Below are 72,089 nucleotides of genomic sequence, written 5' to 3' on the forward strand. Positions count from 1 at the left end.
AAACAACAAAATACCTTATCCCACCAGACTTGAAATCCTAGGCTTAGAAAACTTAGAACTCCATCGCCTTCGACAAGACCTAAATTTAACTCATAGAATCATCTATTGTAATGACCTTCCCATTAAAGACTACTTCAGCTTTAATTGCAATAACACAAGAGCAACCAATAGATTTAAACTTAATGTTAACTGCTTTAATCTAGATTGTAGAAAATATGACTTCTGTAACAGAATCATCAGTGCTTGGAACACTTTACCTGCCTCTGTGGTCTCTTCCCATAATCCCAAAAGCTTTACCCAAAAACTTTCTACTATTGACCTCACCCCATTCCTAAGAGGACCATAAGGGGCGTGCATAAGAGCACAAACGTGCCTACCATTCCTGTCCTATTGTTTTTCTTTCTTCATATATATATATATACACACACACACACACACACACACACATATATATATATACACACACATATATATATATATATACATACATACATACATATATATATATATATATATATATATATATATATATATATATATATATGAAGCATATATATATGCTTATACCTCCTAATATTTCCTCATATATATATATACTATATAATCTTTTTGTGTGATGCTTATATATATTGTTGTGACAAAATAAATAAATAAATATAAGCATGAAATAACCACACAAATTGAATACAATCAAAGGGAACATTAGGAAAAGAACGGTAGGCATGCTGGTGCTCTTATGCATGCCCCTTATAGATCTCTTAGGAATGGGGTGAGGTCAACAGTAGACAGTCTTTGGTTAAAGTTTTGGGGATTTTGGGATGAGACCATGGAGTCAGGTAGTGCATTCCAGGCATTAACAACTCTGTTACTGAAGTCATATTTTCTACAATCAAGATTGGAGCTGTTCACTTTAAGTTTAGATCTATTGTGTGCTCATGTATTGTTGTGGTTGAAGCTGAAGTAGTCTTCGACAGGAAGGACATTGTAGCAGATGATTTTATGAGTTATGCTCAGGTCATGCCGAAGGCGGCATAGTTCTAAATTTTCTAAATCCAGAATTTCAAGTCTGGTGGCATAAGGTATTTTGTTGTGAGCAGAGGAGTGGAGGACTCTTCTTGTAAAGTATTTCTGGACACGCTCAATTGTATTAATGTCCGAAATGAAGTGTGGGTTCCAGACAGGCAAGCTGTAATTGATAATTGGTCTAGCAAATGTTTTGAATGCTCTGGTTAGTAGTGTAATCTTTCCAGAGAAGAAGCTACGCAAGATTAGGTTTACAACCCTTAATGCCTTTTTGCCGATGTAGTTGCAGTGGGCTTTGGCACTTAGATCATTTGATATGACAACTCCAACGTTTGACAGAGTGAGGGTCATTTGATATGACAACTCCAACGTTTGACAGAGTGAGGGTCATCTACAAGGTCATGTCCATCAAGCTTGTATTTAGTGTTCTGAGTCTTTTTTCCAATGTGTAAGACAGAGAATTTGTTGGTTGAGATTTGGAGTTGCCAAATATGACACAACAGTGGAGTTGCCAAAGATGACACAACAGTGATTGGTCTCATTCGAGACAATGACGAATCCGCATATAGACGAGAGGTCGAACGACTAGCCTTGTGGTGCAACCAAAACAATCTGGAACTGAACACACTCAAAACCGTAGAAATGGTGGTAGACTTTAGGAGAAACCCTTCCATACTTCACCTCTCACAATACTAGACAACACAGTATCAACAGTAGAAACCTTCAAATTTCTAGGTTCTATCATATCGCAAGATCTAAAGTGGACAGCTAACATCAAAAACATCATTAAAAAAGGACAGCAAAGAATGTTCTTTCTGCGCCAACTCAGTAAGTTCAAACTGCCCAAGGAGCTGCTGATTCAGTTCTACAGAGGAATTATTGAGTCTGTCATTTGCACCTCTATAACTTCTGGTTCGGTTCTGCAACTCAACAAGAAAAACACAGACTTCAGAGGATAATTAGAACTGCAGAAAAAATAATTGCTACCAACCTGCCTTCCATTGAGGACCTGTATACTGCACGAATCAAGAAGAGGGCCATGAAAATATTTGCAGACCCCTCGCATCCTGGACATAAACTGTTTCAACTACTACCCTCAAAACGACGCTATAGAGCACTGCACACCAGAACAACTAGACACAAGAACAGTTTTTTCCCGAAGGCCATCACTCTGCTAAACAAAGAATTCCCTCAACACTGTCAAACTATTTACTGAATCTGCACTACTATTAATCTTCTCATAGTTCCCATCACCAATCTCTTTCCATTTATGACTGTATGACTATAACTTGTTGCTGGCAATCCTTATGATTTATATTGATATATTGACCATCAATTGTGTTGTAAATGTTGTACCTTGATGAACGTATCTTTTCTTTTATGTACACTGAGAGCATATGCATCAAGACAAATTCCTTGTGTGTCCAATCACATTTGGCCAATAAAAATTCTATTCTATTCTATTCTATATTTGACCATTTCGACACAAAGGGTAGCGCATTGTTGGTAGTGTTAAATAGTTAGACATCATCGGCGAAGAGAACACAATTACTTATAATATGGTAACAGAGGTTGTTAATGTAAGCTGCTCAGAAAAATAAAGGGAACACAAAAATAAGACATCCTAGATCTGAATGAATGAAATATTCTTATTAAATACTTTGTTCATTACATAGTTGAATGTGCTGACAACACAATCACACAAAAACTATCAATGGAAATCAAATTGAGCAACCCATGGATTTGGAGTTACACTCAAAATTAAAGTGGAAAACAACACTATAGGCTGATCCAACATTGATGCAATGTCCTTAAAACAAGTCAAAATGAGGCTCAGTAGTGCGTGTGGCCTCCACGTGCCTGTATGACTTCCCTACAATGCCTGGGCATGCTCCTGATGAGGTGGCGGATGGTCTCCTGAGGGATCTCCTCCCATACCTGGACTAAAGCATCCCCCAACTCCTGGACAGTCTGTGGTGCAACGTGGCATTGGTGGATTGGTGCTCAATTGGATTCAAGTCTGGGGAATGGACGGGCCAGTCCATAGCATCAATGCCTTCGTCTTGCAGGAACTGCTGACACATTCCAGCCACATGAGGTCTAGCATTGTCTTGCATTAGGAGGAACCCAGGGCCAACCGCACCAGCATATGGTCTCACAAGGGGTCTGAGGTTCTCATCCTGGTACCTAATGGCAGTCAGACTACCTCTGGCGGGCACATGGAGGGCTATGCAGCCCCCTAAAGAAATGCCACCCCACCCCATTACTGACCCACTGCCAAACCGGTCATGCTGGAGGATGTTGCAGGCAGCAGAACGTTCTCCACAGCATCCCCAGTCCCTGTCATGTCTGTCATATGTGCTCAGTGTGAACCTGCTTTCATCTGTGAAGAGCACAGGGCGCCAGTGGCGAAGTTCCAAATCTTGGTGTTCTCTGGTAAATGCCAAACGTCCTGCACGGTGTTGTGCTGTAAGCACAACCCCCATCTGTGGACATCGAGCCCTCATACTACCCTCATGGAGTCTGTTTTTGACCATTTGAGCAGCCACATGCACATTTGTGGCCCGCTGGAGGTCATTTTGCAGAACTCTGGCAGTGCTCCTCCTTGCACAAAGGCGGAGGTAGAGGTCCTGCTGCTGGGTTGTTGCCCTCCTACGCCCTCCTCCACATCTCCTGATGTACTGGCCTGTCTCCTGGTAGTGCCTCCATGCTCTGGACACTACGCTGACAGACACAGCAAACCTTCTTGCCATAGTTCGCATTGAGGTACCATCACTACCTGAGCCACTTGTGTGGGTTGTAGACTCTGTCTCATGCTACCACTAGTGACAGCACCGCCAGCATTCAAAAGTGACCAAACCATCAGCCAGACAGCATAGGAACTGAGAAGTGGTCTGTGGTCACCACCTGCAGAACCACCCTTTATTGGGGATGTCTTGCTAACTGCCTATGGTTTCCACCAGTTGTCTATTCCATGTGCACAACAGCATGTGGAATTGAATGTCAATCAGTGTTGCTACCTAAGTGGACAGTTTGATTTCACAGAAGTGTGATTGACATGGAGTTACATTGTGTTGTTTAAGTGTTCCCTTTATTTTTTTGTGCAGTGTATAATATGAAGAGTTTTGGACCTAGAACGCTGCCTTGGGGGACACCACTATTAACAGGAGCAGGATTTGATAGGACACTGCCTATTTTGACCACTTGTTGCCTGTTTGACAGGAACGCAGTTATCTAATTATGGAGGGGTCTGGAGATGCCATAGGATTTTAGTTTTAGAAGAAGTTTGTCATGTACCACTGAGTCAAAAGCTTTACAGAAGTCTATGTAAATTGTATCTATTGCTTTGCTCTGATCAAGATTTGTAGTCCATATGTTTTTGCAGTGAAGAAGTTGTAGATTACAGGATAATTTTTTTCTGAAACCAAATTGTTTATTAGAGAGGTTGTTTGTTTCTAGGTGGAGGGTGATGGATTGGTTGATGATTGATTCCATTACTTTGCAGGTGACACAGCATAAAGAAATTGGTCTGTAATTTTCAACTAGGCTGGGGTCTCCTTTTTTGAAGACAGGGATGACCCTGGCTAGTGACCATAGATTGGGAAGATAGACCGTCAGGTCTAATAGAGATGGTTTCAGTCTGCGAAGTGCCTTTTCAACATTATCTTCTGTGAAATCTATTTGTGTTAGGTCACAAATAGGGCCGCGGTGTGGCTCAGGCTGTAAGACAGCCTGTTATTAAACACAGCTGCTTGCAATTACTGCAGGCTCGAGTCCCACCAGGCCCAAGGTTGACTCAGCCTTCCATCCTTTATAAGGTAGGTAAAATGAGGACCCAGATTGTTGGGGGGGCACTAAGTTGACTTTGTATATAAATATACAAATAGGATGAGACTATTGCCTTACACAATGTAAGCCAACCTGAGTCTTCGGAGAAGGGCGGGATATAAATGTAAATAAAAATAAAAATAAATAAATAAATAAAAAATCATTGTAATCATTACTGGTATGACTGGGGAATGTTGGGTAAGAGCCATTACTGTCGAAGAATGTGTTAAAGTGGTTTGCTTTAACTGTTTCATCACTGCATTCTTTACCCTTAGATTCTTTTAGGGGTGGGATGGATCTCGAGTCTTTAAGTTTGTTGTTTACAAAATTATAGAAAGCGCGATTGGATTTTGTGCACAGAAGGTCTTCTTCTTGTTTGATGTGGTAATTGGTGCATTCAATCCTTATTTGGTGGCATATATTTTTGTAGCGGTTTTGTAGCTACATAGTCAGTTTTGTTTTTTCGCTAGAGGGATTTTTTTTTTTTGGATTGGAGCTTTTTTATTGTTATGGGTAATTTGTTTTTCCTGATTTTGGTGGTGATTTGTGGTACGTATAATTTAATGATTCTATTGACTTCAAGTAGGAAAACACTATAGTGGTCTTCAGCAGTGATACAGTTAGAGAATAGAATTTGCCAGTCAAGAGATGAGAGGTCAGTGTCTATAAGATCATAGTTGGCTTTTTTGAAGTTGTAGTTTGGTATACCATTATTATGGAGATTTTTATAAGGGCGTATATTGAGACAGAAGTCTATCATGCTGTGGTCACTGTTGGAAAAGGGTTCTTTTATTTGTAGTCCATAAGTTGAGTTTACATTGTTGCAGAAGATGAGGTCAAGGCAGTTGTTGAGTCTTGTATTGTTAGTTACTAATTGTTCAAGACCTAGATTTTTAACAGCATTGTACAGGGTACTATGGATGAGTTCAGTTGTACATTCGTTTGTTTTCCAATTAATAAGATTAATTAATTAATTAATTAAAAATTAATTAATTGTATTCCAATAAATAACAAAAAATAATTAATAAAGTAATATTTTTTCCCAATTATATTAATGGAGATAAATAAATGACTGTCTGTTATGACTTGGGTTAACATACTTTAACTTGCATGCATTCATAGAAACACCTTGCCTGAAATAAAGGCAAAGAATTATATATTCTGAAGGAATCAAGTTATAAAATCATCATTAAAAAGCAACATTTAGAGTCAATTGGCTATGGAAATTGATTGCCCAGTCTTTAGAACTAATGTATCTGGGCTGAGAAAATTCATATGAAAACCCTGATGGCAACAAAGAAATTCTATGTCAAATTTTGCTCCAGGGTATGGGTAGCAACATTCAGACAGCTACACAGCAAGCCTTATCAATGCTCTACAGGAAGGAGAATTATCTGGATAATCAAAGCAAAAATTGGGTTCTAGGTTCAGAGCTATAGAGCTTTTCTTCTCTAAACTGCAACAACAACAACAAAATTAGAAGAGATTTCTGACCGAATGTTCCCCAGCTGTATTAGACTTCAACTCTTAGAAAGACTTATCCAGTACATTTGGAGAAAACTGGGACTGATGAGCATCCAAATTTTCTGAATGTTAGCCCCTTCATTCAGAGAAATCACTTCCTACACTTGGTAAATTTCAAGGTATCCTAGAACAGTAATTCAGCAATAACTGAGGGATTTATATGGAAGGTATGAGGGTTTTTCACAAAGGCAGTTTAACAATGACATAAATAAACAATATGGCGTAAAGGTGTAAATGAGACATTTGTGTTTGCCTTTGTCATGTTTGCCTTTGTCATGTTTGCAATAGTATCTAGTCTTAGCAGCACAAACCTTTTAGAAACAGGATGGATACAAAGATAGTGAGATCAGTCATTTTTTTTCTTCCACGTTCTTTTTTTAATAATTTTTTTATTTTTTATTTTTTTACAAACATATCATTATGTGAACAGTGTGGTGCCAGAGTGTCTTACATTTTAGTACAAATAAAACAATATTTTTCATATTTAATACATTTGATAATCAAGTTTTAGTAATAGTACACATATTTTGTTGAATTATAATCTTTCATTCTTTGATTATTCGATATTGGTATGTTATACCCATCTAGAAATTCTATATGTCACTCCTTTTACTACAAATAAAATATTTATAATCATATTTGTTGTGTTTAACAAACTTATATAGTTCTAATAATAATATATAGATTTATATTAAATTATAATCTTCAATTGTTTATCCCCTTTCTAATTTTTAGTTACACCACTGTTATGTTTAAAAAATATCCCCTTTCTAATCACATTTTAATACAAATAAAATATTCATATTTCATTTGACAAGTTATATAATTCTAATGATAATACACATTTTTGTTAAATTATAATTTTTCATTATCTTGTTCAATATTTCCATATATTGTTTTTATGTCAAATTCCACTTTATTCCTTTTACTACAAATAGAATGTTAGTAATGTATTTGTTATATTTAACAAACTTACATAGTTCTACTAATAATACACATATTTATGTTAAGTTATAATCTTCGATTGTTTAGTCAGTCAATATTTCAATATATTATTTTTATAACATCACCATATTGTTCAAACATATTCAAAATTATCATCATTAGGATTCTAGGTTCCCTTCTTGTTACTAATTCACTTCATAATATAAAAATATATATTCCATTAATTCCCCTTTCTCTAACTTCCAACCCTCTTTTAACTTATCTCACTATTGTTTTTAAGAAATGTTTCATCTGCTTTAAAGCTTTAATTATTCATTTCTTAGCTTGTCTCCTATATTCCTCTCTTGGATTTTTATCTCTATATGCTTCCACTTCTTGGCCAATCCTCTTAAACATTTCTCCCCTCTCTACCCCATTCCATTGTCTAATTTTCAAGTTGTCTACTCTTATCCCTATCTCTCTCCCAAAAAAGGTCTTCCTGCAGTTCCAGTTCTTTTTAAACTTCCCTTAAAATATACTCCCCTTATTTTATTTCATCAATCATTATTATTTTTATTTTTATCTCCTTCTTGTCATTACTTTTTATTTGTTGTTTTCTCTGTTCTATTTTTCCAGCTGCTCTTTCAGTTAACTCCTCCTCTTCTTGGGCATCCTGAGTTCTCCTTGTCCTTTGTGTCATAATTTCCAGCTTTTCATCTATGCTCTGCATTTTATTCATAATCCCCTTGCATCTTCTTGTCAAGGTGTCTTTAATACTCTTAAGTTATCGACATGATTTCTTCCCAAATTCTACTCATTTTTTGTTGTACTTTCATTTCTTTTTGTCCAATAATCCAGAGTTCTTATATTCAACCCTAAAGCCACTTTGCAAAAAATTCAATGTCCAATGTCCAAGAGTCTTTGTACCCCGAAATTAATCAATCTGTTCCTCTAGATAATCCAAAAGTGGAACCTTCACCTCTGCCAGTTTAGTCTTATATTGAAACTTTCAGGGGTCTTTTTAGTAATAAAGTTATTCTTATTCTCACATTTAGCTCTCCAAAAGCCAAGTTTTTCCAGAATATGTTGTACCTTCCTTTGACAGCAGGTGACACTCTTAAATCAGATTTCAATCTTAACCATTCTTATCCAATTTTACTAGAGTACTCCAAAATATAAATGTGATATAGCTTTTTAAGTAAATAACTCCAGCTTTTTAAAATGCCTAGCCCAAGCCAATGTCAGTCCAATTAGAAAATCCAATTTTCTATATTTTAAACAAATTTACTATTTTCTTCCTTTAATTCTTTTCCCTTCTGTTTTAAAATTTTGTTCAAGGTGTTAAGTCGCATCCACTTTATAGATAATTATGAGATTCTTTTTTCCTGAATATTCTTTTGGGGTTACACTTTCAATAAAAAGGATTCTTCTCACCCAGTTCCAAACGTTTTTCACCAAATTCGCTCCAGCACTCTTCTTGGATGTTAAGCTGTCTCAGGCTCTGTGGCAGCCATTTTAGGCTGCTGCTTCTCCTCGCCGTGGCATAGAGGATTTTGGCTCCTTTCGGAGCCCATTAACAGGGAGAAGCCAGCACAGGGACAGAGGGCTCAGTTCCCTTGCGACTGGTATCGCCACGACATCCTTTTCTTCCACATTCTTGTTTTCCTAAGGCTGATGGATAGTGATAACAGAAAAATACAATATATAATATAAATTCTAGCAAGCTTAATCCATAATAGGGTTAAAAGTAAAGAAACTCCTCAATCCCATGTTCCCTCTCCCCAAACCCTTGAAGGCCCTGCCTTCATGCATCATTGATTTGATGACTATAATGCTTGTTTTCATCTGCAAACATTTTATGTGGCCCTAACCACCAAGTGATTATTATGCCTGATGAAATTCAGCTTGCTTTAAAACGAAATGTGAATATTATGATCCAGAAAGGACATTTTTTTACTTCCAGATCCTTTTTCAAATATAATTTGAAAAATCATAGCAATTGGCCATTGTGATTATTTGTAGAACTGTTTTGCTGCTAACCATTCATTATGAACTTGATTTTTTCTTTACCCTGACAACTCAGTACAAGCGGAATGAAGATTACTTCCTCAAAACTATACTGTGCAATAGAAATGTATGTTAAAGCAGTCATATTTTTTCACCATTTTCAGAAATTAATGCTCGTTCTCCATAGTTGACACTGCCCCTAAATATTTACATAAAATGAGGAATTGTTATTTTATAATCTAAAAGGATTACAGATTATATTATTGATAATGGACTGCTAAAATCTGCCTTTTAATTTTGCAAAAGTTGTCTACTACAGTACAATGGCTTTTAATATTATAATCCTTCTCTGGAATCTGAGTTTTTACTATTGCCCTAGGGCGTAAACAAAGTGATTAAGCCTTTAGGATATTTTCATAAGGAATTATTGCTGTACTGGTATTGGCTATTCAGTGTAAGAGTTGGAAAACTTCCATAGGTAAAATTGCAAGCTAAGTTCTGCTTCTTGAAACTATTTATTTTTTCACCACAAAAGAAAACATAGCCATCTCTCCAAGCATGCAGAAAGCTGCCATCTGCATATAGACTCAGAAGGAATGCAAATAAAATGAATGATGACATAGCTCTCATGTTTTTTGAAGCATACATCAATGGAAATTTTGTACATATTAAGAAAAATGTATTCCATGGACATATTTAGTAGTCTTATGAGAAGATAATACATATTCCATGAACTTTTACAAATGACATGATGACATCCAATATAAACTCCTTATGTATTGGAAATCATGATTCACTCCGAACTCAGTTGATTTATGAAATGCCAAAAGTATAAGCCAAATGTTAGCAGCATGGTGCTGAGAGATTAGGCAACATCATTGCCAAAACAAGCCTTCTCCAGCCACATGACCTCCAAGGTGTTTCAGGATTATAGTTTATAGTTGCACTAAATCAAAAAAAAAAAATCACACCTCTTTCTACTTGTTGAGTTGCGTGCATCATTAACTATCATGGAAGTTGCATAGTGCTCCATTTTGGAGAGTCTTTAGCCTAATTTAACTTTGAAAACACAGGAACGTGAAGGAGCAGCTGTATATGAGTCCTTTCACTAACATTTGTGGTTCCCACCCACCTCTTCCATACTTGTGTAAACTGGAGACCATGTTTAAGGCAAACATGGTCTTCAAAAAATATTTTGCAGGTTTTGCTATAAAGCACCCAAATTGCATATTTAAATGCAATAGCTAAATATAATCAATAAACAGATAGATAGGTGGGCAGCAAAAAGTGAAACATCAATTGGCACCTGGATACCATTGGACTCTACTTGAAAATGCATTCATTTGTCTTCCAAAGCTGCTAAACTCAAATAATGCATATGGGAAGCTATCCATAGCTCATGTGATTCAATTGCTTCTTCATATTTAAAGGTGGATCATTCAAATATGTTTAAAATAATATTTCACTTGAAATTACTGTATATTTTCATTGCCAGAATGACCTTATCTCCTATTCCCATAATTACTGTGAGTTGGGTAGCCATATAAATCTAATAAATAAATAACAAACAAACCAACAAACATTTCAAAAATAGGAGATAAGACCCATTATAGTGTTTTGGATGTTCATGAAATTTTCATCTGAAAAATAAAGAATAGCTGCTTAACTAATATCAAGGGTGGTATAGTAAAATATTTTTTAAAACTATCATCACCATCAGCAGCAGTAGCAAAACAATTAAGAAACATTGCTTATCTCTTTATGGTACAACTCTTGACTATATACAGCACAGGATAAATTATGTTGTGATCCTCAGAATACTCTCTTACTAAAAATTAGCAGGGTGGTATCTTGTTATTTTGAACCAGGAAATAATGAAAATTGTATTGAGGAGCTTGAAGCTCATGGTTTAGTAAAATTTTAAAAAATGTTTTAAATTATGAATACTGAACAACTTACCTAATCAGAAGATTGCTGTTCTTTTGGCTCAGTTTTTTTAGATTAGGTAAATTCTCTTGTTATATTTCCTTATCCTGTTATCTTTAAAATAGGTTTGAAGTAGAAATCCCAACATGGCTTCTGACTATGAAAATCTGTCTAAAGAGACTTCAGCCAAGAACACTGACTTTATTGCCAAGGCAATTCTGTCTAAGCTTAGTATGTTTATCTATTATTTTGGGGGCATTGATCTGTTATCTTGCTTTATTTACAACTAGCTGATGATCCGGCGCTGCCCAGATATTTTTTCATCCTAATCCCTCCCGGGCATGTGGGCAGACCCCCCACTTGGGCCCATTCTGGGCCTAGTAGGCCACCCTGCAGCCTCCTGTGAGTCAAAACAGGCTGCGAGAGGGCCACCCTACCCCATTTTTGGCATAGTACACCTCCCTGCAGCCAAAATAGGCCGCAGAGGGGCTTGTACCACACACCCCTGCTCATTCATGGCACAGACCTAAATATCAGCTGGCCAGCGGGAGGCGCGTGCACATGCACGGTGGAGCTGAGCTGGGCTGTGTGTGCCAGGACACATACACACAAACACCCTGAAGGGTGTGTTACCCCTGCAGTATTTTTTCCAGAGAGTAAGTCATCTGTGTACCAAGTTTGTTTGAAATTGCTTGAGGCATTCCAGAGTTCTTCCGGAAAACACACACACACGAGGGGTGTTAGGGGTGTCTTACCCCCACAGTATTTTTTTCCAGGGAATAAGTCATCTGTGTACCAAGTTTGGTTAGAATTGCTCAAGGCATTCCAGAGTTATGCTTGAACAAACATATATACATCCATACATCCTTTTTTATACATATAGATTCTCACGGAAAGGCAGGATAGATGATTAATGCTGACCATTACACCAAATTACTTAAAATCACTTTGTTCACATTAAACTTATTGCAATAGAGCAAAATTGTTTCTTTCTTCTGCACATTTGCAACTTTTGAAGATAAAGTGGTGACCTGAATCTTATACGCTTAGATTTTGCTTAGTCTTATACACTGTACTTTGATCATATGCATTACATACATTATGTATTCTGTAATATATCTTGTGTTGTCTTAGCATTTCTAATCTCAGCTAATAGGGGCTATGCAGTAAAGCATGGTTGAGCAAAGTATGATTAAACCATGGCTTAGCACAATGTGTGATGTCAGTTGCAAAACTTTTTTAGAAGTTTTGCTTCTCCCTATTCATTCATAGCTAAATGAATAAATATGTGCAGAGCAAAACAAACAAAGCAATACATACCATGTTTCCCCAAAAATAAGACCCTGTCTTATATTTTTTTTAACCCTGAAATAAGTGCTTGGCCTTATTGCCATGCGCTCAAAAGACTGATTGGGCTTATTATCAGGGGATGTCTTATTTTGGGGGAAACGGGATAATTATTGAAGGTTCATTTTACTTCATTTCATTTTTTATTTAGTTGGTTATTAATTGGTCACTTACAAAATCGAAGACACAGGGATTCAAAAATTTCTTTCAAGATACTTTATTGTTGAACCAAGATGACATGAAAATCACATGGAATGTAAAGGTATAGAGAGCTTTAGACTTATATTTACTATAGATTTGTAAACTGGCCTATTGCACATATAATTCTTACAAATGCAAGTCCTTGACAGGGTAAACTGCTCTGCTTCTCCTTTGCTTAAGAGTAAGAACTGAAGCAAAGAAAATAATTTAAATTACATTAACTACAGAGAAATAGCATTTTAAGTTTGGTCATTCTAAGCCATTTCTGTAAGGACTGAATGTCCCTGAACTTATATAGTAACAAGTAAGGGCTTCAAGGGCTTTGGACAAAAGAAAATATAGCTGACCTAAGATATAAACAATCATTGAATAGTAAAACTAAGATAGCCACAACTTTATCAAGTGTAGACCAAGGGAGACCATTTAACATTCTTTCATGTTTCAGAACAGATAGAAAATGAATATAGTAGTTTGCAGTATTTGCAAGAATAATTCAAAAATAAAAGACAAGCTGATGGTTGTGACAGTGTTACTGAAGCCCCTATACAACACATCTGTACATGTGTCAACATTCACACATGGAGAAAGCAATGGGGTTTTTATTGTGATGTTGTGATCATCATTATGGTGGTTTTCAACTCATTCTGGAGATGTGGGACTAAGGAGAATAGACTTATGGTTTATCCACAGGAACAGTAACAATAAATTACCAATATTTTGATAGAATCCTTTTTAAAGGTTGCTTTCATCTATACTTCTATGTAGTATAGATGAAAACAAGTTTGTTTTCATCTATACATCTACACCAAGGTTGTCAAACTCCAGCCTGCGGGAGTTTAGTTCTAGCTGGTGGGGCTGCCCTAGAAACAGCAAAGGACCGACCAGCAGTGCCTCTACCAATGAAAAAGGAGCTTGGGAAGACCACGCATGGCCCTCCCAGGCTCAGTTTTTGGCTGCAACGGCCTCCTGTTGTCCTCTTTGTGTGCCCCCCCCCCAGCTTCATTTTCACTGGCAGAAGGTGACAGGAGGCTGTCGTAGCTGAAAATGGAACTTAGGAGCCCATTTTCACTGCCAGAGTGCTCGGGCCACCAAATGCCGACATGAGTGACATAAAGCTGGCCATGCCCACCTGGCCACATCCACCCCAGCTCCCAAGGTCAAACACAACCTTGATTAGCCCTCTATGAAATTGAGTTTGACACCCCTGATGTTTTCATCAAAGGGATGTTTTCATCTATACTTCTAACTAAGTTGGAACAACATCCAATGAGAGAGCGAAGAATTTTAGAAATGAACCACTGGTTTAAAAACTAGTGTTGTCAACAGAACTCCGGCTTCCTAGACCATGTTTGTATTAACTACAAGAAGGGCTACTGGAAAGGGTTGGACTGCACCTCACAAGAACTGAAAAGAATATATTCAGAAAAGGACTGGCTCATCTTATCAAAAGGGCTTTAAACTAAGATTGGGGGAGGGGCAATCTTCATGACCTTTAGAACTTATTTCCAATGATGAAAAAATGGAAATCCCAGTTACAACGTAGGATATAAAAAAACTTACCCAAGACCCATAAAGGACTCAAATGTGTATACACTAATGCTTAAAGTTTAGGAAACAAACAGGGTGAACTTGAAGTATTAATACATGAAGGTAGATTACTAAAACTTGGTGGGAAGAAACTTATGAATGGAATGCACTGATGGAAGAATACAAACTATTCAAAAAAACCAGACCTAACATAAGAGGAGGTAGAGCTGCATTATATATAAAAGATCACTACATCTCTACACAAAACTAAGGATGAAAACCTCCTAAAATCCATATGGGTCAATATAAAAGGAAAAAAATAACATTGCTATAGGTGTTTACTACAGACCCCCCCACCAACCAAGCAGAATAGATGAACTTTTTGCTAACCAATTAACAAATGTATGTAGGAAACATACCAGAGTAGTAATGAGAGACTTTAACTACCCTGATATCAACAGGGAAACAAACTCTGCAGCAAGTGGGAGATCAAACAGATCCCTAACCAACTTAGCTGACAACTTTGTCATCCAAAAGGTAGAGGAGAGAACTAGAAGAAAAGCTATACTAGATCTAATTCTTACTAATAGATAAGAAGTGATAGAGGGAGTTGAAACTGGGTGAAAGTGACCATGTCATATTGGAATTCAATATAATGCAAACACAAGTAATAGAATACAATACAGTCTTATACTTTAAAACAGCTGATTTTAACAAATTCAGAGGGAGACTAAGAAAAAAAATCTGTGGATAAAAATCCTAAAGGGGAAAATAACTCAAGAAGTGTGGGAAACTCTGAAAAATATTATCATAAAATCCCAGTGCAACACAATATCACTAAAAAAGAAAAACAAGAAATCCAAGAAGAAACCAGCATAGTTGCACAAAGACCTCTCTGATAAACTGAAAGACAAAAAGGATAAGTACAAAAAGTGGAAAAAGGGACATATAACTAAGGCAAAATATCAGCAAATAGCCTAAATCTGCAAAGATGAAGTCAGAAAAGCAAAGGCTTAGAAGGAACAAAGGCTTGAACAATGGGCCCTCTCCAACAACATGAAATTTAATGTGGAGAAAAGCAAGGTTTTATACCTAGACAGGAAAAACCAAACCAGAGGCATAACCTGGCTCAAAAACCGTAACTGTGAGAGGGATAGCACTAGCAATAGCACTTAGACTAATATACTACTTCACAGTGCTTTACAGTCCTCTCTAAACAGTTTAGAGAGTTAGCATATTGCTCCCAATAATCTGGGTCCTCATTTTACCAACCTCGGAAGGATGGAAGGCTGAGTCAACCTTGAGCCGGTAAGATCCGAGCTGCCAAACTGCTGGCAGCCAGTGCTCAGGAGAAATAGCCTGCAGTACTGCATTCTAACCATTGTGCCACCAATCCTAGTGGACAATCACTTAAACATGAGCAAGCAGGGTGCAGCAGCAGACAAAAAAGCTAATACAATCCTTGGTTGTATAAACAAAGGCATAGAATCAAAATCATGTGAAGTATTAGTACCACTTTATAAACCCTTAGTAAGACCACACTTCCCAGTTTTGGTCACCGCATTTCAAAAAGATGTTGAGGCTTTGGAAAAAGTGCAAAGAAAGCAACTAAGATGATTAAGAGCCTGAAGACAAAAATATATAAGAACAGATGCAGGAATTGGGTATGGCCAGTCTAGAGAAAAGAAGGACTGGGGGTGACATGATAGCAGTATTCCAGTATTTGAGGGGCATCAATATATTTTCCAAAGCACCAGAAGACAAGACAAGAAACAACGGATGGAAACAAATCAAGGAGAGAAGCAACCTGGAGTTAAGGAGAAACTTCCTAAAAGTAAGGACAATTAACCAGTGGAACAGCTTGCCATCTGAAGTTGTAGGTGCTTCATCATTGGAGATTTTTAAGAAAAGAGTAGACAGCCACGTATCTGAAATTGTATAGTGTCTTCTGTTTGAGCAGGGGGCTGGATTAGAAGATCTTCCAGCTCTATTCTGATTGAGGGTTGCAATTGTCAGCCAGCAGAGAAAGGAAGACCCTCATCTGCAAGTTATACACAAAACCAACAAATTGTAATCAATGCCGCATGTCACTGCAGAACTGTCTACCAATTTGACAGGAACCCAAATGGGACAAACAATGCTATGCAAAATAAGTAACTTGCATATAATTTATTGTTTTTCATATTTCATTTACTAACACAAAGCTATGCTAAAGTATATTTGACTTGTAGACACTTCCAGCTTTCTAATGGAATGGATCATCCTGAAAATTATGACTTATATCAAAACTTCACAAGATGGAAGCTTCATGAATTGTTGCTTTGATACTTGCACATTAAATAATGACTAACAGAATTAGCTTAACTCGTTGGAATTTTTCAACTAAAGCTCTAAACAATCAAATTCAATGTTCTACAGAAGATAAAGTGTAGGTATTCATGCCATTGATGTGAAAGCAACATTTATCTTGGGATCAACAGTTTGTATTATGGCTCTAAATAGGTCATCAAAAATAGTCAAAGTGCAGTGGAACTTATATAAAATATCTAATTGCACAAATCTTTATTTTATAAAACTAATTATATGCATTCTTTTTTGTAGACATTTTCTGCTCAGTCCACACAGCACACATACATAAATTTTAATCCAAACAAATAGGCTGGATATACTTCTACAGTATCATGGCTCTTATCCCTTTAAGACCTGTAAAGACAGACATTCCAATAGTGCACCTCTCTCCTCACCATACAGTAGATGGACGTCTTAAATACTTTTGGACTATGGGTTTCTTAACAAGATTAAAGAGATGTCCTTCTGAAATACAGACCTTCAAGGCTTAATTGGTTTAATAATCATATCTCTGGACAGTATGAGTTCTGTAAAAGTTATCATTTTATCTCTTACTAAATTTACCATACATTCCATTCCTAGATTTTAAAATTCATTACAGAAAAAGAAAACCCTAATCTCTGTCCAGTTTTGAAATTTATCTAAACATTAAACATTATTTGGGAATATTCTGGATTATATAAATTTATTTGCTTCTTTATGTACCCCGTTTCTCAAGGCAATGAACAGAAATTGAATAAATGGCTATTTTGTTCTTCTATAAACACTATAAGACATACTTGAGTAAAAGTCTCATCCCTGATAATACAATCCCACTGATTCTATACAGTGAAACAGCTGGGGCCTAAGCCGATAGGACTTCTACTGTGTAAGCTTTCTTCCACTGAATGAGGAACATCAAACATGTTCCTCCATAAGGCTACCTCCTAATTCGTTTCAGAGGAAATATTAGAAAGAATACAAGGTATACCACCCTACTCTACTACTCCTGTCATATAACGAGCTCCTCCTGAATGTTGTAAGATTAATGCATATTCTTCCCACTGAGAAGAACAAGAAGATAACAGCAATTAATTTCAACCTTCAAGATTTCCATTTTCTTAAAAAATCAGAAGTTTTCCATGACTTTTCTTTCAATATTGGATAAAGCTGTGGCCGGTGATGAGAGGGTTATGACATCAGTGCAGGAGGAACACTTAAGATGATGGCATGAAAGGCATGTCTGAGAATGTGGAGTTTGTGGAAACTGAATCTGATTTTGTTCGGGATGTTTTCAGGATGCTTTCAGCAATTACAGTCTCATTGGGAAATATTCTGATTTTTCCATTTTGACCTGGTTTAGGTTCCTTCACAGGTTCAAGAAACACCACTCTTTTGCCACTGCTAGCCTTCTTCTCATCTAATGGAAGATTGAGGGGTGTGTTGGAGGTTAGTATAGATGCATGAGATGTGCTATTTTGGTTTAATTGCCTTTTCCTTTTCTTTGACTTGCACTTACAAGGACAGGGCGTCAAGTAGAGGTAAAGAAGTACCAAAATAATACTGGCTACACAAGCTGCAAGGGTTGTAAAAGCAGTGTTAAATGTTTCATGTGAGTAAGATTTGTCGACTGTGAAATTGCTGACATTTATTCTTACTTCAATTGTTTCATTCAGTAATCTTTTCTTATTTATTGCAATGCAGGAATAAAGTCCAGTGTCTTCATACTGAGCATCATCTATTTCCAGGCTCCCATTATGAAATACTTTGAACTGTTCAGTTGACTTTCCTGGCTCTAAAACTTGATTATCTGGGCTGATCCAAATAAAACTAGTCCCAGCATCACTGATTTTGGTATCACAGGGTATTATAATTCGCTCACCAATTTGTGCTTCGTGAATAAAACCAAAGGCATGAAAAGAACCATTAATAGCGCTTTCTGAACAATTTAAATAATTGTTCTGCAATAAAGGCAGTTTTTGGGCATCTTTATTGCATGTGTATTCACTCTTGAAGTTTTCCACTGAAGTAAAATGTCGAAGGTACCACAAGTTCAGCATAGAATAAAGTATGCAGTCACAATGAAATGGATTCCCATGAAGATAAATTCCACTTAAGTGTCGGGCTGGTACTAATCTCATGCCATTAACTGGTATTGACTGGATCCGATTATAAGAAAGATCTAAGAATACCAGTTCGGAGAGCTTGTATTTCCCAGTATAGAGTTCAATTGGGAAGCGTGTGAGAGAGTTGTAACTTAAATACAGCTTTTGCAGTGTAGGAATTCCTCCAAAAGCAGCAGAATCAACCTGTGCAATATGATTGTTATAAAGCAACAGAATCTCCAGCATTCTCAGTTCCTGAAATATAGGACTGCCCAATGACTTCAAATTGTTGGATGACAGGTCTAGGTACTTGACGTTTGGAACAACTGAGAAGCTCCCAATAGAAATACTGAAAATGTTGTTATGATTGAGGATGAGGGTGTTCAACTTCTCAAGCAGCATGGGTATCCAGTCTTGATCCAAAATCCCAATTTTGTTGTGACTCATATCCAGTCTTTTTATGTGCTTGAAAAGAGTTGATGGCACCCTTGAGAGGTTTCTGCTGGTGCAGCTCATAATGTCACTGGCACAAATGCAAGTGGTGGGGCACATTAAAGAGGCACTACAACATACACTTACAGTGAAAATTAAGAGGCAACCCAACCTCTTGTAGTTCCCATGAAGAGAGAGAGTAGTGTGCCAAACAGAAAACATGACTGTGTTTTAGCCGTCTTCCAATTTTCCTTGCCACCCTTTAGGCATGTAAGTCACTTTGTACCAATCACTGTAAAGATAGAAAGGGAGAAATATATACTTTTTTTAAAAAAAGGATATTAATATATAAAAGCATTCAACATTTTACCATATTCACCCAAAATGAAGTTTCTCATGGATTTATTTATTTACCGCTTCTTGTTGGGATTAATGGACAGACAACTGAAAAAGAGCCACAGACAAATATTTTTATATATAGTGGTATCTTGGTACTCATCATTAATTGGTTCTGGGAGGTGTGTTCTAGGAGTACTAAAAACAAAGAGTAGCAAACAATTTTTTCCTGTAAGGAATAATGTAGAGACAAGGCAGCTGACACAGACAAGTTCTAGCTTGTATGTTGAGTACCAAACAAACAATGAGTACTGGGAAAAAATTTTTATATCAAAATGCGCTGAGTACTAAATTTGATGAGTTTCAAAGCAATTGAATACCAAGGTACCACTGTTTTATCACTACTGCAAGACTATTATTGTATATGCACAAAAATGAAAAGATTTTGAAATATCTACAATAGAAGAATCGTTGATGAAGATGATAACAAGTAGGGAAGATGACAAAATTAACTTACAGGCTTAGGAAAGATCAACTATTACATTTATTAGTGACTGGAAAACCTTTATGGATTTTTTTCTTGAAAAATAAAAAGAACTTGTGATTGATGGGCTTGTCAATTAGAAAGGATAGCTTATGGAAGATAGAAATTATGATGTATCCTTAGAGAGGGAGGTAAAATATAAATGCATTTATAGCCATAGTCAAAAAGATTGAAAGCTACTTTTTAAAATCTTTTCTTCTGCGTTTTCTTTGTTTCTCTACTTTCACATTCACTATTCTTCTTTATTTTCCCTGTTTCTTTTTTTAATATTTGTACTGCTTTTATCATTAAACTTTTAAAATAACAATTATATTTAAAAAGTTTATTATCACTATTTTTTTTCTTTTATGCCCATCCTTCACTCCCATGGAAAAACAGGCAGAAAATAATTATACAGCTTTTCCTCACTAAGCAAGTCCCTTATCTATCAATATTAAGTTACTAACAATGCTAGAAGTTAGCATTGGACATGCTAATATGAGGAAATATTCCTCATGATGTCAGAAATGGTTGCATTCATATAGAAGGAAAGCATTAATGTGGTGTCTCAAATATGGGTCAACTGGATCAAACGTGTGGACTTGGTGTTCAAAATTCCAATCACAAAAAAGTTGTAGTGCTCGATCCACTAATGCACATCCTGGAAAGGTAAGCAACTCTCACATAAATTGAATTCAAATGTTTCTACTAGTGGTAAAATCCAGTTGCTATGAAAGCAGATTTTATTAATTTGGTAATAAGCAGATCACTTCTGAAAGATATGATTTTATTTTCTCCTACATTTTTTATGTAGTTCAAGTGGAACAGCAAGTCCCAGAATTCCAAGCCAGCAGAGCTCATAGACACTTTTGGAATTATAACTTAAGCTAGCACATTTCAAGGCACAAATTACTATACTTTTTATAATACACTATGTCAATGGTTTCTAATCTTTGATTTAGAAATCACAGATAGTCTACAAAAATTCTATAGGTAGTGTCTGGTGACAGCAAATAAACAAAATTGACACTATTCTTTCATGAAATCTCATACCAGTTTCCTTTTTAAAAAAAATTGGACATTTTAAAAAAAATAAACAAGTACAAAAGAGAACATAAAAAGAATAAATTAATATAATACAGATGAAAAAGTTAGGGAGATAGATAGATAGATAGATAGATAGATAGATAGATAGATAGATAGATAGATAGATAGATAGATATAATATGTATTTCTAATATATTGTAAATTAGTTATAAATAGGTAAATTTTATTTATATATGTATATATGTATGTATGTATGTATGTCGGTCTTTGGTTGTTCGGGTTTTCTCCCGTGTAAAATTGGAAGTGTCTTGGTGACATTTCGATGAAGTCTCATTTGTCATCTTCAGGCTTCAGCTTCATGCTTCTTCATGCTCCCAGAAGCACGAAGCTGAAGCCTGAAGATGACGAATGAGACTTTGTTGAAACGTCGCCAAGACACTTCCAATTTTACGCGGGAGAAAACCCGAATAACCAAAGACCTACATACAAACACCCGCGAAAACCTCAGAAAACAAATATATATATAATTACACACATTCACATACACACACTATCACTCTAAAAGCAGAAGTTACAATTAAATGTGAACTGAAAGTAAATATCAAGAACCGTGTCAATACAATATAAATCTCTGAATGAAATTATATACTAATTTCAATGGATGTAACACTCTATTTTGAGTATCTCTCATAAACTGAAATATAAATTCTATGCATAAGTAAACCCATTTTTAAATTCATCTGTTAAAGCCTAATGTATCAGATTTATTTTTAAAATACAAAGTTAGTTTAGATACTGAACCCTCTGAAGTGGGTCATAATCAGGAAAAACAACAACTGAAGTATACTTCCATTTCTAATTCTTCTGTTGATGGAATCAAACAACCTTTCCAATGAGAAGCAAATAGTATCTTTGCAGTAAAGGGGCGTTGGGACTTACCTGACACGCACCTTCTCGTTGAGTGGAAACAGCAGCCAGGAATGGGTTGTACTCGTCTGTTAAGATTGGAGGACTGAGTCTGACGAAGCTGTTAAGTCCCGCCTCCTGCAACCCGGGAATCCAGCTTTTGGCAAAGACGAAAAATCAGACTCAACGTGTCGGAGAAACATAAGAAACTTTATAAAACACAACAACAACAACAACAATAACAAGACCGAATGAGGGTGGGACTGGCTGCTGTCTCCACTCAACGAGAAGGTGTGTGTCAGGAAAATCCCAACACCCCTTCTCCATACTGGTGGAGATAGCAGCCAGGAATGGGACAAACCAAAGATCAGTGTCCCTAAGAACGGGAGGGACCAGTCTGGTAAGAATTGTCTGTCAGTGTGACCACCTGCTGTAAAACTGTACGACCAAATGCCGCATGAGCCGAGGCAAACTTGTCTATCTTATAGTGTCTAATGAAAGGAGAAGGTGACGTCCAAGTAGCAATTCTGCAAATCTCCAGCCAGGAAGCTTGAGTAGCCCAAGGCGCCGAAGTAGCTGCACTATGAGTGGAATGCGCAGTGAGATGAACAGGTCTTGGCAGAGATCGAAGTTCATAAGCCTTGGCAATGGTATGCTGAATCCATCTGCCAATGGTCGATGAAGTCACCTTGCAACCCAAGGACACTGGAAGGAAGGAAATAAACAAGGACTCCATTCGCCGTAGATCTGCTGTTCTCTTAACATAAATCCGCAGCACCCTTCGAATGTCCAAGGTATGCCATCGTCAAATCTCGAGATGGACGAGGACAAAAGTCAGGAAGAATAATTTCTTGCATGTGATGAAAAACAGAATTGACTTTAGGAAGAAGGATCCAAGCGAAGGACCACTCAATCCGGGTGAAACACACATAGGTCACTGCGAACTGAAAGAGCCATCAATTCCGAAATCCCCCTAGCTGAGGTAATAGCTACTAAAAAAGCCACCTTGCAAGTCAAAAGGCGAAGACTGGTAGTTGTTAAGGGCTCGTAAGGAGCTCCAGTCAGAGAATTTAACACAACAGAAAGGTCCCAGATGGGGTACCTATGCGCTACTGGCGGGCACAAATTAGACGCCTCTTTCAGGAACCTCTGAATGTTAGGGTGCTGAGACAATGAAGACAGTGATACAAGATAAAACTGGAAAGAGCGGCCACCTGCCTACGCAAGGTGTTGGGAGATAGACCTTCGTCCAAACCGTCTTGAAAAAACTCTAAAATGTGGGAGATGGAGACTTGAAGAGGAGAAACTCCCGCCCGCTCACACCAGGAACAAAATTCTTGCCAAGAAGCGGAATAAATGCGCTCCGTGGAAGGCCTTCGTGACACCTGCATGGTCCTGATGATTCTGGCTGATAGATTGTCCCTGCTCAGAGTGTGCCACTCAAGCACCAGGCGGTCAACTGAAGCCACTGGGGATCTGGGTGAAGAAATGCCTCTTGGCTGAGCGACACCCTGAGAGGAGGGACCCTTCAGGGAGGAGCCACTGACAATGACTTGAGGTCTGCAAACCAAAACTTCCAGGGCCAATGAGGTGCGATCAGGATGACTTTTGCTCATTTCTCCAAAATTCGCTGTACCACCTTCGGAATGAAAGGAAGAGGGGGGAATGCATAGAGAAGTCCCCATGGCCACCGTCTACAGAGAGCATCGACCCTTTCTGCGTGAGGATTCGGGAATCTTGAAGAGAAGCGAGGAAGTTGTGTGTTCTGCGAAGTCATGAACATGTCCACCACTGGGGTGCCAAACCAACCTGAGATCTGCTGAAACAGCTCTGGATGTAGACGCCACTCCGCCTAATCGAAAACTTGGCGGCTGAGCCAATCCGCCTGCACATTGGACACCCCGGAAATATGTTCCGCAGTCAAGGAGAGAAGATGCCGCTCTGCCCAGAGGTACAGCTTCTTTGCCTCTGCCATCAGAGACATGGATCTGGTGCCTCCCTGACGACTGATATGAGCCTTGGCGGTAACATTGTCCGTGAGCACCAAGACATGCTTGCCCGCCAGTGCATCCTGAAAGTGACGAAGAGCCAGGAATATCGCTTGCAACTCCAGTCAATCAAATCTCCCGATAACTCCATCTGCCCTGCACTACCAGTGACTAGAAATGCGCTCCCCAGCCAAGGAGACTGACGTCTGTCGTCACCACCATCCGACGAGGTTCATGGAACAAGGAGCTTTTGGAGATTGCCAGGGACTGTCACTAGGAAAGGGATTTGAGACTTCCGGTATGGCTCCGCTTCGTGGAGAGCAGCTATGATTTAGCTGCTAACTCCCTAGTCAGTAGAGCTGTCAGGACATCGTAAATCTGGGTCCGACAGCTTGGAAATCTCTCCTTCGGGCAAAGAAGGAAAGATGAGCATTCAGGTTTGAAGTTGAGACACCCTAATAAGCTTTTAAGGGGAGTTCTCCTTCCATAGCCTGATAAGCTCCTGGCTGGGTGAGGCTTCTGCCTTTATGGCGGACAAACGAAGCGTCCAATTTCCACGGCTGGAGTTGATTTATGATGGACTGTAACGTGGACGGAGCAGAAACTGGAGTTTTAACACTTGTTTGTAAGAAGACTGCAAGCCCCTGAGGATATATTTGCTGCGAAGATAGGAAAGAAGAAAGCAAATGGCGGTTTTGTGGAATGTGTGTATTGAAAACGAAAGTTAAAGCTAACAGCTAGTGTCGAAATAGAAGATATATAGGAATGATTAAATGGAAGAAACGAGAATCTTATGATTTATATTTTTTCTTCTTCTTTGGGATTATAGTGATTTAGAAGAAAAGTTTTTTGAATTTTTCTTTTTGAATTTTTTTTTTTCTTCTTCTTGGTCCATTATCAAGCTGTATATATATATATATATATTTTTTTAAAAAAGGCTTTTAAGCAAATAGTGCCAAAAGTCATTAAAAACTTTGAAATTTCTTCAGCTCAGATTCAAAAATTAAAAGAAGAAATTAAAAAGGAATTAAGAAATTCTTTACAGGAGTTTTTGGAGAGTCATTTTTTAGAAATAGATCAAAAATTTGATGAAATAGAGAAAGAGATGTTGGATTTTAAGGAAGTGGTGGAAGAGCAGAAGAGGGAAATGAAAATGGTAAAGGATGCAATTGCGCAAATATTGAGCTCTTGTATTCAGATGGAGGATGATCTTGCAGAAATTAATAAAGCTAATTTAGAGTTGCAAAGGAAAATAGAAGAAATTCAAAAAAATCAAAACAATTGGAACTTAGGTAATAAGATGGAAGATATACAGGCAAAGGTAGATAGGGCAGATGAAGAAAGAGTAATATTACAATATAGATTAATGGAATATGCTATAAGGGTGAGGGGGTTGAAACAAAATAGGAAGGAAAATTTAAAGGAGATTTTTACGCAAGCCTTTGCTCAGATAAAGGGTGTGGAGCCGGAAGATTTTGAGACTAATATTGAAAGAATTTATCGTGTTAATTCTTGGTGGACAAGACAAAATAGAGTACCGAGGGATGTGGTTATTTATTTTACAACTAAAAAGGTTAGGTATGAAATTTTGCAAGCCTTTTATAAAAATAAATTCCAAATATTGGGACAAGATATAAAAATGATGAAGGAAATTCCTCCTAAAACGTTAAGAAAGAGAAGAGAATTTGCTTTTTTAGTGGATGAATTTAAGAAACATCAGATATATTTTAGACGGGAAGTCCCAATGGGTTTGTCAGTGAATTTTAAAGGCAGAAAGTATTTTCTTAATTCAGTTATGAAAGCGAGACATTTTTATATTAATGTTTTAAAGAGTGGGAATCCTTTGTTGTTAGATGCTAAGTTAATTGGTTTGGAAATGATGGAAAATAGAATGGGAGAGGGGAGGAATGTTTAAGATGTGAATATGATGATTATGGTTAATTTTTGGAATTGATTTGTTTAGGATATAAATTATAGGATTTTTGTTATTTGCTATTCGTATGGTATAAATTTATGGGATGATATTATTCAATTGTGAAGGATGGAAAGTGAAATTTATGAATTTAGATAATGTGGATGTAATGATTTTAACTGCTTACTGTTATATTGTGGATGTAGTTTAAATGATTATTTGTTTTAAATGACGTTTATAGACAGTAAAAGTTACGAAGTTAAGCTGGAAATACTATATTTGAGAGATTTTATTCGAAATGATATTTGATTGATGGAGTAGTATTGGAAGATTGGATATTAAATCTTATGACAATTGAATAAATATATAAGTGATGAAAATTTGAATTTGAGAAACTGGATTGTAAATTAAGAAATGGACTTATGAAATTTGAAGGAATATACAAATGGCTGGGAAAAAAAATTGAACTTTAGAAGATGGACTAATTTTTAAAATGGACTGTAAGAAGAACGGACATTAAATGTTATGGTAATTGAAGAAATATATAAGTGATAAAAAATTGAGTTCGAGAAGATGGACAGTAATTTGAGAAATGGACTTATGAAATTTGAAGGAATATACAAGTGGGAAAAAAATTTGAATTTGAGAAGATGGATTAATTTTAAAAATGGACTGTAAGAAGTAATATGTGAAGTTGGTGTTGCTTCTCTTCTCTTCTTTTTTTTTATTATTCTTTCCTATCTTTTTATTTTTATTGTGAGGGGATCTAAAGTTTTAAATTTTTAAAGGTGGGAGGTTATGTATATTTTGTATACGTTAGTTTGTGATTGTTGGTCATAATACCCGGTATTTGCTCTGGGAAGTCTGGTGGGGGAAGGGGAGGGGAAGGGGGAATGATACATGGATTGATTATTAATGTACAGTAATTTTTGAAGATATGAAATTAAATTTTTTTAAATTGTATTGGGGATGCTCGACTGCCATTTCAGGAAGAAAAGGAGAGGAATAGAAGGAGGGAAGAAAGTAGGTAGGAATGAGTAGAGAAGGAGGAGGGGAATAAGAAGGTTAGATAGGGTGGAAGAAGGGAGGAGTGGAGAAGGAGGAGAGGAAGTAGTAAAGTGAAGGAGATGAGGATGGATGGGAAAGTAGTAGAGGTAGAGAGGGAGGTTGTGAAGAAAGGAAGTGGCAATCGGGCAGGCCTGAATCAGTAATAAATAAAAAATTAATGATTAATGATGGATAATAGTTTGTACATAAATATGATGTTGCAAATTGGAAATAAAAATTATTTATAAAAAAAAAAAAGGAAAGGGATTTGAGAATCTCCTTGGGAACTTGAACCTTGGTAGAAGAGTTGCCTCTGCCCACCTTCTGAAAAGGCAAAAGGAACTATTGGAGGTCTCTAGTATGCAATCTAGTCCAAGGAGTGATGGAAATAGCTGAAATCATCTTGCCCAGATGAGATAATACCAGTAATGGCACTTTACGCTCCCTCTGAATTCTGTGAGACAGAGCCTTAAGGCTGTCCTGCCTCTCCTGAGACAAAAACACTCTACCCTCTACTGAATCAATCACTGCCCCAGATGGAGCAGACGGGTCGAGGGAGTCATATGACTCTTCTCTATATTAATAGAGAAACCATGCACTGTGAGGGCTCGAATGGTGACCTACAGATCTACCATGGCCTGAAAAACAGAAGGAGACAAGATCAATATATCATCTAAATAACAGTGGATCTGGACCAGAATAGTCCTGATATGAGCCGCCAAGGCGGCCAGGACCTTAGTAAAGGTCCTTGGAGCTGATGATAAACCAAAGGGCAACGCCCTATATTGATAATGAATACCCCCATAAAAAAACAAAGGAACTTCGATGGCTTCCGGTGGCTCCACCTCTTCGCTGAGCCCCTAATTAAAGGGGCTCCGCACTGAACATCGTAAAAGCCAGGAAAAGCCGGCTTTAATCTTTTTCCCTGGATGAAAGGGAAAAGATAAGAGCAGCAGGGAAATGTTGGTAGACCTCCCCAGAGGCTTTGTTTTAATTAAGCAGAGCCCCGAAGGGTCGATGGGTCCCATAAATATTCCTGCCATGCTCCGACTTCAGTGTGTGCCTGCAAAAGCAGGAAAAGAAGAAAGTGTCCATCTCTGCTAATTGTCTTATCTTCATGGATTTCTTTAAGCAGACGGAATGAGTGCCAGCGGACAATTATTGGATTGCAAGTATTTTTGATTTCCTGACTTCTACCTTTTAAAAAAGAGAAATTTTTTTTCTTTTGTTTTAATTGACTCTTAAAGATGGCGCCTGAACGGGAGTGAAAGTGACGAATGGAATTTCAAACAGTCTGTGCAACTAAGAAGATAAGAAATGTTATGTGTGGATTTTAATGAAGTGAACTGAGCTCTCCTATACTTAAAGGGGAAAAGAGAAGTTTCTAGACTTATATTTTGTGAATTTTAAAAACTGAAATGGCTACTAAACCACCTAAGACTGGGGGCAGAAGGGGTTCTGAACCAGCTTTAGAAGATCTGATTAAAGAGCAAGGGAAAGTGTCTGAAGAAAGGTTTAAGGAGATTATGGATAATAATGAGAAAATAAGAGAAGAAATAAAGAGAATAATAAAAAATAAGAGAAGATATCTTGATGGCTTTTCAAGGTTTGGCAAAAGACTGGAGGTGGTGGAGGAGGAGGTGCAAGAAATTGTTCAGTCAAATCAACAAATAGAAAATAGAATGGGGAATGCAAATCAAATTGGATAAAAATGAAGATCAAGTGGTGGTGATGCAGTATAGAATGATGGAAGGAGCTCTGAGAATTAGGGGTTTGAATGAGGAGAAAGGGAAGATTTAAAAAATTTATCAGAAGCTCTGGCTGAATTTATTGAACTTGATCCACAAGAGGTTGCTTATCAAATTGACAAAATTTATAGAGTTAATTCTTGGATTGCTAGGCAAAAGAAACTTCCTAGAGACATTGTGGTTTATTTTTGAAAAGATATACCACCCAAGTTAATAGAGGCAGATATTTATGGAAGATATATTGCTATTGAACTTACAATAGAAACAAAAAGGACTCTCTTGCTTGGTATATATGCACCCAATCAGCAACAAGAAAATTTTTACAGAATGTTATATGATAAGTTGATTCTATGGGATTATAAATCGTGCATTATATTGGGAGATTGGAATGGAGTAATAGATACACGAAAGGACAAGAGAATTTCTTCCAAGAAGATACCTGCACATGCAAAGCTGCCTAAATCCTTTTTTGATATGATAGAAGATTTTGAGTTAAGAGATGTATGGAGACTGCGGAATTTGGAGGAAAGAGAGACTATACTTTTTTCTCTGATAGGCATCAATCCTTCTCACGTATTGATTTTATTTTAATTTCTAATGATTTGCTTTTTAGGGTGAAGAAAACTAAGATATTTCCAAGATGTTTGTCTGATCATAGTCCTGTTTGGATGGAATTGCAATATGGAAAAGAGGGTAGAAGAACTTGGAGATTAAATGAAAATTTGTTTAGATATCAGGATAATGTAAATCAATGTAAAAAGCAGATGAAAGAATTTTTTGATTATAATTTGAATAATGAAACATCAATAGAAATGGTTTGGGACTCCAGTAAAGCTTTTATGAGAGGTGTATTAATATATCTTAATAATAGACAGAGAAATAAGCAACAAAGACAGCGTAGGTATCTAGAAGAGGAAATTTATAAGAAACAACAATTATTAATACATAATCCACATGATCAAAAACTTAAAGATGCAATAAAGTTACTACAGAATCAATTTAATATGATAATGGCTGATCAGGTGGCAACAAATATACAATATGCCAAATATAATACTTTTGTAATGCAAATAGACCTGGTAGGTGGTTAGCATACACTTTAAGGAAAAGACAAAACAACGTACTATAGAAAAATAGAATATAAAGGCAGAGAGATATCAACAGGATAAAATTAAAAAAGCTTTTTTAGAATATTATACAAATTTATATCTTAAAGATAATATATTGAATAGGGATATTGATAATTATTTGAAGGAATATAAGGTTAAAAATATAACTTTAGAACAAATGGATGAACTGAATCGGCCTATAACCTCGGAAGAAATTATTTTGGTAATTAAACAATTAAAAAGGGGAAAACTCCTGGTACGGATGGGCTCACAGTTAGTTATTATAGGAATTTACAGGATGAGATGTTAGGTCCACTTAAGAAATTATTTAATCAGATACAGCTAGGAGGGGGAATTCCCCCCTCATGGAGAACCTCTTTTATTTCATTGATACCAAAAGAGGAACAGGATTGTTCTAAACCTGGGAATTATAGGCCAATCTCACTTTTAAATAATGATTATAAGATTTTTGTTAAAATAATAGCTAATAGATTAATGTTGATTCTGCAGCTAAGAATTCATAATGATCAATCTGGATTTATAAAAGGGAGACAGATGAGGAATAATGTTAGGCAGATTGTTAATTTACTGGAGTACTTAGAAAAGAAAATTTTATTCCAGCAGCATTTATTTTCTCGATGCAGAGAAAGCTTTTGATCGATTGCATTGGGATTTTTATTTAAATTAATAGAAAAGATGCAATTTGGAGATGGTTTTTAAGAATAATTAGGGCAATTTATGGAGAGCAAACAGCACAGATTATAATCAATGGTAGCTTAACAGAACCTTTTAAGATTGCGAAGGAACAAGACAGGGATGTCCTTTATCACCATTATTGTTTATTTTAACTCTAGAACCATTATTGGATAAAATACGAGAAGTAAAGGAGATAGAGGAATTAGAGTTAGACAGTATGAATATAAGTTAAGAGCTTTTGCAGATGATTTGGTGATTACTTTAACAAACCCTATAAATTCTAGTAAATCTTTGTTGGAAATAATTGATCAATATGGGAATGTCTCAGGGTTTAAGGTAAATCAGAAAAGACAAAAAGTGATAATAAAAATATGGCCAGACAACAGAAAGAAAAACTAGAGGAAGTAACAGGATTTGAAATTGTAAAGAAGGTTAAGTACTTAGGGTTTATATTACGTCATCAAATGTGAAATTGTATAAGAATAACTATGAGGTTTTATGGCAAAAGTTCAGAAGGAGTTGATTGTTTGGAAAAATTGCAATTATCTTTGCTGGGAGAATTGCTGCTATTAAAATGAATGTTTTACCTAGATTTTTATTCCTCTTTCAGATGATACCAATAATTAAGAAAGATAAGAATCTTGAGGAATGGCAGAAGGGAATTAACAAATTTATATGGGAAGGTAAAAAGCTAGGGTTAAAATGAAAATAATTCAAGATTCTCGGAAAGGGAGGTTTAAAATGCCAATTTTTAATTTATATTATGAAGCACCTGCTCTCTCTGCATTAAGTGGTTGATTTAATTTAACAGACGATAGAATTTTGATGATAGTAGGTTAGGATATGCTATATGCGAGGTATGCATCTTTAATTTATGACAAAAAGTGGATAAGGCCTTTAAAAATCATGTGCTAAGAAATGCCCTTCTGTGTTTGGAAAAATACTCTTATAAACTAAATTATAAGGTTCCTATATGGGTAAGTCCTAGACATACAGTAGAAAATATAAACCTAGAACAGAATCAGGAAATGATTACATATAAAGATGTCTTGTAAACTGAAAGAGGTAATTTGCAGTTAAAATCTCTGCAAGTATAAAGAGAGGAAGGGAAAAATTATACTTGGTTTCAATATGAGCAACTACGTGCTAGATGGAAGGAGATCAGAAAATTGGTATAGAGCAGAACGAGGGAAATTTGGTAAAGCAAATTAGAAATCAGTCTCAGGAGCATATAAAGAGATTGTATAATGTGTTACTTGAAATAGATTCTGAAAGGGACTTGGTAAAGGACTGTATGATAAAGTGGGCACAAAATTTTCAGGAGCCAATATTATTGGAAACGTGGGAAAAATTTGGGTTAGAAATGTTAAATTCACGCAGGCACAGAATCTGAGGAAAAACTTTTATAAAATGTTTTATAGATGGCATCTAGATCCTAAAAAATTATCGTGTATGTATCCAGAAATGCAAGCAAAATGTTGGAGATGTAATTGTGATGACGCTACATATTTTCACATTTGGTGGACTTGTAAGGACATAAAGGCCTTTTGGATAAAAATTTGGTGGATTTTACAAAATGTTTTGAAAAGAAGATAAAGTTCCTGCATAATTTTTCTTGTTGGGAATTATTACGGATTGTACAGTAATTGAGACTAAATTGATTTTAAATCTAATAACTGCAGCAAGATTACTAATAGGACAATATTGGAAGAAAAAAGAAGTACTAACAATAGAAGAATGGATACTGAAAGTTGCCAATTTGGCTGAGATGGCGAAGATATCAGCCTTTTTGAAAGACAATACGCAAGAAAGATACTTAAAGGAATGGAAAAAATGGATTGACTATATTCAACGAGATATCAGACTAAGAGTTATCAGACTGTTTTGAATGATTATGATGTATTATTTTGATTGCTTTTGGGGAAGTTAGGAATTGATGATTGTAGGGTATAATTAAGTTGGGACGAAATTTTTTAGCATATGTTTGTTTTATTTTAACTATACCTTGTGCTCGTTCCGGGAAGTCGGGGAGGGGTTGCGAAGGGAGGGGGAGGAGGGGGGGAAAGGGGGAAAAAAAATTTTGTAAAACTTTTTGAATAAAAAAAAACAAAAAAACAAAGGAACTTCCTGTGGTCGGGGAGAATAGGAATGTGCAGGTAAGCCTCAGTGAGGTCAATAGAAGGGTGACTTCCGAACACCATCCAGAATAGAACGAAGCGAGTGCATCTTGAATTTACAAAACAACAGATATCGGTTCAATCTTTTGAGGTCTAGAATAGGTCTCCACCACCACCCCGATGACTTGGGAACTAGGAATAAGAGGGAGTAAAACCCCTGTCCCACTAGATCTTCCAGCACCTGCTGAATAGCTCTAATTTCCAGGAGGTACCATGAGGTTTCATTTACTCTTGTCTTTAGACATCGGACATCGAATGAAAAAGGTCGGGTGGGGGGGTATTGATGAACTCCAGAGCCAATCCATGTTGAATTGTATTTCTGACCCAAACATCTGAAGTAATGGATTCCCATTGATTGGCAAAAAGGGCCAATCTACCACCAATGGGAGGACCAGCAATGCACTTACTGATGGCATCGGACAGGATGACCCCCTCGAAAGGGCCATTTGGATGAAAAGGATCTACCTCAGGATACCCTATCCTGACTCCCCCTCTGTCTGGGGTTGAAGGATCCCTGAAACCTAGAAGAACCAGCACCCCAATCAGAACCTCAAAAGGAAGAATGACAGGCAATTGGGTTATAACGGACTTCTCCCCTCTGCTGGACGGCAGGCAAAATCTTCCTTTTGTCCTTAGTCTCAACAATAAGAGGAACCAATGCAGCACCAAACAGGGACACCCCCGGAAAGGGTGCAGATGCTTAAACGCCACTTGTGGTGGGCATCCGCCTGCCAATGTCGCAGCCAAAGCAGGCGACGTGCTGTTATGGCAGATGCCATAGACCTGGAAGCAAAACACATAGAATGTAAGGTGGCATCCGCCAAACATTGGATCGCTGCAATGATCTTGTTCAGGTCCTGATGGATTCTGGTATCCTTCGCAGGAAGCTTCTCTTGAAGCTGCTGAAGCCACAGGATAGTCGCCCTATTGAAAAAGGCTGATGATGCTGAGCGCGCAGCCCAAGCCGAACCCTGATGTGCTTGCTGTAGAGACTGTTCTGCTTGCCTATCCTCTGGGCGCAGACCTTCTTCTGGCTGACCGGGAATCAAAGAGGAGGATAACAAGGCGGAAATAGGTGCATCCACGGTTGGAACCTGCAGAATAGAAGATAATTCGGCACCAACATTAAAGAAACATTTATCTGCTGAAGAAGGCAGAGTAGATGAACCAGGAGAAGTCCACTGACACTTGACCACATCCACAAAAAGTCTGGGTGTCGGAACCGTCTCCAATATCTTGTCTGGTTCAGAAAAAAGGGGGTCCGAAGAACCCTTGGCAGATGAAACAGCAGTCTGAGCGGCTGGAAGTCTCAGTTGAGCTACGTTAGTGGCCTTGAAGAGTAAGAACTTAAATAGATTAGGAGGAAAAAGTCTTCTAACGGTCAGTTGTTCAGGAAACAAGCCTTCATCCTCTGACAGATCAGGATCTCCATGCTCCACTTCTTCCAGAAGAGAAGGATGACTGACTACTGAATGAGATGGTGAAACAGCATCCACTGTGATCGAGACTCTTCAACCTCAGGATCTTCTACAATAACTGAGGCAGCAGAGCGAATGGAAGGAGTCTGGCCCGAGAAATGAAAACCAACCAGCAAGGTCTGCTGAATGGTCCGAGCTATAATAGCTTGAATATTTGTTGGCAGGATCGACTGTTGATCTGTGCCTAGACTAGCTCCAGGGGTATCAATGGGGGGCACAGGTTGAGGGTCAACGGCCAAAACCTCTGCAGAAAACTCATTCACGTCCTGAACAACTGGCACGGGAACTCCTTCCCACAAGGCATAGTGGAAATAGCCATGGGAGAACCCTGCAGTGAAACTTGGCCAGATAACTCGGCCACAGTATGTTCCTGAGAAGGGGTCCCTGCATGGGTAATGGGAACCGGGTTGACCATAGTAGAAACCGGCAATGCAGGCATAGTTGCTGCAAATCTTCTTTAGAGCTTGGTCTTGCCGCTGTTCATCCCTAAGGGATGCTTTTGAAGGCGGCTTAGGCTGGAGGCAAAAGAGACTTTGGAATCATGATAGGACGAATGACCTCCTGGTGGAAGATGTCTTAGAGGGACCGCTACTTAAAGGACTGGGTTCCTCTCGTGGTGGAGAGTCAGATTTGTTGGTCTTTTTAGACTTAGCCAGGGCTTTTGGCATGATTATTAATATTCAAATGGAGAGGTAACAAACCTCTGGCAATCAAGGAATCCGGACTGCCTGAAAGGACAGATAAGGGACCCAATTCAGTTAACATAAGAAAATATGGCTGAATGTAAACAAGCTGCACCCCCAAAATGGCGCCCACCAGCTGTAAGATGGGAAACACCTTGCTTCCAATCAATCGCTCTCAGTAGCAAGAGATCGGGCTAAAAGCGAGCATGCTTCATTGAGAAATTATTGCTATGCCCTGTAACAAGCACCAGCCTTTTCACACACCCCAAAACGCCGCTCCAGAAGCAATAAACAGCCAAAGCTGAAATCCGCTTGCAGAGATCCCAAAGGAGTCCCAAAATGGCAGCCGCCACGTGTAAGCCAATGGGGGCGGGGGGAGTTCTGAAAAATCTCCTGCAGCCGTTTTAGGTAATTCCATGCAATAAGCTCTAGTCGGCTGTTTACAAAAGTTAAGAGATCGCTAAAGGGAGACAGAGGGCTGAGGCATAAGGCAGGTTGCCTAAATGGGAGCAAAAGGCTCCACCGTGATCGTAAATAAATCGGGCGGCTAGATCTAAGAAAAAAAATTGCCGCCCAGCAAGCCCTCAGCAAACGATAACACATTGCCCGAAATGGATCTGGGAGTGTGAAAACTCCACTCTCCAACTCTCCGCTGCCTTCGGGGGTGCTGAAAACCCCACTAAAAGGATCCCAGAATGCCTGCAATTCAACAAGATTGAAGCAGAAAATTATATTCATTTTGCAGACAGCAGAGAGAACCCCAGTCCCAGCCAAAGCCTAAGCTCCAAGCAGGGGACAGGGCTCCTAGTGCCAATAATAATAAAATATTTTTTTAACTCACAACCAGGATTCAAGATTAAACTCCCTGTAGTCCAAGAATGGGGAGAAAATGCATGACACGTGTGTCCAGGCTGAAGGACTGAGTCAAAAGCTGGATTCCTGGGTTGCAGGAGGTGGGACTTAACAGCTTCATCAGACTCAGTCCTCCAAATTGAACAGAAGAGTACAACCCATTCCTGGCTGCTGTCTCCACCAATACGGAAAACGTCTATGGAGATTCTCAGTTATCCAGGTCTTTGGGACTATCTCTGCAGTAGTTATCATATTAGAAACCTAATTCAGTTTACTGTGATAAGACATACGATTTGGTGAAGTTTAACAAGAATTTCATCAGTTGAAATATGAATTAAAAGTGTTTAACATTTGTTTAATCAATGTGTAATTCATTTTCCAGAGCTGTTATGCTTTACAATACTATCACCCAATCTCAAAAAAAATGACCTGACCATTTTTTTAAGTACTATACTTTAATGCTGTTTCATTGAAATAAATGAATTTAATGCTGTTTCATTCAAATTCCCACTGTTGCCTCTCTTTTCAACATTCAACTTCTGATCCATTTATTTACATAATTTTTGATCTCATTAGTTCTGAGTCATACAAGTCTATAAATAAGGTCTAGTGAATTTCTAAACTATTCACCATTGTGAAGTAAGAGTTTCAAAGAGTTTCAAAATATTCTATCTTTGCCTTATTAATAATTAAATCTTTACCAAGCAAATTTATTAATGTTCCTCTTTGTGAAATCTTGTCCAAAATCTTACAAAATCATTAATAAATAATATATTGAATATCCAAATTGAGGGGAAAAACCAGTCCAGTTTCTCCCATCATATTGTTATATATCCAAACAAAATAACAATATGACAGGACATAAAATTAATGATTTGGTAAGTTTTTGACATTTATAAACTTGGGATAAAGAATTTGGGGACTTTTCTGTAATGTTCAAGATAATGTAAATATTTATGCTTTCATGTTCTGGTCCTTTTTAAAAATATTGATTTACTACCTGATCTAGGCAGGAATATTAGACATGACAATCCCCTCCATTTAATACTAAAAAGCTTATGCCAGAAGAAAGAAATAATAATAATTTAAAATTACTTCGATATAACTGTTTCTTATCATTTAAAAACAGGATATTAGAAAATAAATGATGATCTCACATAATAAGAAAAAATAATGGTGTGCTGCTGCTTTCAGAGTCTTTGAGTGATTTTCTATTCAATACCATAGGATGATATACTAAAGATAAAAGAGAGAACTCATTTTTCCATTTCCAACTACTCATATGTTTGTACTTGAGTCACCAGAATGCCAAAGAGAGAGACCCAAGAAGAGGCTTGGAAAAAATAACAGCTTTTATTTGTACAAAGAAAAGCTGGGTAGACCATTCCACAACATAAAGACAAAGAGCATGCAGTGAAAGGCCACACCTTGGGAAGGTATGGCGTCATTTTATATCTTCAGAGACATCAGCTTAGTACCAAATTCTGGCCCCCTGGTCCAGGCCTTCCTTTGGCAGTGAAGCAAGGAATAGGGGCTGAGAGCTTAGCAACACAGGTATTTGCCCAATGTCACCCTGCCAGGCCATGACATACCCCGCACCAGGCACTGAGTTGTACACAAAAACAAGATAACAGAAGTTAGATCACTGGTAGACGCAAATGGCAGAAGAAATTCTAATTCTTACAGGAGCAAGGCAATTCTTACAGAAGCGAAATAGCAATAGTACCTATTCTACTATTATTATGTCCTTTCATTTTCTTCACACTGATAATAAGATACATTCTACTTACCAGCAGTCTGAATCTTATAGAGAATTCTGTGTTATAAGTAGCATTTTCATTATAGCAAATATGTTTTGATTCTCAACGTCCCATATTGTATCAGGCACTTACAGGTAAAACAGGATAAAACTGTTTTAACAAAAATGTAGTACAGATATTACTATTATTTAGCATTTAAATAATAGCCTGATGTATAGTCTGATTGGTTTCCCTAAAATTAGAGGAAGTAAATTCATAGTTATATGTTGTTAACTAGGAATCTTTAAAAAAAGACTGAATGCTTCATAGAAGCTGAATGCTTCTCACAGGGACATCAAAATACCGTTATCAGGGTCTTGGTAGCTCTAGACCCAAGGTTCCCCAAATTCTTCAACTTATCAACTTCTTAATGAAATTTGAGATCGTTCATCAATTCCCAAGTATTTATTATATGAAAATAATGTAAAACTAATACTATAGTATGACAAATAATAATTACGGTTATAATGGTAGTCCCATTGATGGTTGGGGTTCAATACTGACCACTTTGGAAAAGTTCACTGTAGATCAGGGTGTCAAATTCAAGGCCCAGGGGCTGGATCTGGCCTACCAGGAGCTTAGATCTGGCCTGTGGGGACACCCTGAAAACAGCAAAGGACTGGCCCATGATGCTTCTGCCAGTGAAAACGGAGCACAGGTCCAAGCTCTGTTTTCACTGGCAGAGGGTTGCAGGAAGCCGTCACAGATGAAAACGGAGCTCAGGAGCCTGTTTGTGCTGGCAGAGCAATCGGGCCACTACAGGTGCCCCGACACAAGTGATGTCAAGCTGGCCCCACCCACCCTGGCCCCTCAAGGTCAAACACAATCGTGATGTGGCCCTCAATGAAATTGAGTTTGACTCTCCTGCTGTAGATGGTAGTTTGGAGTCTGTTCCTAAAGATGCTTTGAAACAAGTCTGTCTACATGTCATATCCTGGAATCATCTGGCCTCTGCACATAGCTTGTGTGATCTTATTAAAAGATGAGACTGCCTTAATTAAAGCAATGAAAAGACAGGAACTACACTGCAATGTATCTTTTCAGAACTATTACAGAAGCACTCTTCTACCCTAATGTCTAGTTACGTACAGCATGAAAAGAAAATCTGAACTACATAACTCAGTAACCGAAACTGCAGGTCCAAAGTTAAGAAATACTGGAGCTTAGTTAAGCAGGTCCTCCTTTAATCTTCCATGAAGTACATTGAATATTATAAAAGAGACCCTGCCCATTTCTTTTTTGAACTACCTGATAGATCAAAAATTATGTTTTATTAGTATTCTATAAATGATGATGAGAAATTATGATTTACTTGATGTAAGACTTGAATTATTATTTTTTTTCTGGCAAATGTCTAGACAAGGATCTGCAATTTACTGGCAAGATTTTCAGAAGTTGTTTTGCCAATGCCTCATGGGTGAGAGATAGTGGCCCAAAGTCATCCAGCTGATTTCATGCCCAGGCTGGGATTAAAACTCAAGACTCCCCGTTTATGCCTTTAACCATCACTACACAAAACTGGCTCTGAATCCATACCATGCCCAAATCTAAATTTGCAAACAAGGGGGAAGGAAGCTGAGGTGCCAGAAGCATGAATTCAACCTCTAGCAGTTGCTAAAACTTGCGCTTTGAAAAAAAAAACACAGTAATATTATGACTTGATTTTTTCTGCTTTGTTGGGCAATGAAATGAGTCATGTGTATTTGCACTTTTTAAAACATGAGAACATGCAATTCTTTCTTACAAAAATCAGAATCAATCAGAATGGAGCTGGAAGGGACCTTGGAGAATAGAGCTGGAAGAGTTTTGTGTATAACTTGCAGATGAGAATCTTCCTTTCTCTGCTGGCTGTCAACTGCAATCTTCAATCAGAATAGAGCTGAAGGTCTTCTAGTCCAACCCCTTGCTCAAGCAGGAGACCCTATACCATTTCAAATGGGTGGCTGTCTACCCTTTTCTTAAACATTTCCAGTAATGAAGTACCTACAACTTCTGAAGGCAAGCTGTTCCATTGGTTAATTATCCTTACCTTTAGGAAGTTTCTCCTTAATTCCAGGTTGCTTCTCTCCTTGGTTAATTTCCATCCATTATTTCAGCGTTGACCCCCTCTTCTTTGTGGCAGCCCCTCAAATACTGAAATACGGTTATCATGTCACTCCTAAGGAAAGTTTCTTATATAATTTTGATTTTATTTTTAAACGATTCTGATTACAGTTACCTATCATGCTAAAAACAGGGTGTCAAACGCAAGGCTAACAGGCCAGATCCAGCCCGCAATATGCCCAGATCTGGCCTGTGGGGATACCCTGGGGACAGCGAATGCCTCAATGCGGCCCCCAATGCCTCAGGCTCCAGCCCAGGCCGGCCAGGCTGGCCTTACATCCACGGGCCCATCCTAGAGCCAGCAAGGGCCAGCCCCCACACCCTGGGCAGTGCGCACAGGAGGCAGTGAGTATTCATGGGGCATTGCGGCTCTGGGGACTGTCTTGCCCTGCAGGCTGACTGTGTTCTGAGCACTTCCCTTTCAACCAGGATGTGGGCACTCATCGCCTCCTGTGCGCACACCCAGGGGGCGGGGCCCAGGCATTGGGGCAGTCTCTCACTGGCTCCAGGTGACTTTGGGGGTCGGATCTAAGGCTGACCATGTTCCAGCCACAACTAATTGTAGTTCAGCACCTGCTCCAATGCCTCCATGCCCTGCTCGCTGGCCTGGCCTTGCAGCCCCCTTTCACTGGGACCACCCTGCCCCACGTGGGAAAGCTACAGCTGGGCGGAAGCAAAAGTGCCCTTTTGGCATCTAAAGTTGGTCTAGGCCTGGAGGCAATGAAGAGGAGGGTGGACCAAAAAAGAAGCCGCTGCTCTGCAGGGTTTTTCTTTTAAAGCTGCCAGAGGCTCTGGGCAGAGGCTTTCCATTTTGACTCCTCCCCCTGTTGTTGCCTCTGCATGTCTCTCAGCTCACCTCTCCCAGACCTATATATGCGTTTGTGTGTGTGTGTGTGTGTGTGCACGGGGGGGGGGAATCTCCCCTTGCAGCCCTGCGCTATGACATTGGCGAGGAAAAGAACAGGAGAGATAAGAGAAGCTGGAATGGGAGCTTCTTGCAGCCTTCCATGGGGCTGGGGCGGGAGCTGGGGGCAGGGTGCAATGCAATTGGCAGGTTGGGGTGTGTGTGCAGTCCACAGTACCTTGAGCACACACCATTGAAGTGGTAATAGATGAGAAAAAGAAACAAGCACTCCCAAAAAATTTTTCACTAGTTTTCAGCCTGCCATCTCAGAAGGTCTCCCTTGGGGGAGGGGCTGCAAGGGGTGAGCTGAAAGCCACATACACATGAACAAACGTGCGCGGGTCTGGGAGAGGTGAGCTGAGCTGAGAGCCACGCAGAGGCCCATCAGCCTCTGTCCATCGCTATCTGCCTCTTGCCAGCTCTGCCCAGAGACTGTCAGCTTTAAGAAGGAAGGAAGGAAGGAAGGAAGGAAGGAAGGAAGGAAGGAAGGAAGGAAGGAAGGAAGGAAGGAAGGAAGGAAGGAAGGAAGGAAGATAGATTATAATGAGAGAGGGAGGGTCTGAAGGAAGTCCTGCCTTAGCACTTGGCCACCAACAGCCCTGCTGTCCTTTCACCATCCCCTGGCCAAAGAGCAGTAAGTAAGAGCATAGCAGTAAGTAGCTTCAAGGAGGAGGTAAGCGCAGCAAGGTGCCCCCTTGGGGAAGTGGGGCTGGGCCATGGGCTCCCAGTGCCCTGGGCTCCCAGGGCCAATACTCTGCTGCCCAGAGGATTGAAGGCATCAAGGATTACAATTCAGTATCCTCTTTTTTTTATAACTGACATGATCTAAAGGAAATAAAGGAAGTATTACATCATGGGAAGTAAGGATATTTAAAAAAGGAAAAGAAATGAAAAAAGGAAAGGTGACACCCACAAATATGCAATCAGTCCCCTTAAGGTATAGTGGCAGGTGAAAAAAAGTACAAGATTTCAACTATGCAGAAATGGCTGCCATCTTTTTGTTTTACCTCTCTTTACATTGGCCTGGTGAGCTTATAGTTGTTTATAGCAGGGGTCCCCAACCAGGGGTGAAATCCAGCAGGTTCTGGAGAACTGGCAGCAGAAATTTTAAGCAGTTTGGAGAACCGGCAGCAGAAATTTTGAGTAGTTCAGAAAACTGAAAAATCTGGGCCCATCGCATGCTGCCTGGCCCCAGAATGGGGCGGGAATGGAGATTTTGCAATACCCTTCCCTCAGGAGTGGGGAGAAAATGGGGATTTAGCAGTATCCTTCCTCTGGAGTGGGGTGAGAATGGAGATTTTGCAGTATCCTTCCCCTGCCATGCCCACCAAGCCACACCATGCCCACCAAGCCACGCCCACAGGACCAGTAGTAAAAAAAATTGGATTTCACCATTGCCTCCAACCCCAGTCTGCAGACCACTACCAGTCTGTGGCCTATTAGTAATTGGGCCATGCAAGTGAGTCAAGCTTCATCTGTGCATTCACAGGATCTAGGTAGCACATGAAACCATGCCTCCCCTGGTCCGTGGAAAATTATTTTTCAATGGAACCAGTCCCTGGTGCCCAAAAGGTTGGGGGCACTGGTTTATAGCATCCATAATCCAAATTGCAGAGCCAAACTGTAGATGGTCTTTTTTTTATAATTTATGGGAAACATTCAAAATACTTTCGTTCTAAAATTCCTTTCCTAATACATTCCTAACAGCAAAAACAAGTGGAACCATGAAGGTCTGTCATCTTTTTATATTAGTCATTTCATGTGCTCAGCAATAATGACCTTTCTCCCTCAATATATTAAGAACTAGTACTTTCACTACTGAAAACACAGACTTAGAATGTAAGCAGATTATAGCATGCTGCTGATTACATATCTCAAAATTACATTATATTTCAAGCTTATTGCTTCAGGTCAGCAATCTAGCCCATGGAAATTTTATCACACTAATACTGAAAGGTAAGTTTGGTGAAAAGCAGCAATTAATCCAATAAAACTTGTGGCAGGCTTAAAATATACCAAATTACCTTTGAACATTGTTAAAGCCACATTTAAATGCAATGTTTGCAATGCTTCTCAAAGATTTCTGGGGCATTTTCTAACACTCCCTTCTTCTTAACTGGAGGAGGTAGGGTTCCTGTTGGTGTCCTCTCTCAAACATGAGTCAGCTAGACCAGGGTTTTCAAAATAATGCTTCATAGAATCCTGCAAACCTTGATAAAGTTCCATGAAAGACTTGGGGGCGGGGGGAAGGGGTGAGACGGCACAAATGCAGCCAAGGCCACCATAGAATTTTTCCTAAGGTTTGTTGGAGTTAAGCATCACCAGAGAACCAGACAAATTTTAAGATGGCTCCATTTCTGTGGTTAATGTTCATTCTCTTTTGTGCCTAATAGGTTTTTAATACTTTAATAATGACTGTTTTTATATATTTAATGTTTTAATTGATTGTTGTATATCGCCCAGAATTACTTTTTTGTGAACTGGGTGGCCATATCAATTTGATAAAGGATAGTAATACTTTGATAAATATAATTTTGAGATTCAGAGTTTCCAAGAACACATTCTATGATTTGAAAAGGTCAATGTTTAAGAGAGTCAAGTGGCGCAAAGGAAGCAGTTCCTTTTCCATATGCTGTGTTCAAAGCATGACAAAACAAAGCATATGAAATTAAAAAATTTAAAATGATATTGGGGATGCTCGACTGCCATTTCAGGAAGAGGAGGAGAGAGGAGTAGAAGGAGGGAAGAAAGTAGGTAGGAAAGTATAGACAAGGAGGAGGGGAATAAGAGGGTTAGATAGGGTGGAAGAAGGGAGGAGTGGAGAAGGAGGAGAGGAAGTAGTAAAGTGAAGGAGATGAAGGATGGGAAAGTAGTAGAGGGTAGAGAGGGAGATTGTGTAGTAAGGAAGTGGCAGTCGGGCAGGCCTGAATCAGTAATAAATAAAAATTAATGATTAATGATGGATAATAATTTGTACATAAATATGATGTTGAAAAATGGAAATAAAAAATTATTTAAAAAAAACAAAAAAAAACAAAGCATTTCTTAGAAGCTTTGCAACCATACAGAAAGCGACTATTTGTGTTGAACCAAAAGTCTTGGGATTAAACGTGATCTATAGAACAAAATTTCAGAATTAGATTAATTAGTTTTTACAGGCATGGTTACTTCAGCTACTTTTTCAGACAGCAGTAGGATCCAATGTATATTCATCGGCATTGTACATAACAATTATAACCTCCTGGGAACTTGGTTTTTATGTCCACATTCAATAACCATGATAATTCTAGTTCACAGGTTACAATTAAACTCATTTAAAATCCTGATTGACTTTTATGTTATATCTACATAACAGATGGAAAGTATGCATTTTTGAACTATAGGAATAGTACAGAATTTGTAAAATGGAATCAGCAGCAAATTCCAATAAACAGTAACCAGAACATAGGAAAGGTGTGGGTCGCAAGTAGTTCAGTAACAAAATGTAATATAAATTGCTGGTGGAGGATAAAATTCTTGGCTAAACCTCTATCATTGACTAGATTAATACATAGTACTGAACCATTGCTTGTTTTAACTGTGTTGTATTAAAAACTATAACTGATTAAGTTTACGCAACATGCAAACATGCAATATCTTAAGCATACTTTGACTTTGTACAATGTCTGAATTCTAAGACTTCCTGTAGATGAAGTCATTTCAGACCAGTCTTCCTCAAACTGGTGCTCTCCAAAAATGCTAATGTAACATGCGTTATTTCTGGCTGTGTAATCCAATAATCTGGAGGTCATTACATTTGAGAAGTTTACTGTACATGTACAGTAGGCCAAGGAGAAACCTCTATGATTCTAATGGGTCACAGAGATGTGATTTAATGTACACCTTCAATTATGAAGAAAAATTATAGCATTACCGGGATATATAAAACTGTAGAATTGCTAGAACATCACTGAAGAGGGAAATTTTATTCAAGAAATAAATTGACTGGAGGCTCCAGTGACATCACCGCTCCTGCTGGGTGCTCTAACAGGGCACTCCGCGTTAGAAGATTGTAAAAGTCAGTGAAACAGTATAAATCACTGTTCACTGACCTTAGCATACCCTTTAGGCATAAGAGGGTTATGCAGAGTTGTGGGGGAGTGGTAGATCTGGACAGGGGGTTTGCTCTTAAGAGCGAATTTTCCTGGATTTATGATCCCACCGAACTTCACTATCTCCAACTTCAAACGCGCTCCTGTTTTTTTTCAGGAAAAAAGTAGGGGTCATTTCTGCTCAAAAGGACTTATTAAATTGATTGATTTCTAAGCAGACGGGAATTTCACAAGCGTTCGATCATTGAAGTAGAATCAACACGGCAAGTATACCGACTCCCTTTTTGAAACTTGAAACCTCTTTGTCTCTGATTAATTGACTTTTAAAATGGCGTCTGAAAGCGAAAGTGAATTTTTTTAGTACAACAAAGTAGCGTTATTTGTGGATTCTTACAAACGGAGTTCTCTTATACTGAAAGGAGTAAAGGAAAGTTGTTAAGTTTAAATTCCTGATTCTTTTGAAGACAGAATGGCAGCTAAACCTTTAAAGCCTTCTGGAAGAAGGGGATCTGAACCAAGTCTTGAGGATATATTGAAAGTACAATTAAAACTTTCTGAAGATAGGCAAAAAGAGATGATGGAGAATTTTAATGCAAAAATAAGAGAAGATATTCTCATGGCTGTTCAAGGATTGAGTACAAAAATTGAGGGATTGGAAGAAGAAATGCAACAGATCTCTCAGTCAAATAAGCATTTAGAAGACAAAATGAAAGGTGTTCAGAAAAAGTGGATCAAAATGAAGATCAGGTTGTGATATTACAATATAAACTTATGGAAGGAGCTCTTAGAATCGTGGTATGCAAGAACAGCAAGGAAGACTTAAGAAAATTATATCAGAAGCATTGGCTGAATTTATTGAAGTGGACCCCAAGAGGTAGCTTACCAAATTGATAAAATATATAGAGTTAACTCCTGGATTGCAAGACAGAGAAAGCTTCCTCGGGACATTGTGGTTTATTTTGTGAAAAGGACTATGAGAAATCAGATTCTGCAAGTTTCATATCAGACAACTTTAAAAATTGGAGAACAGGAGTTGAAGGTGTTGAAAGAGATTCCTTCAAAGATGTTAAGAGATAGGAAGGAATTTGTTTTTTTTACACAAGAACTTAAAAAACATCAGATTCAATTCAGATGGGAGGTGCCAGTTGGACTGACAGTATTCTATCAAGGAAGGAGATATAGAATTGACACTGTTTTAAAGGCAAAGGATTTTCTTTCTACAGTTTTGAAAGTCGAAATAGAAGTGATAGAAAAACTTCAAGAGATTCAAGAAGGCGTGGTGATCCAAGAGCCTTCATTGCTGCCAGCATCAGAGGAACCACAAGAGCAAAGGGTGACAAGAGGAGCTCTTAAGCGTAAAGAAGAGCAACACTCTCAAAGTAAAAGTCAGGACCCCAGTATGGAAGCTGTGGAGGAGCTAGACGGAAGATACCGGAGGAGGATCTTCCGTTGTTTGCTCAAACCCTCAGGAGGCCAGTAATGGCAAATAGAATTTTGTCATGGAATGTTAATGGCTTGAATTCAGCTCAGAAAAGAAGGAAAATATTTCACTACTTGAAACAATTTAAAAATGATGTGATTTGTTTGCAAGAGACACATATAAAATTATTAGACCAAAAATACTTAATTAATTCAAAATTGGTAAACATTTTGTTGCATCAGCTTTGGAAAAGAAGCATGGAATTGTTGTATATATCAGGAAGGATATACCAGCTAAGTTAATTGAGGCAGATATTCAAGGAAGATTTATTGCTATTGAACTGGTGATAGATGCAAAAGACTTTGTTGATAGGTATTTATGCACCTAATCAGCAACAAGAAAAGTTTTATAAAATGTTACATGAGAGGTTGACCTCTGGGATTATAGTTCGTTTATTTTATTAGGAGACTGGAATGGAGTAATTGATACAAGAAGTGATAAGAGAACCTCTTCCAAGAAGATACCTATACATGCAAAACTGCCAAAATCCTTTTTTGAAATGATGGAAGACTTTGAGTTTAGAGATATATGGAGGTTACGGAATCCAGATGAGAGAGATGTTACTTTTTTCCGATAGGCATCAATCTTTCTCACGTATTGATTTTATTTTAATTTCTAATGACTTGCTTTCTAGGGTGAAGAAAATGAAGATATTTCGAGGTGTTTAACTGACCATAGCCCAGTATGGATGGAATTATTACAAGGGAAAAAAGGTGGTAGAACATGGAGGTTGAATGAAAATCTGTTTAGATATGAGGATAATGTAAATCATTGTAAGAAACAGTTGAAAGAATTTTTTGATTTTAATATGCACAAAGGGACACCTATAGGAACTGTGTGGGAGGCGAGTAAAGCTTTTATTAGAGGTATATTGATATACTTGGACAATAGGCAGAGGAATAATAAACAAAGGCAGCGTAGGTACTTGGAAGAAGAAATTCAAAAGAAGCAACAGTTATTAATTCAAAACCCACAAGATCACAAACTTAAAGAGGCTATAAAAATATTACAGAGTCAATTTAATATGTTAATGGCAGACCAGGTGGCAACGAATATACAATATGCTAAACATAATACCTTTTGTAATGCAAATAAACCTGGGAGATGGTTGGCATATAACTTAAGGAAAAAACAGAAAGCACGTGTCATACAAAAAATAGAATATAAAGGTAAAGAGATATATCAACAGGATAAAATTAAAAAGGCATTCTCAGAATTTTACACTGCTCTATATGCAAAAGACAAAATATTGAATAGGGACATTTATGATTATTTGAAAGATTATAAGGTTAATATTCTAACATTAGAACAGAGGGAGGAGCTGAATCGGCCGATAGCTACTGGAGAAATAGTGGAGGCAATTAAACAATTAAAAATGGGGAAAACCCCTGGTACAGATGGTCTTACAGCAAGTTATTATAAAAAATTACAGGATGAAATATTAGGCCCACTTAAAGAATTATTTAATCAGATACAACTAGGAGTGGGAATACCCCCGTCATGGAAAACATCTTTTATTTCACTGATACCAAAAGAGGAGCAAGATTGCCCTAAACCCGGTAACTACAGGCCGATTTCACTTTTAAATAATGATTATAAGATTTTTGTAAAAATAATAGCAAATAGATTAATGTTAGTTTTACAACAAAGAATTCATACTGATCAATCTGGTTTTATAAAAGGGAGGCAGATGAGGAATAATGTTAGACAGATTATTAATATATTGGAATATTTGGAAAAGAAGAATACTTCAGCAGCACTTATTTTTTTGGATGCAGAGAAAGCCTTTGATCGATTGCATTGGGATTTTTTATTTAAATTAATAGAGAAAATGCAATTTGGAGATTGTTTTGTTAGAATAATTAAAGCGATTTATGGAGAGCAAACAGCTCAGATTATAATAAATGGTAGTTTGACAGAAGTTATTAAGATTGCAAAAGGAACGAGACAGGGATGTCCCTTATCACCACTATTGTTTGTTTTGACTCTGGAACCATTATTAGATAAAATACGAGAATTAACGAAAATAGAGGGAATTAAGATTAGACAATATGAGTACAAAGTTAGAGCTTTTGCAGATGATGTAGTGGTTACTTAACAAATCCTATAAATTCAAGTAGATTTTTGTTGGAAGTAATTGATAAATATGGAAAGGTATCAGGATTTAAAATAAATCAGAATAAAACAAAAGTGATAATCAAAAATATGTCTATACAACAGAAACAAAAACTAGAGGAAATGACAGGATTTGAGGTGGTAAAAAAGGTTAAATACTTAGGGGTTTATATTAGCTCATCGAACAAGAAACTTTATAAGAATAATTATGACTTGCTATGGCAAAAAGTTCAGAATGATATGAGTGTCTGGAAAAAATTGCAGTTGTCGCTATTGGGAAGGATTGGCTATTAAAATGAATGTGTTACCTAGATTTTTGTTTCTGTTCCAGATGATACCAATAATTAAAAAGATAAAAATTTGGAAGATTGGCAGATTGGGATTAATAAATTTATATGGCAGGGTAAAAAGGCGAGGTTAAAATGAAAATAATACAGGACTCACGGGAAAGAGGTGGCTTAAAATGCCTAATTTTAAACTATATTATGAAGCAGTAGCCCTTTCAGTAATAAGTGACTGGTTTAATTTAACGGAGGAAAGAATTTTGAATATAGAAGGTTATGACTTGTTATATGGATGTCATGCGATTTATTTTATGAAAAAAGTGGATAGGGCTTTTAAGAATCATGTGTTGAGAAGTGCTCTTTTGGTCTGGAAAAATATTCTTATAAATTAGATTACAAGATTCCTATATGGGTGAGCCCCAGACATGCAATAGAGAATATAAATATAGAACAGAAACAGGAAATGATTACTTATAAAGAACTTTTGTATGCTGAAGGTGGTAGATTGCAATTAAAATCATTACAGGTATTAAATGAAGAAGGGAGGAATTATACTTGGTTTCAATATGGGCAAATAAGTGCTAGATGGAAAGAAGATCAAAAATTGGTATAATGCAAAGGAGGAAAATTTAATAAAGCAAATTAGAAATCAGACCCAGGAGCATATAAAGAGATTGTATAATGTGTTGCTTGAAATAGATTCGGAAAAGGATTTGGTAAAGGACTGTATGATAAAATGGGCACAGAATATTCAGGAACCAGTAATGTTGGAAACATGGAGAAAATCTGGGTTAGAAATGTTAAGTTTACACAAGCACAGAATTTAAGGAAAATTTTTATAAGATGTTTTATAGATGGCACTTAGATCCCAAAAAATTATCATGTATGTATCCTAATATCCAAGCGAAATGTTGGAGGTGTGATTGTGATGATGCTACATATTTTCATATTTGGTGGACTTGCAAGAAAATTAAGGTCTTTTGGATAAGAATTTGGTGGATTATTCAAAATGTACTGAAGAAGAAGATAAAGTTCCTGCCACAATTTTTCCTTTTGGGAATTATAACGGATTGTACAGGGATTGAGACTAAACTGATTCTGAATTTAATAACAGCAGCAAGACTGTTGATTGGACAATACTGGAAGAGAGAAGAGGGACCTACAATAGAAGAATGGATTGAAAGTTATTAATTTGGCTGAGATGGCTAAAATCTCAGCTTTTTAAAAGACAATACGCAGGAAAGATATTTAATTGAATGGAAAAAATGGATTGATTATCTACAAAACAGATATCAGATTAAGAAATATCAGATTGCCTTTGAATAATTAGGAAGTTATTTTATGTAATGGGGAGGGTGTTGGGAGACGAAAAGCTTTGGATGAGGTCAATTGGATTGGAAGGGAAAATTTTATTCTATGTTTGGTTTATGTATAACAATACCTTGTGATTGACCCGGGAAGCCCGGGGGGGGGGGAGAGGGGGTTTTCTGGGAGGGAGGGGGGAAAAAAGGGGGGAAAATGTTTGTTTTTTTAAAACTTTTTCAATAATAAAAAAAAAGAAATAAATTGACTGCTGTATTTTTGTTATACTATCTCTCTCTCCATTTGATGCTATCTAATTTGCACATTAATTTCGCATTCCACTTCAGCTATAATTTAGTTTTAATAGCAGTCCCATTTTGTCTTTACCTCACTTTTTCTGATTTTTTTTTTATCATCTTGCCTGAAGAAAACAATTTGGATACTAAAAAGCTTGCAAACTGTGCTATGAAAAAATATGAATTTTTGACTGTATGGTTATTTTTTTAATAAATTATTTTTATATTTTCCAAATTGTAGCCCATGGGCAATGCATTTAGGGAAGTTAGAAGAGGAATAAGAATAAAAACTCATCAGAATGTTTAAAAGACATTAATCCATAGTAATTAATTGAATAAATATGTTATTTATCCATTAATAAATCAGCAAAAGACAGAAACTAAGAAGAGAGTTTTATGGAGAAATTATTAAGGGAACTATTTCAATTTATCTATTAGCAGCAGATTCAACTCTCTTTGACCAAAGCCTACAAAAGGCAAAGCAGATCTTGTTTGTAAACACATTTGCCTATCTTCATTTGAATAATAAGAATAAGATGCTCGGACATTATGAAACACCTTAATTTAATTACCAGCAATTACAAGAAAAGGTACAAAAAGCTTATTAGCGCTGGAAGTTATTTCACAAGTATGTGGTTTTAGCCAGCCGGCAATTTAAAAACTCAGAAGAAGCATGCAGTTATCCAACATATAACATGCTATCCTAAACCACAAGCCAAATCACTAGCTGATATTTACAAGAACTTATGAATCATATTTTAAGTAGGTAAGAACGGATGTGCTGGTTTAAAATGGTTTCAGACACACCCACACACCCACACTCACACCCCATGCTTGTCCATTCATCTCTGTAACTACTTAATGCTGGTAGATGAGAATTAGAAAACCACAATCCTGCAGTTCTGGCTTGTTTAGACATTACCATAATCTGTAAACACCAGAGTGATTTGAGAGGCTTAAATAAAAAAGTAATTCTCTTTCCTACTGCTTTCCTTTATTAGAGGTTGCTTTAAACATCGAAGAATGGATATAATTAATAACTAAATGTATTATTGGTCTTTAATGCATGAACATTCATGTTTGCAATAGGCTAACACCCAACAACTTTTTGCCATTGTTTTCTCCAACAGTCCCCAAGTTTCCTGAGGCAAAGATGGTTGAATATATATATATATATAAATAAATAAATATATAAATTTAGATTCTAAATCCTACATGCGCCTACCAGAAACTTACAGCCATTGTCAGCTTAGGACTTGCTTCCAAATAGAAATGTATAGAAATGAACTTTTAGTGTTGAATCAAAATGAAATAAGGCTAAATTAATAGCTATAAAACATGTTATTGACAGACTTATTTTATTGCTACGCAAATAAATTGACTTATTCTGTTAAGAGAAAAACAGAGATTATATTGAGTAAACGGCTGGAAACTTATCTTGTTAAATAAATGGTTTCCTGGTGTACTGCAGCTCTGGAAAAGCTTAGAAAACACAGAGTTGCCTACATATTCTGAATGAGCTTTCTAATTCTCAGATTCACTGTCATGCCCCAGGTAACATTCACACTTGAAATGCAGATTCATTTTTTGGTGGAAATTTGGACATAATGATAGGTTTCTTTATGAGTCACAAGTTACCATTACTGATGTACAGAATCTCATTTGGAATCTGGGTGTTCCCTTAAAATAAGAACAGATATGAAAACAGCTAAATTTTCTGGTAGTTTGAAGTAGTCCTTATCATATAAGTAAGATGAGGCTGATTTTGAAAGAATTTGAGGGTTATGGGGTTATTTTTTAACAGTGATACATTAAAATTTACCATCTTTCACCTCTTTCTAATTAAAAAATGACAGGAAAATATAATTGTTTTCAGCAAACATGGTTATATGGGAATTTGTGCCCTGACAAAGTACAGCCTTCACAAGTTGCTCTTTAAGTCAAATAAATCAAAGACAAACAAGTGTATTCTGCAATTCTGTTTTTGAGGTATACTGCCTGATTAAGATGATCTAAGCTGAAACCACAAAACTCAATCTATAATGGTTTCAGAATTTCTTACTTTCAGTCTGTGTCATAACAACACCCCACTAGGTGTCAATCTCCCCTGATCTTGGCTGATCTCAAAATCAAAACGGGTCAAGTCTGATTAGTGTTTACTTGGAATAAAACCAAGCTAGATTTTGAAGTTTTAAGAAAATATAAATAACCCAACAATGAAATAGTAAACCTCATCTATACTGTTGCTAAGAAAAATATGAATATATCCATGAGGTTGATAACAGTTGAGCTTAGCCTGTAAAAGACTCCTTAAATTCACTCAAATGCCGTCGAAAGGCACAGCTATCTATTGGATAATCCATTGGATTATCTACTAAATAGATAACTTAGTTTATTTTTTCTTTTGATATTGATCACTATGGTATTGATTTCATGGAGTGTCTTCCTTGATTTCTGCACATTTCCAAAATGTGGCACAAGAGCAAATCTCTCCCCCCCCCCTCTGCTTTTATATTAAGCATACAGGCAGGGATGAAAAAGAATTCCATTTAGGAGTAAACAATTGCGCAATACCAAGAATGCTTAAGTACACACAAAGAACACAATTAACTTATATTCAGATATGAAAACATGTTTTTAGCAGTACAGAATGTAAAAAACAGGATGCTTATAAAAAGCCAGCATTTAGCACATGCAGTACTTTATATGTAAAATTATAGAGACAAACAGATACAATTCTAAATATAAAGGGCTGATCAAAAATTATTTTTACAATATTACAGCCCTTCGCTTCAGGATGGCAAACATCTATCAGGAATTCAAAACTCTGTGTTGAAAGCCAGACCTCCAAATATTGTTTTCTAAGGTGCTCGGGAAAACATACAAAGTTGTAGTCCATTTTAAAGTGAGATGTGTGCTCTCATGACTAAATGGCATAACCTCTAAATGTAACTGACTTGTAACTGTACATAGAGAACTTCTATTTCAAGGCAATTGTTTTTTCTGAAATGGATATATTATGACAAAAAAATCTGGAATTGCCTGGAATAGGTAGCTGATCTATTGCTAATTATTTCTGCTCAATTTAAATGTGATTACATTGACTGGGCTACCATATGCAGAACCCCTAAGCATAATCTTTGAAAAATCTTTCAGGACCCCAGCTCCCTTCCCAATCTATGATCACTAGCCACGGTCATCCCTATCTTCAAAAAGGGAGACCCCAGACCAATCTCTTTATGCTGCGTCACCTGCAAAGTCATGGAATCAATCATCAACCAATCCATTACCCTCCGCCTAGAAACAAACAATTTACTCTCCAATAAACAATTTGGTTTCAGAAAAAAATGATCCTGTAATCTTCAACTTCTACACTGCAAAAACATATGGACGACAAATCTTGATCAGGGCAAAGCAATAGATACAATTTACATAGACTTCTGTAAAACTTTGATTCAGCGGTACAGGACAAACTACTTCTAAAACTAAAATCCTACGGCATCTCCGGACCCCTCCATAATCGGATAACTGCGTTCCTGTCAAACAGGCAACAAGTGGTCCAAATAGGCAGCGCCCTATCAAATCTTGCACCTGTTAATAGGGGTGTCCCCCAAGGCAGCGTTCTAGGACCAACACTCTTCATATTATACATAAATGACCTTTGTGATCATATTATAAATAACTGTGTTCTCTTCACTGACAATGTTAAACTATTTAATACTACCAACAATGCTGTTACCCTTCAAAAAGACCTTGACTTTGTGTCGGAATGGTAAAAAAATTGGCAACTCCAAATCTCAACCAACAAACGCTCTGTCTTAAACATTGGCAAAAAGAATCAGAACACAAAATACAAGCTAGGTGGACATCACCTTGTAGATGACCCTCACTCTGTCAAGGACCTTGGAGTATTCATATCAAATGATCTAAGTGCCAAAGCCCACTGTAACAACATCATCAAAAAGGCATTAAGAGTTGTAAACCTAATCTTGCATAGCTTCTTCTCTGGTAAGATTACACTACTAACCAGAGCATACAACACATTGCTAGACCAATTCTTGAATACAGCTCATCTGTCTGGAACCCACACTGCATATCGGACATTAATACAATTGAGTGCATCCAGAAATATTTCACAAGAAGAGTCCTCCACTCCTCTGCTCGCAACAAAATACCTTATGCCACCAGACTTCAAATTCTGGGTTTAGAAAATTTAGAACTACGCTGCCTTCGGTATGACCTGAGCATAGCTCATAAAATCATCTGCTACAATGTCCTTTCTGTCAATGACTACTTCAGCTTCAACCACAACAATACACGAGCACACAATAGATTTAAACTTAAAATGAACCGCTCCAATCTCGACTGAAGAAAATATGACTTCAGTAACAGAGTTGTAAATACCTGGAATGCACTACCAGACTCCGTGGTCTCATCCCAAAATCTCCAAAACTTTAACCTAAGACTGTCTACTGCTGACCTTACCCCATTCCTAAGAGGTTTGTAAGGGGCATGCTTAAGAGCACCTGTGTGGCTACCGTCCCTGTCCTAATGTTCCCTTTAGTTGTATTCATTTTATGTATTCAATTCATGCTTATACTTATATATATTATTTAATATGTATTTGACAAAATAAATAAATAAAAATAAATGAATAAATAAATAAATATGCGGAATGGCTTTCAAAGAAGACACTCAAGAGAAGACAATCTTGGATACATTTTACACTGGAATTAACAGGGTTGAAAAACAGAAAGCCTGATTATATGTGGCTTATATTATTATTTTGTTGTCATTGACAGATTGCATTGACTTCTGGTGAGTAGTCACAGTGAATTAAGCATTTCTGAAGGAGTGACCCTGATTGGATGCCAGATGGCCATTAAAAATCAATCCAGATAAAAGAGAAATCTTGAGAGCGTCCTTGTGAACTCTGGAAAGCTGCTTCTCATGAGTAAACTGTAGGAACTGAAGTTTTTGCAGTTGGCTTATGAGCCCATGATTTGTAGTTGAGGGAGATTAAGCTCATAGTTGCAATCTATTTATTATGTGGAAATAACATTCTGCCAAACCTCATCTTAATCACTTTTGGAAATTGCTTAATTATTAGAAACCTTTGTAATGTAAGCTTTAAAGCAGCAGGTGTGTTTCCTTCAATTCCTAATGAAAGAAGTTTTAAATGCAAATTTATGGATTTATTTTCAAAATATTTTATTTGGAAAAAATAAGAAAGGCGTGGTTAAAAAATTGGTTCTGGAAAGTTTCAAATGAAGTTACTGTGTAGATCGGCTCGAAATAAGATTTTAAAGTTAATTATAAGAATTCTTCCTATTGGAAAATGTTTTGAATTCCTAAAAAAAAACCATGAAGAATTTGAAGGGTGCACACTAGAGGAAATCAGAAGGAAATAAGATTACAATTAAAGGAGAACATTTACACTTAACTTTCTAACAGAGAATAGGGCAAAATACTTTAACATCAGAGATATGTAAGGATATATGAGAAAAATGGATCTAGATTGTGGTTAAAAGATTTTATGGAAGAGGAATGGGATTTACCAGACAAGACACTCATTTGAATGTGGATTTAAAAATAACAAGCTCTAAGAATAATATGGAAAATAAATATTTCTGCTTTCTTAACTGTCAATCATTCCAGAAAAGGCTGGTAAAAACTAGAACCGTAGATAATATTAATTTTACTTTTTTTATTATCTTACAAGAAAAAATTGTTAGAAGAAAAAGGGATAAAAAAGAGAAACTAATACATTTCTGGCATTCAAAATTATTTATCAATGACACAGATTTGAGTTTAGGGTAAACATCTAGAAAATCCCATGAATCTGATTGCTTTTATCATCATAAAAGATTGATACTAAAGTATGAGATTTAAATTATTTCTTTCCTCTAGGCCAGAAGTCTTTGTACCTTTTTAATTTAAGTTAACCAAACTGGTCATAATTATTCTTAATTAATGTATACATTGCATTTAAATGTATGGGTTTTATGAGGTATCTGATAACTTATCATTGTTTTTAATCCTTTTTAAAGCATTTTTCAGTCTAATGAAAGATCCAGAAAAAACAAAAATAATGTTTATTTCAGTTAGTACTGTCAAATTCAATGGTTTGCAGTTCTTATTAGTAGAAAAAGAAAAACAATTGCTTCATTCATTCCAAAATGCAAAATATCTACTAGCCTTGGATAAAAATGAATGAAAATGTATTATTGTTTTTTGTGTGTGTGTGTTAATATTTACGTAAAGGGCAGGTGGTTAACCTGTACAGTTAGGAATTTGCTGAAGAATGCTAGTCTTACTTACTCAGCATAGGAAGCATTTCATGTCTACCAAAAATCTAGGCTGCAATTGAGCATATTTCATTAAAAGTAAATCTATTACTTTCATATTCAGAAGTTCATTGGAAACTTGCATTGATAATTTATTGATGTACCCAGCAGATTCAATTAATCAAATTTACTAAAGCAAACACACCAGCATTTTAATTGGCTCAACATATTCTCTACCAAAATTAAAAATAAAACATACTCTTCACATGACTATTTAATATACACAGGAAACTTTGCAGACATTTATATCTATTATAGTATGCTTCCTAATAGTGTTGCTATCAGTCATAAGTGACTGTTATGGTTGTGTCAGTTACAAAAAATGCCATCTATCTTATATTTGTGTTAGTTGGACATACGCTAGATTTTTCTGAACATATAAGCAAGGAACAACTCTAGCAACTTACATTATAAATTTTAGTCAGATTGTGACATAGGTTTTTGATTCATTTCGTGTCTTCTCTTTCTACTATGAAATCATCTCACCATGTAATTTCAACAATCCGATTTTCCCAGTTGCTGCATTTACTGTCCTAACATTCTAGCTGATTCAAGCAATTTCAGACTGATTTTTTTCCCCTATGTTTACCAAGCATTTCTCTCTCCCTCCGATCTTTTTCACTTCAGTACATATTGATTGTAAAACTGTATGAATGTCAACATAGACACCCCCCCCTTAAATTATACAACTTACTCTTACAGAATTATGTGTAGGCCTACAATCTACACTACAATAATCTACAATAAGTATAGATATCTCCAGCAGTTCAATTAAATACGTACAGTAAATTCTTCATCTATTTTTTTCTTACTGGGTTCATTAAGAATTTTTGTTCTTTGATTTATTGGTTCATCTTGATTATGGTACCTCAAATTCCTTACCTTACACTTCATCAACATATTTTCAGTATTACATTTCACCACTCCTTTTTCTCATTCTGGTTCATGCTTAGCAATTAGTGTCAGAAAAACACCATCCAAAAAGCAGAGAGTGGATGTTTATATTCATGTTTGTATATGTTGGCTAGTATTCATAAATGAAATATAAAGAATGGCTGTAACCTAAATACAAATACATGCCATCATAGGACAAACATGATGATCATCTTATCACTGACCATCCTTGACTCAGACTCTGATGCCATGCATATTTCTTGGGACTTTATCATAAAATTAAAATAGATTTTAATTTAAAATGAAGATGGCCATTCCAACAGGGCATCACTACCACCAAGCACACCTGAACTCCAAAGTTTCTAGAACAAAAGTGATCCTGTGGAGTTGCGGTGCCTCAAGATTCTGTTCATTGCTACCCTGGATGTCTGCGAGATATTCTGGAGCACCATTCTCAAAAGAATGCTAAACCCCATGCTCAGCAAGTTTGCTGAAATGATTGATGCTTCCGTGCCACGCTTGGGAAACTTCTCCCACTCTTTGGAATCAAATTTGATTATTCTCCACCACTCCGTGAGCCCTCCTTTTTAGACGGCAAATACAGGTTTCAAAAATAAGCAGCGCCAGGGTTATTAGAAGACCCTGTGGTAAAGGGTTTATGGGGTTGGATGATTAATTATGAAATCATAAGGACACGACTCGCTGCTAAAGAATCGCGCGCAAAGGACAGAGTTTTGTTTGTTAAGCGCGAAAGAAATCGTGCTCTCTTCCCATTCCATTTAATACATAGCTTCGTGTAGAATCTCCGGGCTGAGAAGAAGCTCCCTATGAATGACTGAGTCTTCCAAAGCGACCACCCTTTCTAGAAAGCTTACCTCGGTTTACGATTGTGCAGGAACCAATGATTCATGGCAAGTCCAAGAAAAGATCCGAGTCTGAATTGCGCCTTGGACTTTACCACTACGCTCGCCTTTCCCAGCCGCCATACATGTTCCTTTGCACAGGCTCGGTCTACATTTGAAGTTTGAGGTCTGAGGCAACTGGAGAGGCGGTAGCACCAGACCAGAGCTCTGGACGTGCTCTCGACCCTCCCTGGGCATTTGCTCTATCGCCTCCGCCCACCTCTTGACGGCGGATTGGCTCGTGGCGCCTGAGCAGACGCCTTTGGATTGGAAGAGCGGCCCCAGCGCAGACGATCCTGGCGATTAATTGAGGTAGAAATACTCGGTTCTTGAAGAGACCGAAGCGCGTAGATTTCCTCGTTGCCGCTGGTCACTTTCCTTTATCAAGGGCCCAATACATGCCCTGCCATCAAGCTAAAGGAGGTGGAGCTGAACACGTGGAGGCGACAGAGCGAGGAAATCGATAGGGATGGGTAGAACCTGCGTTACTTCCCGGGAGAAATTTTCAAAGGATTTGGAAAGGAGCATAAGACCTGTCCCCCCTCCCGAGTCGTTTCGGAGCAAGAAGAAAACACGAATATGTGGGTTGTTTGGACACGGGCTGTGGATCTCCTTTGTTTACAAAAGCTGCAAGAGTGCTGGCAGCAGCTGGCGCCGCTCTTGAGCATGTTTATAAGAGATTAAGCCCCGTTTAGTATGGTGGCCGGAATACCATGCACTGAATAAAAGGTTCCAATATTGTTGCACAATAAATGAAATTTCCTGATGAGTAAATGAGTAGGCATCTGCTTGAGTTGGGACGTATAGGATACAGTTCTGGCCTCCTAAAAGGTCAGGTAGTTTAAAGCACGTTTCCTCAATCTCTGCCCTTCCTACTATGTCCTGATCTCTCTAGTCAGTGTGACACCCTAACTGGAACATGGGAATTAAAAAGTAACACATCTGGAGCATGCCAGATTAGAGAGGCTGTGTTTAAATTTGTCTTGATTCAGCAGATGCTAGTATTTAATTAGGAACCTTTTAATTAAAATGACATCCATTTGATTAGCATTCATATAATACAGGCATACTGACTGCACATTAGATGTGCATGTTCTATAAATCTGTTTTCAGATAATATAAATTTTTGTACAAAGCACTTGAATGAAATTCTAATGTTAATCTTACATGTAATACATTTAGATTTGAAGCTCATTTTGAAATTTAGTAGGAAAACAGCTCTTCTTAAAGAAAACACATGAAGCTATTTTTCGTTTTAAAGGTAGTTTAGCATGTGTATTTTTCCACTTCATGAAAGACATGCAAAGTTACTTAAATCTGTAGTATATATCCATATTAAGACTGTGTTTCTAAGTCTTCAGTTTAAAGCTGAAGTTCAGTTTGTAAACACAAATGAAGATCCCTGATGAAACCATTTAAACTTGACTGACAGAAATGACCAAATAATACCAATAAAGAATATTTGTAGCTCAGGTTTGAAATGAGGGGTCCTTGGTGCTCTCTGTACTTGCTTGGTTTTTTTGCAGACATTTCATTACCCTAACATCATCAGTGCTAGTAAGGAGTGCTGTTTGCTGTCAGTTTATATTCTGGTGTCTTGCCTGTCTGAGGATGGTCTTAGGGATTCTTTGGTTGGGCTCCTTACTAATGGTTCTTTGGCAGTTTCAATAGACACAGAGACAGTAATATCTATAGAGAAGGGACAATCAACCACCCCCAAAGAGAAAAAGACTCCAGCATCTCTCCACCAGTAATCAGCACAGATAACTCTAAGGTCAACTTCAGACCAATAATCAAGTAAGAAATACCCCAATCACGAAACTGCCAAAGAGCAATTAGTAAACCACACAACCAAAGAATCCCTAAAACCACCCCAACTCATACAGACAGGCAAGACACCAGAAAATGAACTGACAGCAAACAGCTCTCCTTACTAACACTGATTGTAGAAAGTTAGCACCCACCCCTCTCCTAGAAGAATGAAATATTCTAGGAAATATTAAAAAGGCAGAATATTTCCCGTAAAAGAAAAATAGAAATCTTAAGGGACACAGAAACTCAGCCCCAGCAGATACTTTGGTACCAGTTTATCTACAAGACAAAAGCCTTCAGCCCCAGGGTGATAGGATTAGCCCTCACTCAAGATCCAAACCAGGACAAAGCCATTAAGCCATAATAGGAATTGCCCAAAGCCCCTTCATTACATCACCTGGCAAGATTCAACCAAGCCTGGGACTCAAGACAATCTACAAAGTTACCCCTGCATGGCCCTGTGGGTGTCTGACAACCAATCAGAATAAATTTCTTTCACAGGAACAGGAAGCAAGTTCAAAGCCCAAGAGACGGTATAAATCTCTCTCACACCCATGTGCTCAATTGCCCAGGACCTCAAACCATGTGGTCCTGTCCACCATTAAACCATCTTTCCAATCAGCCTCCATGTTTCCAGTGTCTTTCTTCCCACTTGGAACTGAACCCAGATGGACATTTCTTCCAACATGATGATGTTACTTAGGGTAATGAAATGTCTGCAAGAAAACAAACAAACTCAAGAGAGCACCAAGGACCCCTAACCAAATAATGTTTCCATTTTGTTGTTTATGGAAGTATTGACCAAGTATTTTTAAACCAGGACTGTGGTTGAAATCTGCTATGGAAAGACTTCATAGAACGACTTTGGAATAATGATTGTACATTAACTCAACCTACCTCAGAGGTAAGCAAAACTGGATGAGGGAGTACTATTAATCCCATCTTGAACTACTGGAGAAAAAAATTGTATGAGATTTTTCTTACTCTAAATAGAATAGTTGCAAAGGTTATTTATGAATGACTCGTCTGTCTTCTGTAGTCTACTATCTCTCTGAGAAAACTTAGAAAACTGAAAGGAAAAAAATAGTGGAAGAGTTCTCTCTGGAAGTTTTCCCATATCACGAAACAGGGCAGTTGAAAAAAATTGCAGAACAAAAGAGAGGTGTGGAAGAAAGACTACCACAGCCATCAGGAAAAAGTACTATTGTTAAGATAACTTCTAAAGCATCCTGAGAATAAAGTAGAAAAAAAACATTTTGGAGAGGGAAAGAAGAACACTTTGTATAGTTGAAGAAAGTTTTCATCAGCGTATCAATTTCAATAAGCTCTCTGAATGGATATTCTCCTTTTGCAATATGATTTTGTGGAATTGAAAATGATTAAAAATATGGCCTACTATCCTGCCCATCTCCCAGGCTGTGACTGTTTCTGAAAGTACACACTTTTGAGCTAAGGGACATTTGGCCATCCTCCAAATCTGTTTATTCAAGGATATTTCTGGAGGGTAGAAGGAAAGCTTCTTAGGGCCTCTGGTGGCTCAACAGACTAATGCAGTCTGTTATTAACAGCAGCTGCTTGCAATTACTGCAGGTTCAAGTCCCACCAGGCCCAAGGTTGACTCAGCCTTCCATCCTTTATAAGGTAGGTAAAATGAGGACCCAGATTGTTGGGGGCAATAAATTAACTTTGTATATAATATACAAATGGATGAAGACTATTGCTTGACATAGTGTAAGCCGCCCTGAGTCTTCGGAGAAGGGCGGGATATAAATGCAAATTTTAAAAAAGCTGGAAAAAATGTTTTTATTTGCTAAGCAGGGAATGTCACTACTGTTGCTGCCTTTTCCTTACCATCTGTTTTGTAGGCTGTTCATATTTTAGGTTGACTTTTCTTTTTTTAAAAAATGGTTATTTCTCTCACTCTTCCACTCATCTGTTGTCGACTGAACTGGGGCTTCCCCCTGTTCCTGAGAATCAGTGATGCCTCTTAATTTTCTATGCAGTTTCCCTTGTGAGCCTGTCAAAAACAGAAATAGTCTGTCCTTGCTGGAGAAAAAAAGCTGCAAATATTCGCACTCTATAAAACTTGACAGTGTGTTGGGGAAATCTCAGTTTTTAAAGAATTTGTTATCTGATATTAGCTGTGTAAGATGTTACATGTTCCAGAGCATGGAACAAAATGTAGGAATAATGCTCTTTTTCTCTAAGTTGCCATTCATCCCAAACAGGGCCTCTTGTGACAGATGAATGGGCTCTGAAGGTACCCTTCCCTCATCCATGTCTGCAGTCCAACACTGGGTATTTGGGCTTCAGCTCCTGTAACATAACATTATGGGTTAGACCAGGGGTCAGCAATCCACGGCTCTTTCATCCCTCTGTTGCAGCTCCCTGTTACCGGTCAGCACCACAATTTTGGGATGACCTTCCAGTTTGGGGTGGGGGAACACGGTGTTCCAGGAGGAGACTCTATGGCAAAGGGGTGGGTTTTCCGGTCAGCTCAACTATTGATAGGGCTTTCAGTTAGGACAGGTAGAGGAAAAAAAATGCTGCACTAGGAGGAAACTCTTTGGTGGGGGAACCGGACTTCCGGTCAGCTCCAAAGTTGAATTGGGGGCTTCCGGTTAGGACCTTTGTGGCTCCCGTGTTTTCTTTTCTGTGGAAAATGGGTCCAAATGGCTCTTTGAGTGTTTAAAGTTGCCGACTCCTGGGTTAGATAATAACCTCCATGATATCTTAACCATTATGGCTTTATGTATGTACTGGCCCTATCTGAGACCAATGAAGCTTTAATTTAAGATCTATGGAGGCCATGACATTAACAAATGCTGTGCTCATCAATATATTAAGAAAAAAATGTGACCTCTTCTGAACAACTAAATAAGAATATCTGACAACTTTTCAGGTATTTGTTGATCTGTGACGCTTTCAAAGAGTGATGTATTTTACTGACTGAATATATTTATATTACATTCTTTCTCACTTGTCAACACTACTCTACAAGCCAGTTTTGCTCTCTCAGAAACAAGAATAAGATGAACTTTTAAGTATGCATTTATTGGGTTTTTTTGGGTTAAGTTTTCAAAATAAAAACTCCTGAAATTGACTATATTATCATGATCTCAGCCCTTATCAGCTAATTGGATCCACTCTGCCCTAGACAATAGCTCATCTTTTATTTATTATTTATTTATTTATTGAGTTTATATTGCTGCCTATTCACCCATGGTGATACAAGGAGGCTTACAGAATATAAAACCACATGTAAAACAATAAAAACTAACAAAAAGAATCAAATAAATTAATATAGTACAATATAACACAATCACACACACACCCCACCTTCCACCCCCATCCCAGCTGTTGAGTGGGGTTGAAAGGAAGAGGCAGGACTCAGCTAGTGATTTCAGCTCTTTATTCGGAGGCTTGGAAAAACTTCTTAGCTGGATGACCGCAAGCACCCTCTTTTAAAGGGACCTGTCAGGCAGTCCAGCCATTGTCATTGTTTTAATTTCCAGCCGCTTGAATGGACCAATGAGGAGTCTAATATCTCTGCTGAATTGGACCTGAGTGAAGCCTTTGCTCTCGGCAGGGCCTTCAATGAAGTCTGGGAGAGGGCACTGACTGAGGGCATCTGCATGATCAATGTCTTTACCCGGCCAGTGTATTAGTCTGTAGCTATATGCTGCCAAGAAAATGTCCATCTAGTCATTCTCGGGGATAACATGTTTGGGGTGAGGTGGTCCCTGCAATGATGTCCAGTAGTGGTTTATGATCAGTATAAGTTTGAAGTCCCTTCCATACAGGTATTTATGGAAACACTTGATCCCCGCTACAGCGGCCAGCGCTTCCTTGTCCAGCTGGCTGTACTTTCTTTCTGTGGGAGATAGTGTTTTAGAGTAAAATGGAATTGGAGCTTCAGCCTCATCTGGCAGCCAATGGCTGAGGACAGTGCTGACCCCAAAAGGGAATGAATTCAGGGGTGAAATGCTCCCAGTTCGGACTGGATCATTTGATCCAGTAGCAATGGTGGGTGGTTCGGAGAACTGGTGGCAAAAATCCCTTGCCCCCACCTCATGCCCAGCTGAGCCGCGCGATCATTAGAGGTTTTTTTTCCCACTTTTACAAGCATTTTTTCTTCGCCTGAAAAAATGCTTTTAAAAGTAAAAAAAAGCCTCTGATGATTGCGCAGCTCAGCTGGGTCGTCAGAACCCTTTAAAAGCATTTTTTCTACAACCTCTTCAGCCGAAGAGGTTGTAAAAAAATGCTTTTAAAAGTTTTTTTAAAAAAGTTGGCCATGCCCACCCAGTCACATTACCCCCCACCAAGCCACACCCACAGAACTGGTAGTAACAAATTTTACATTTCACCACTGGATGCATCACAGGTTAATATGAGGGGTAAAATCTTGTTATATGGGATAAGGACACCATTGGATGACAATAAGTTCTTCGACGAAGCAGAAGCTTCTTTTCGTCTCCAGGTCCAAACTGGCCTTTTTGTTTAGCAGCCAGTGTAAGGGTTCAGCAACTGTTGCTGTCCGTGGCAGAAAAATACTGTAAAAGTTTAACAGGCCAAGAAAATCCTGAAGTTCTGTCTGATTCATGGGTGAAGGGGCTTCCTTGATGGCTTTAATTTTGTTTTGGGTTGGGTGTATGTCTGTGCCATCAATTAAATATCCCAAAAATTCAACTTACGGCATGGCTATTTGGCTTTTTTTTTTTTAATTTTAAGCCTGGATTTTTGGAACCACCTCAATGTTTCTTTGAGTTGATAGGTTAGTTTTTCTTTGTTGTCCCTGGACACGATAACATGATCAAAGTAAGGCACTAACCCCAGAATGCCCTTTAGAAGGCATTCCATTATGCTTTGGAAAAGCTGTGGTGCCACGCTCACCCCAAATTTTAACTGGTGGCATTTAAATACCCTCGGTGTGTGACAATCAGTCTGTGATTCAGTGGTGGCGTCATATACTGGCAGTTGCTGTTAGCCTTGTGCTAAATCACGTTTTGTGAATATTTTGCCTTTCCCTAGTGAATGCAGTAAATGCTCAATGACCGGTACTGGGTTGGCAATGTGTTGCAAAGCCTTATTTATGGTACATTTATAGTCCACACAGATGCGGATTGATCCATCTGGTTTAATTGGGGTGACTATTGGGGTCTCCCATTTAGCGTGATCAACCGGCTCCAAAATGCCCTGAGTCTAATTGACTGTCTGTTTTAGGCCAGAGAGCAAAGGGGACCCTCCTTGGCTTTGTTTGGATGGGGGCAACATTGGGATCTAGATTGAAAGAGATGGGTTTCCCCATGTACTCGCCCAAACTTCCATCGAAGACATCTGCAAATTCCTTCATTAGGTCCTCGATGCAGTCATCTTGGACTGTGTGGATGCCGGTCACTCCTAAGACCAGAGATTCGAACCACTCCAGTCCCAGAAGGCTTGGCAGGTCATTGTCCACTATGGTCAGCTGCAGCTGTCAGATGAACTTTTTGAATTTTACTTGAAAGAATCCGCTCCCTATGATGGGGATGCGGTTCCCCGGTAGTCTTTTAAACCCATTTTTTGCGGCTTCAGTTGTTTCTTTTCCAGTTCTGGGATCACCTTCTTTATAGTTTTCCAGGACACAATGGTTAAGTTTGACTCTGTGTCTACCTCCATATCACATGGGAACCCCTCGATGAGGACTGTGATATGGATTTTTTGTAAGTTGTGTACACTGGAGTGTCCTATTGTCGTTTGATGCATTGTTTTGGTGTCCACGGCACAAGTTTTCCTGTGGTTGTTCTTTGGGACTTGTGGTTTTTTTGAATCTTGTATGGCTTTCTGACTGTCTCGTGGGCTGCCATGGCTGGTACATTGCTGGCTGGTTGGCTTGACAAGCTTTTGTGATGTGCCCTTTTCTTTCACATCTTTGGCAAATTGCATCCAGGAATCGACAGCTTGTCTGGGATGATATTCCCCGCAGCTGGCACAAAATGGTGATTTGTCTCGTGTCTCTGCATTTCTTGTCTTCCTTTCAAATCATAGGCAATCGATTTCATCGTCTTCATCTGTGGGGTCTTCAGGCTCCCAGTTCTCCTGGTGCACAGTGACTGCTCTTTGCGGCATGTTTATGCTTCCTGTTTTTTGGATGGCTGCTGCTATTTTATTGGTTGCTTCAGATGCTCTGGCTTCCTCCAATGCTGTTTTAAATGTGAGATTAGGCTTGGATAACAGACTTCTCTGTAATTGAAGGTCTCTTAGTCCAAAGAAAAGTCTATCCATCATTACTTCTTCTATATTACTGAATTTGCAGTGACCCACGGTTTTTCCTAGAGCAGCAACATACTGATTTATCGTCTCACCTTCCTCTTGCTTCCTGTGGTAGAAGTTGTGTTTGTACACCATCGGCAAGGCTACGGGTGTGTAATGTGCTCTGAGTGATTCCTGGAGTGTTGACCATGGTACCGTCTGTAAGTCAGCTGGTTCCGATACTGCTTCAGCCATATCGAGGACTTTGGATCCATAGTAACTCAGGAAAAGCACCCTTTTCCTATTATCCGAGAGACCCAATAGATTGTTGGCTTCCAGAAAGCAATTGAATTGGAACATATATTTCTTCCATGTCTCTTTAGCTGGATTGAGTGGAGTGGGTGGCGCATACATAGTCATTGTGGATGCTGATGCAGGTGTCCGGTTGCTGCAATGATGGGGGATGCCATGTGGATGTTCAGTTCAGCTCAGCTCCATTATCCTTTGTTCTCTTCAGATCCCACCTTCGTCATCAATGTTGAGTCGGGGTGAAAGGAAGAGGCAGAACTCCAACTAGTGATTTCACCTCTTTATTTGGAGGCTTGGAAAAACTTCTTAGCTTGCTGACCACAAATGTCCTCTTTTAAAGGGATCTGTCAAGCAGCCAGGCTATTGACATTGCTTTAATTTCCCGCTGCTCAAATGGACCAATGAGCGGCAGGTATGCTAATGTCTCTGCTGTATTGAACCTGAGTGAAGCCTTTGCTCCTGGCTTCACTCCTAGTTACATATTTAACACCTGCAACAGCAGATCACACAAGCCATTTAATGGGATTCATCCCGCTCTGAGTTCCCCAGGTCTGCTGGCAGAACCAGGTCTTCAGCACCTTTCAGAAGAGTATTAGAGTTGGGGCCATTCTAATATCTGGGGGAATGATGTTCCAGAGAGAAGGAGCCACCACAGAGAAGGCCCTTCTTCTGTGTCCTACCAGATGTATCTCCCTGGGGGATGGGACCCACAATATTCCCTGTCTCCCTGATCTTATGGGTTGGGTAGATGTGCCCAACAAGAGACGGTCCCTCAGATAACCTGGTCCCAAGCCATGAAGGGCTTTAAAGATGACAACCAGCATCTTGAATTACACCCGGAACCAAATAAAAACCAATGCAGCTCCCGCAAGAGAGGTCTGCACTAAATCATGCGGGCTGCTGCATTTTGCACCAACTGGAGCTTCCGGATGCTTTTCAAGGGCAGCCCCATTTAGAGTGTGTTGCAATAATCAAGACAGGAAGTGACTAGAGCATGAGTGAGTGTGAGTAGGAACTGTTGGTCCAGGAAAGAATGTAACTGGCACACTGTTGTGGTCCACCAGCAGCCTGCGGAGTTGGCAGCAGAGTTGGACAGTGATAAGGCTGAGGAAGAACATGGGCCATTCCTGGAGGCTGGGGAAGGCCTGGATGAGGGCTCTGCATCGGAGGCAGAGATGGGGCCAGGGCCATCAGGGAGTGATGTGCGAACTCCGGGCCTCCAGAGACTGACAGTAGTGAGGCAGAGGAACAGGAGGAACCTGTTCCTAATGCACGCATAAGAAGAGCTGCCAGAAGGCAAGAGCAGCTAAAAGAAAAGGTTATATCACTTAACAGCTATTTGTGGTGTTTTTCTTGTAACAATAATCTGTGCAATGATTACAAACATTAAATTGTATGTATTTGTGTTCTTGTTTTACCTATTGTTTATACTTAGTAACTAAATATCCTTGTCTATCTCCTTTCTATCCATTTATACCACTGTTCCCATATATTATAAAATACCGATGTCTCTTTATCTTTTAAACTCAGCATTAGTTTGTCCATTTCTGTGCAGTTCATGACCTTTTGTATAACAAGTTTCTCTGTAGGTATACATGGCTGTTTCCAACATTGAGCGAAGGCCATCCTAGCAGCAGTTAATATGTGTAGTATTAAATATTTTATACTCTTCACATTTTTTTAAAAAAATCCCCAATAAAAAGAGTTCCGGTTCTAGACCCAATTGTTCATTCATGATTTCCTGTAGCCACTCTTTAATTTTTAACCAATATTTACGGAATTCGGGGCAGGACCACCACATATGGTAATATGTTCCTTCTTTATTTTTACATTTCCAGTATATGGGGCTCATTTTGGGATACATTTTCGCTAATCTCGAAGGGGGTAGGTGCCACCTGTAGAACATTTTATATGCATTTTCTTTATATGCTGCTGATTTTTTTAATTTATAATTTCCATTCCATATGTTCTCCCAGTCTGATAACTTTATATTATGTCCAATATTTTGATCCCATGCAATCATACATCCTTTCACTACTTCTTCTTCCAATTCTACTTCCAGCAAATATTTATAAATTTGGGTAATATTTTTTTTGTCTGGCCCTTGTAAAATTTTATCTAATTGTTGTAGTTTAAGATATATTCCATATTCTTTTATATCTTGTTTGTATTGATTTTGTAATTGAAGGTAAGGCCACCAATCAACTCGTAGTCCTTGTTCTTGGAGGTCCTGTAATGTTTTTAATTTTCTATGAATATCTAATAGATCTTTGTATTTTATTTGGGTGAATCATCGCTTCCATTGTGGATAGCCAAATTGGGATTTTTATATAGTGTTTTTTTTTAACATTAATCCAATTGTTTATTAGGGAATCTCTAATCAGATGTCTGTGGAAATATTGTTGTTTCGTGTGGCCTGTTTCCCACAGGAAGGCATGCCATCCTCTCTGTAGGTCATGTCCTTCTATGGCTAATATTCTTTTATTCTTTAAATTGATCCAATCTTTTAACCAAACTAATGTTGCTGCACTGTAATATAGTTCCCAATTTGGTAATCCAAATCCTCCTCTGCTCTTCATATCTTGTAGATATTTCATTTTTATTCTAGGTTTTTTTCCCCTGCCAAATAAATTTTGCAATTTTTTTATTAAGGTCATTAAAAAAGGTCTTTTCTCATTTGACTGGGATAGTCTGAAACAAATATAGGAATTTTGGTAATATAGGCATCTTTACGGCTGCTATTCTTCCTAATAGTGACAGCTGCATCTTCATCCACAATTCTAAATCTTTTTTTGTTTCTTGTAATAATTTGTTGTAATTATTTTCCTTTATTGCTTTGCAATGCGCTGTGAACCATATCCCTAAGTATTTGATTTTTCTTGTTGTTTGAAGTCCAAGTGATCTTTCCAGTTCTATTATTTGTGGTTCTGTTAAATTTTTTGGTAGAAATTTCATTTTCTGTCTATTAATTTTCAGTCCTGCTACAGTTCCATATCTTTCTAATTCCTTAATTAGTGCTTGTTCTCTCTCTAGTGGTTCTTCAATGATAAAAGCCAAATTATCTGCAAATGCTTGTAGTTTATATTCTTCACTTCTGGTTTTCAATCCTTTTATTTCTGGGTTTTGTCTAATTCATTCTAATAATACTTCTAATGAAAGTATAAAGAGCAGAGGAGATAGGGGACAGCCTTGTTGAACTCCTTTCTCTATGTTTAAGGTTTGGGTATTTTCTCCATTGATTATAATTTTTGTTTTTTCTATCGAATATATTGCTGTTATGATATTCTCAAATTTGGTGCCAAAATTCATATCATACACTTGTTGAATCATAAATTGCCAATTGAGATTGTCAAATGCTTTTTGGGCGTCCAAGAAAACAAGGGCTACTTGTTTCTCTGGGTGAGCTTCGTAGTATTCTAAACTATCCATTATTATTCTTAAGTTACTTCTAATTTGTCTGTCTGGGAGGAATCCATTATGGTCTGAGTGTATATAATCGTTCTAAATTTTCTTTAGTCTGTTGGCGATAATAGTAGCGAATATTTTATAATCTACATTTAACAGAGATATTGGTCTATAGTTTTGTATCAGTCTGGGATCCATATCCCCCTTTGGGATTAGCGAAATTAGTGTTTCCCTCCACGTATCCAGCATTTTAGCTGATGTTAATACCTCATTAAATAAATCAACCATTATTGGTCCTATTTGTTCTATTGCTTTATAGAATTCTGATTGAAAACCATCTGGGCCTGTTGTTTTATTACTTTTCTGGGATCTAATTGCTTGATTTAGCTCCATCATAGTTATATCCTTAGTCAGCATTTCTTTCAATTCATCTTTTATTTCTCGCGTTCTTTTTTCCCTTAGATAGTCCCTAATCTGATCCTCATCTATTTTTTCTTTCTTCGAAAGGTTCGAAGAAAGGTTCGAATAAAAGGTGAATTGTCTCTTTTCTGGGTTTAGTGTTCTCCATATATCTATTAAATTTAATTCTTTAGTCATTTCTACAAATATTTTTGGTAATTCTCTTTTTTTTGGCTTTCTTATTCCCCCCCATTGTAGTCTTTTTGATAGCCTGTTTTCGCATTGAAATCTTTTATGATGCAAATATTTTCCTTTTCTAATTCAATAATCTTGTCATATAGGGCTTTGTAAAATTCACTTTGATTGTCGTTGGGGGCATAAATTACCACTAGTAAGATTTTTTAAAATTTATCTGTATTTCTATTTCCAAAATTCTTCCTTTGGGGTCTTCAAATAATAAGTTTGCCTCTATCTTTCCTTAATGTAGACTGCTATTCCTTTCTTTTTCTCCTGATCTGCAGAAGCCTTAAACAGCATCCCTAATTTAGGGCAATTTACATATTTTTCATCAGCTTTTAGAATATGTGTTTCCTGTAAACATATAATGTCTACATTTTGTTTTATTAAATTTACAAAAATCCTTTTCCTTTTTGTTGTTGAATTTAGTCCATTTATGTTGATAGATAAGAGTTTCACCTCCTTTTCCATAGCCCTAGTTTTTTTCCGTTTTTTGTCTTCTGCTTGCTCTTATATCCCTTTCTGTTTGTTGTTGATTAGTATCTATTTCTTCTTGTTCTTTGTGTTTATTTTTTAGTTGGTCTTGTCTTCTTTGGGGCTTTAGATCTAAATTGTTGTCCCAAATTGGCATTAAACACCTTCAGATGCTTTATTTTAAAAGTTTGCTATTAGTATAATTTAGCGCTTGCTATAAATTTTGTGTTATTATATTATTTGTATAGATCTCGATATTCACATCAGCATTCAGAAATCATAGAATGCGTAACTAATTAAGAGGGTTGAGGTGCCTAACTATAAATATCTATATGAAACACTTTTTCCCCCAAATCTAACTATAACTAATTATAACAGTAGCTTACAGTTTAGGGTATGAATATAAATCTTAACAAGTATTATATATAAATATTAATATAGTAATCAAAATATATAGTAATCAACAAATCTGAGTTATATATAGGTATATATACAATTATATATAGGTTGAAAAAAATACAAAAAAGAAAGAGCAAAAACAAACGAGACAAGTATCAATGTATAAGATAAATTACCTAACACTTTCAGTCAATTAATATAATATATTAGTATATTTAAATATAATCAATTCCTTAGCTGGATTAATTAGCCTTCTAACAAGTAAATTAATGGTTTAAGTGGATTAAATAATGATCATGATTTCCAAAAAGCATTCAAGTCGTTATATCCAGTAGAAAAAGAGAAAAGAAAAGAAAAAATCAGTTAGCAGATTCAACAAACAAAAGTAGACAAAAAGTAAAAGAATCACCAATTCATCAGTTTCTTTTTAATGTATTGGTCTCTCAAAGGTTCCCATCAACTCAATCTTTTTTGTTATGCTGATAAGTTGCTGAGTAATGCTTTTTGCTATGGATGCTCTCCACTTCCATTACTGCAGCTGCTTCTAACAAAAAAACAACAACAACAAAAAAACTTGCAGCCTTGTAACTAATATTTAGTTCTCAGTTTTTCAAAGTTCAGAGTTTAAAGTC

General features: G+C 37.6%; 1 protein-coding gene across 3 annotated transcripts; it reads right to left on the bottom strand.

Annotated features, from left to right (window-relative positions):
- Positions 1-11,081: 11,081 nt before the first annotated feature.
- On the bottom strand, positions 11,082-58,527 carry AMIGO2 (adhesion molecule with Ig like domain 2). Of its 3 annotated transcripts, XM_058189946.1 has the most exons (4): positions 58,165-58,527; positions 34,841-34,867; positions 22,018-22,141; positions 11,082-19,464 (listed from the first exon to the last, which is right to left on the bottom strand). In XM_058189946.1, the coding sequence occupies exon 4, from the start codon at positions 19,392-19,394 to the stop codon at positions 17,853-17,855; it is 1,542 nt and encodes a 513-aa protein (XP_058045929.1). In that variant the 5' UTR covers positions 19,395-19,464; positions 22,018-22,141; positions 34,841-34,867; positions 58,165-58,527; the 3' UTR covers positions 11,082-17,852. The 3 variants fall into 3 exon arrangements, with proteins under 3 accessions (XP_058045929.1, XP_058045927.1, XP_058045928.1); XM_058189944.1 differs by lacking the exon at positions 34,841-34,867; XM_058189945.1 differs by lacking the exons at positions 22,018-22,141; positions 34,841-34,867.
- Between the last annotated feature and the right edge of the window lie 13,562 nt (positions 58,528-72,089).

The sequence above is a fragment of the Ahaetulla prasina genome, chromosome 7 (assembly GCF_028640845.1).
Source record: "Ahaetulla prasina isolate Xishuangbanna chromosome 7, ASM2864084v1, whole genome shotgun sequence".
NCBI classification, from domain to species: Eukaryota; Metazoa; Chordata; class Lepidosauria; order Squamata; family Colubridae; genus Ahaetulla; species Ahaetulla prasina.

Bases quoted from the DNA above. Each gene is read 5' to 3' on its own strand.
- AMIGO2 (XM_058189945.1), bottom strand. From the start codon at position 19,394: ATGTTTTCTGTTTGGCACACTACTCTCTCTCTTCATGGGAACTACAAG.